Source organism: Triticum aestivum, chromosome 4A (genome assembly GCF_018294505.1).
Source record: "Triticum aestivum cultivar Chinese Spring chromosome 4A, IWGSC CS RefSeq v2.1, whole genome shotgun sequence".
Classification (NCBI taxonomy): domain Eukaryota; kingdom Viridiplantae; phylum Streptophyta; class Magnoliopsida; order Poales; family Poaceae; genus Triticum; species Triticum aestivum.
In genome coordinates, this window is record NC_057803.1 from 695,078,350 (window position 1) to 695,150,438 (window position 72,089).

Here is a 72,089-nt window from a genome sequence, read left to right on the forward strand (position 1 = left end):
CTTCGGTTGGCGAGGTTTTCAAATTCATAGTTTTCAAATGAACTCTGAAAAAGTTGGCATAGCATGTGCATGTACAAAACGGATATTGGTATCATACTCGTCTGTTACAAAGTTGGCATGGTATCATCATAATAGTTGCGGGAGAAAGTCTTCACTTTTTCTTCGCTTGTGTCGTTTGCTTATTGCGCCGTAACCATGGATAATCTTCATCGTTTATCAGGATGCTTGGGTCAGCCTTGACTTTGAAGGGGGGAATTTCATGAAACTTTTCATACTCTTCAGACATGTCTGTCTTGCCCTCCACTCCCAGGATGTCCCTTTTTCCTGAAAGAACTGTGTGGCGCTTTGGCTCATTGTATGATGTATTCGCTTCCTTATCTTTTCTTTTCCTCGGTCTGGTAGACATGTCCTTCACATAGATAACCTGTGCCACATCATTGGCTAGGACGAACGGTTCGTCAGTGTACCCAAGATTTTTCAGATCCACTGTTGTCATTCCGTACTGTGGGTTTACCTGTACCCCGCCTCCTGACAGATTGACCCACTTGCACTTAAACAAAGGGACCTTAAAATCTACTCCGTAGTCAAGTTCCCATATGTCTACTATGTAACCATAATATGTGTCATTTCCATTGTCGGTTGCTGCATCAAAGCGGACACCACTGTTTTGGTTGGTGCTCTTTTCATCTTGTCAATCGTGTAAAATGTATTCCCATTTATCTCGTATCCTTTCCAAATCATCACAGTCGAAGATGGTCCCCTGGACAACAAGTACAGCTCATCACAAACAGTGTTGTCACCTCTGAGACGTGTTTCCAACCAACTGCTGAAAGTCTTGATGTGTTCACATGTAATCCAGTCGTCGCACTGCTCCGGGTGTTTGGAGCGCAGACTGTTCTTGTGTTCATCGACATACGGGGTCACCAATGTAGAGTTCTGTAGAACTGTGTAGTGTGCTTGAGACCAAGAATATCCGTCCCTGCATATTATTGAGTCCCTTCCAAGCGTGCCTTTTTCAGTCAGTCTCCCCTCATACCGTGATTTAGGGAGACATGTCTTCTTAAGGCCAGGAATGAAGTCAACACAAAACCCGATGACATCCTCTGTTTGATGGCCCATGAGATGCTTCCTTCTGGCCTAGCACGGTTACGAACATATTTCTTTAAGACTCCCATGAACCTCTCAAAGGGGTACATATTGTGTAGAAATACGGGCCCCAGAATGACAATCTTGTCGACTAGATGAACTAGGACGTGCGTCATGATATTGAAGAAGGATGGTGGGAACACCAGCTCGAAACTGACAAGACATTATGCCACATCACTCCTTAGCGTTGGTACGATTTCTGGATCGATCACCTTCTGAGATATTGCATTGAGGAATGCACATAGCTTCACAATGGCTAATCGGACGTTTTCCGGTAGAAGCCCCATCAATGCAACCGGAAGCAGTTGCGTCATAATCACGTGGCAGTCATGAGACTTTAGGTTCTGGAACTTTTTCTCTGGCATATTTATTATTCCCTTTATATTCGACGAGAAGCCAGTCGGGACCTTCATACTGAGCAGGCATTGAAAGAATATTTCTTTCTCTTCTTTCGTAAGAGCGTAGCTGGCAGGACCTTCATACTGCTTCGGAGGCATGCCCTCTTTTTCGTGCAAGTGTTGCAGGTCTTCTCGTGCCTCAGGTGTATCTTTTGTCTTCCCATACACGCCCAAGAAGCCTAGCAGGTTCACGCAAAGGTTCTTCATCACGTGCATCACGTCGATCGAAGAGCGGACCTCTAGGTCTTTCCAGTAGGGTAGGTCCCAAAATATAGATTTCTTCTTCCACATGGGTGCGTGATTCTCAGCGTCATTCGGAACAGCTAGTCCGCCGGGACCCTTTCCAAAGATTACGTGTAAATCATTGACCATAGCAAGTACGTGATCACCGGTACGCATGGCGGGCTTCTTCCGGTGATCTGCCTCGCCTTTGAAATACTTGCCTTTCTTTCGACATTGATGGTTGGTCGGAAGAAATCGACGATGGCCCAGGTACACATTCTTCCTGCAGCTTCCCAGGTATATACTATCGGTGTCAAGTAAACAGTGCATGCATGCGTGGTATCCCTTGTTTGTCTGTCCTGAAAGGTTACTGAGAGCGGGCCAATCGTTGATGGTCACGAACAGCAACGCCTTTAGGTCAAATTCCTCCTTTTTGTGCTCATCCCACGTACGTACACCGTTTTCATTCCACAGCTGTAAAAGTTCTTCAACTAATGGCCTTAGGTACACATCAGTGTCGTTGCCGGGTTGCTTAGGGCCTTGGATGAGAACTGGCATCATAATGAACTTCCGCTTCATGCACATCCAAGGAGGAAGGTTATACATACATAGAGTCACGGGCCAGGTGCTGTGATTGCTGCTCTGCTCCCCGAAAGGATTAATGCCATCCGCGCTTAAAGAAAACCATACGTTCCTTGGGTCCTTTGCAAACTCATCCCAGTACTTTCTCTCAATTTTTCTCCACTGCGACCCGTCAGCGGGTGCTCTCAACTTCCCGTCTTTCTTACGGTCCTCACTGTGCCATCGCATCAACTTGGCATGCTCTCCGTTTCTGAACAGACGTTTCAACCGTGGTATTATAGGAGCATACCACATCACCTTCGCAGGAACCCTCTTCCTGGGAGGCTCGCCATCAACATCACCAGGGTCATCTCGTCCGATCTTATACCGCAATGCACCGCATACCGGGCATGCGTTCAGATCCTTGTAGGCACCGCGGTAGAGGATGCAGTCATTAGGGCATGCATGTATCTTCTCCACCTCCAATCCTAGAGGGCATACGACCTTCTTTGCTGCGTATGTACTGTCGGGCAATACGTTATCCTTTGGAAGCTTCTTCTTCATTATTTTCAGTAGCTTCTCAAATCCTTTATCAGGCACAACATTCTCTGCCTTCCACTGCAGCAATTCGAGTATGGTACCGAGCTTTGTGTTGCCATCTTCGCAATTGGGGTACAACCCCTTTTTGTGATCCTCTAACATGCGATCGAACTTCAACTTCTCCTTTTGACTTTCGCATTGTGTCCTTGCATCGACAATGACCCGGCGGAGATCATCATCATCGGGCACATCGTCTGGTTCCTCTTGATCTTCAGCAGCTTCGCCCGTTGCAGCACCATCGTGCACATCGTCTGGTGCATCTTGATGTTCAGTAGCATCACCGTATTCAGGGGGCACATAGTTGTCATCGTACTCTTCTTCCTCGCCGTCTTCCATCATAACCCCTATTTCTCCGTGCCTCGTCCAAACATTATAGTGTGGCATGAAACCCTTGTAAAGCAGGTGGGTGTGAAGGATTTTCCGGTCAGAATAAGACTTCGTATTCCCACATATAGGGCATGGACAACACATAAAACCATTCTGCTTGTTTGCCTCAGCCACTTCGAGAAAATCATGCACGCCCTTAATGTACTCGGAGGTGTGTCTGTCACCATACATCCATTGCCGGTTCATCTGCGTGCATTATATATAATTAAGTGTGTCAAAAATCATTATAGAACATCATGAATAGATAATTAAGTGACCAAATTAATAGAAGTTCATCATCACATAAAAACCAAAGTACATACATAGTTCTCATCTAACAACATAAAGCTCTACAGAGCATCTAAATTAATTAAACCATACATTGAAACTATGTAAAACATTTCAATGCGAAAACAAATGCGATTATAATCGCAACCAAGGTAACAACTGATCCAACGGCATAATGATACCAAGCCTCGGTATGAATGGCATATTTTCTAATCTTTCTCATCTTCAAGCGCATTGCATCCATCTTGATCTTGTGATCATCGACGACATCCGCAACATGCAACTCCAATATCATCTTCTCCTCCTCAATTTTTTTATTTTTTCCTTCAAGAAATTGTTTTCTTCTTCAACTAAATTTAACCTCTCGACAATAGGGTCGGTTGGAATTTCCGGTTCAACAACCTCCTAGATAAATAAAATCTATGTCCGTTGGTCGGCATAATTTTCATAAACAATAAATGAACCAATAGTTATGAAAAGATAATATATACCACATCCGAATCATAGACAGGACGAGGGCCGACGGGGGCGGATACCAAAACCATCGCACTATATAAGATGCAATAATAAAAGTAAGAAAATAATACAAGTAAAAATATTTTTCCTTTCAGAAAGAAGATAAGAACAAGAGGCTCACCACGGTGGTGCTGGCGATGAGATCGGCGCGGGTGATCGACGGCGGTGAAGACGGGGACGGGGCGTGATGGACCGCTAAACCTAGACAAATATTGAGGAAAATAGAGGTTGGAGGTCGAGCCTGGAGAGGAGAAAGCTTAAGTAGTGTGGCTCGGTCATTTCATCGAACACCTCATGTGCTATGGAGGTGAGCTAGAGCACCACAAAGCCCCCCCTCGCCGGCAAGAGAAAAACAGAGCACTGGAGTGCTCTACTCGCGAGCGAGGGGGTATATATAGGCAGCACTATTGGTCCCGGTTCGTGGCATGAACCGGGACTAACGGGTAGCCATTGGTCCCGGTTCATGCCACCAACCGGGACCAATAGTGGTGGGCCAGGAGCCAGGCCCATTGGTCCCGGTTCGTCCCACCAACCGGGACCAAAAGGTCCGGACGAACCGGGACCAATGGCCCATGTGGCCCGGCCGGCCCCCTGGGCTCACGAACCGGGGCAAATAGCTCCATTGGTCCCGGTTCTGGATTGAACCGGGACTAATGGGCTGAACTGGCCTGGGCCATTGCCCCCTTTTCTACTAGTGGCTCTAATATGCTTAGTTCACTCAAAGATGGCATAATTAGCTAGGTTGGCTCCATTTTACCTAAGTTGGCTCTAATATGCTAAGTTATCTCTAATATGCTTAGTTTCCTATAGGTTAGCTCTAAAATTACTTATGTTAGCACAAAATGAGCAAGTTTACATAATAAGCTTATAGTATTCTTCTTCTTATTATTATTATTCTTCTTATTCTTCTGATATTCTTCTAGTCTTCTTCTTCTTCTTCTTCATTTTCTTCTAGGTTATCTCCATTTTACTTAAGTATGCTTACTTCTTATAGTCTTCTTCTTCTTCATTTTCTTCTTCTTCTTCTAACATCTTGTTTATCATTTTGTAAATCTATACATATACTAATTACAGACTCCTAAGAAATTACCACGTTAATCAGTAATTAGGAGCCGTTAATCTGGTGGGACCGAGTTATTACGGTGTAGATTAACCCACATAATTCAGATCAAGTTGAGAACAATAATTGGCTGGAAAGCCCACGTATCATTAGAAGTAAGAATAAAAGCCGAACCAGAAGGCCCACATGGCCACAATGGTTTCACACGGCTGTATTGAAGCCCAAGGTGGTACCCCTATAAATCTATGTACACAACCGCCTATTCCTTTCCCCATAGAAGGAAAAAAAAACAATCTGAATCAATCTTACGTGATCTGGATCTACTACCTCTCTTCCTGTGGAAAACGAATCTCTCTCAAATTGGATCGAGCGAGTTGGGGCAAGGATCCGGTCTACTCATGGCGCTAAATTATTTTCCGTTGTGTTCGATCTCTACATAAAGGACGAAGATGTGTTTCCCTAATATCCAATTCCCTAATCCCTCAACTGTCTCCATAATAGACAGGAAAACGGTTCCAGGGATTCTATGGCGGCGCCAACGATGGGGGGGCTGCTGTTGACTGCTCCCGGCCGGCGAGGAAGAAGGAGAGGTCGTGCCACCAAGCCACAAGGAAGAAGGAGGATCACCGCGACTCCACCCCGTAGTGGCCGCTCCCACGGTCCGATCCACAGGGAAAAAGAGGAGGGGTTGCTTCGACTGCTCCTGATCGCTGCTTGCACCCTCAGTTTGATAGGATAAAACCATCTGATTCTTGCGGTGTTTCCTTGGCAAGACATGTACAAATATATAGCTTTGGTTTGACTTGGAGCAGATGAGACTGAGCCGATGATTGCTTATGCCTACATATGCAATTTCGTTGGAATTGACAGGCACAGGTGAGTTTGATCTGAAGACAATGGATTGGTTACTCTCTCTTATAAAACATGCGGATTTCTCTATACTAATTTCACACAGGTGAGTTTGATCTGGAGACAATGGATTGGTTACTCTCTCTTATAAGACATGCAGATTTCTCTCTACTAATTTCACACATTGATGTTTATTTGAACCTTGCTATCGTCCATCTCATGCATAAAGCATGAGTGCATGCCAAGTGTTGTAGCTAATTACAGATAATTATCTTCTGATCTATCTTTGCTCATGTCTAAACTGAATTGATCAACCACCAGACTAGATGGGTTCCGCACCACCATAGACATCCAGCATGCCCATGTGTATGGCATATGCCAGCATGCAACAAACGCCTCTCCCCGCAGGTATGAATAACATGTATGCAAATCAATTTTTTTCCAATCTAATGTTTACATCTCCAAATGATGTTTGTTTTGCCTCCGATTAACTTATGTGCAGCAAGGTGCATCAGGTATCACGAATGCAAATAGTCTACCAATCTATGCATCTCACAATCTTTTCTTAATTAAGCATACCAAGCGTGCACTGGAGACATATTAATATACTGTATAAGGTAATAAAGGAAACAGGAACATTGCTATTTGATCATGCAACAGTGGCAGTATACCAGGCTCTGCGTGCATGTCTGCATACTGCATGTATAAGCAGTTAATTTTTCGGTGCATGCTTACGCATATATATCACAAAAAGATGTGGGCGACTTGGAGAATGTCTTAACATCGGATGGAGTAGGTACATGTTGGACTAGCTCCTTTTGTAACCTTCTTTACTATTAATCTCCTAATTTGTCGATGTAATTTCTCTTATCCTCTCTGCTACGTAGAAGTCATTAGTCAATGCAAAAGTTATTTAAGGATAAGGTGCAGTATTAAGGTGTGAAGGGGATATTTGTAGGCTGGTACATAAATATAGTTTTTCCATATGTATAAAAATCATTTGTTCTAATACTGGCTGAATGCGACTCAAGCATATTAATTAACTTACTGTTGTGGTAGTATTTCATAGTAGTTTGGAATGCATAGTGTTCCAGTAAAAAAAAGCATTTCATAGTAGTTGTATCTATCACTTATTAATAATCTTATTACCTCATGAAATATAGTTTTCGATTACGACCATTGGTGCAGTAAGACAATAATGAGTTTGATATTTATTTATTTCAGAGTTTCCTTTAGTTGATCTGAACATGATCTAATAAGGAAAACACATATTAGTCTGACTTATGGAATGCAAGATGTGAAAAGAACTCATTTTGTGCACTATATTTCAGAAATCTTTACAACTCAAGATATCACAACTTTGACATACAGAATACATGTCCATGTACATTGATATGGTTCACATGCACTCACCTCAGGTAATTGCCCCTCTTCTTTTTATATATGTACGGATGTGTTTCTGTAGTTATGTATAAATGAGATCCAGCGTATTTGATGCAGGCTTCATGGCCATTTACAAACTCTATGTGGATAGAGTATTTGTTATTTTTCTAAAATGGTAGCATAGTCCCATCAAATCTTTCTCTTTCTCGCAATGATACTTCATGTGGTCGAATACTCGACAGTAAAAGATTTAAGGGCAGAAATTGATTCAAGATGGGACCACTTGCATTCTAATTTTGTGCATTATATTTCTGTTCAACGCCTAATCAATTCAGAGGTAGCTGCAGTGTGGATTGAAGGTAATGAAAGAGTATATATTTGTGACAGGAATGTAATACTTCATGGGAACAACAACGAAAAAGAGCACATTCAATCATATTACGGGTACTATGATCCTTTGTCATATCATCTATCCTTTTCAAGAGCTGAACTGGGTTGGCATAGGAAAATCCCAAAGAGGGATACACGAGAGGGAGGGGTTGTTAGTGGTGACATGTAATTATTGTGATGAATAATCAGGCCTTCGATGGAATTGTTGGAAGTTACTCACGTACTATGTGTGGGCATCAGGCCTTAGTGCCATTTAATTTTTGGCATGATAATTTCAGGTCACCTAGCTCCCTCCAGGGTGTCTATCATGAAAATCTACCATCAATTAGACCAGTAGTATGTGTGGTTCATCCAAAGACAATTTCTTGATCATACTTGACCTATACGTATATTTGAAAGATTGTGTAATTTTAATTTTATAGAATATCACCCATATAACTTCATACAGCTTTTTTTCTAACTAAGTGCTAATCTTTATTGTATTTATCATTGGCATATTTTTCCTTTCTCACTTTACTTTATTAATTTATACTATCACACTGGTTTATTTCCCAGCCAAAGGAAACTTAACTAGATGACACAGCTACAGTTGATATATATACTATGCATTCCATGATCTTCCAATGCTCACTTTATTTCACCAAATAGATTTCCTGGTTGGAATTCTCTTGCCATTGACTGTATTTCATGTAGTATAAAACAACTACGTAAACCTGTACATAGAAGTGCTCACTAACCTATTGTCAGGGAAACATGGTACTACAAGCTTTATATTTTAAGCTAAATCAGCTAGGAAGAAATTGACATACTTCAGAATATAGTACTAATTATAAAGATTCATAAAGTGCATAAGCATAGAATCATTCTATATGTTAGGTAACATAAACAATATGAAATCATAATGAAAGTAAGTTAAATATAAATTAGTGAGGCATCGCAAATATACACAAAATAAAAATAATAATATACAACATAAGTATAAATGCTTTTTAATATATCAATACCAAAATTTAAAATTACAAGGTGTTCCCCGTGTGTTGGACATAAACTAGATCCAAAATCTACAAAAATAAAATAAAATTTAACATAAACTTCCTCTGTCACAAAATAAATGTCACGCCTTTAGTTCAAATTTGAATTAAAGCCACGGTTCTTAAATTGGAACGGAGGGAGTATTATTTAATAAACTAGCCCGTGCGAATGCACGGGTTGGCGACTAGTTTGATTTAATTCACGGAAGCTTGCATTGATGGAGTGCTTCTTTTCTATTTGTGCTTTTATTTTGTATCAATGAACTTGCATGGTTGGAACTTGTTATATATGGATGGATGGATAACGGTGTTGGATGAACAATGTGAAACTTTTGTAATATGTAAGGATGCATGGAACTATATATGTGTTGGTTGTGTATGTATATATGATGAAACTTGTGTGTTGGATATGCGTGTTGTGTATATATGTATATTTGTGTATATTTGTGAATTGTTGTCAAATTAAATGAATTAAATTAAAAATAGGGTTGTACAGGCTCTTGCTAGCTGACGGCAAAAAACTTTGCCGTCTGCTAGCTAATGGCAAACATGCCACATGGCAGATACCTGTGATTCCTGGGACTGGCATGTTTGAGCACTTTGCCGTCTGCCAGCGGACGGCAAAGAGGCTAAGGTCTTTGCCGTCCGCTGGCTGACGGCAAAGCACGCCGTTAACCCCTAACGGCTCTCACCCCACCTCACTGACGTCCACAATCTTTGTCGTCTGCTGGCCACCAACGGCGGACGGCACAATTCTTTGCCGTCCGTTTCCATGAAGCGGACGGCAAAGAAGGCCTTTGCTGGCACGTGTTCAGACGGACGGTTTGCCGTCTGCTGGCGGACGACAAAGGAGTTTGTCGTCCGTGATCCATGCCTTTGTCATCCGCCATGGCAGACGGCAAAGAAGTGGATTCCAGTAGTGTTAGCAGTTGAGTTGTCAATTCAACCACACCTGGATAACTTAGTATCTGCAGCAAAGTATTTAGTAGCAAAGTAGTATGGAAGTAATGGTAATAGTAGCAAAAGTAACAATAACAGTTTTATTGTAATTGTAACAGTAGCAACGATAAAGTAAATAAGCAAAGCACAATATGTGAAAAGCTCGTAGGCATTGGATCAGTGATGGATAATTATGTAGGATGTGATTCCTCATGTAAGGGTTATAACATAGGGTGACACAGAACTAGCTCCAGTTCATCAATGTAATGTAGGCATGTATTCTAAATATAGTCATACGTGCTTATGGAAAAGAACTTGCATGACATCTTTTGTCCTACCGTCCCGTGGCAGCGGGGTCCTATTGGAAACTAAGGGATATTAAGGCCTTCTTTTAATAGAGTACCGGACCAAAGCATTAACACTTAGTGAATACATGAACTCCTCAAACTACGATCATCACCGGTAAGTATCCCGATTATTGTCACTTCGGGGTTAACGGATCATAACACATAATAGGTGACTATAGACTTGCAAGATAGGATCAAGAACTCATATATATTCATGAAAACATAATAGGTTCAGATCTGAAATCATGGCACTCGGGCCCTAGTGACAAGCATTATGCATAGCAAAGTTATAGCAACATCAATCTCAGAACATAGTGGATACTAGGGATCAAACCCTAACAAAACTAACTCGATTACATGGTAAATCTCATCCAACCCATCACCGTTCAGCAATTCTATGATGGAATTACTCACGCACGGCGGTGAGCATCATGAAATTGGTGATAGAGGATGGTTGATGATGAAGACGGCAATGAATCCCCCTATCCGGAGCCCCGAACGGACTCCAGATCAGCCCTCCCGAGAGAGTTAGGGCTTGGCGGCGGCTCCGTATCGTAAAACACGATGAAACTTTCTCTCTGATTTTTTTCTCCGCGAACGTGAATATATGGTGTTGGAGTTAAGGTAGGTGGAGCTTCAGGGGGGCACCGAGGTAGGGGGGCGTGGCCCCCACCCTCGTGGACAGGGTGTGGGCCCCCTGACGTTGATTCTTTCGCCAATATTTTTTATTAAATCCAAAAAGTTGCTCCGTGGATTTTCAAGTCATTCCGAGAACTTTTATTTCTGCACAAAAATAACACCATGGCAGTTCTGCTGAAAACAACATCAGTCCGGGTTAGTTCCATTCAAATCATGCAAGTTAGAGTCCAAAACAAGGGTAAAAGTGTTTGGAAAAGTAGATACGACGGAGACGTATCACCTTGTATTTTGATTAGAAGTTTGGTAAATAGATTGAAGTGGAAATCATTAAGAAGGTAAGTAAATTAAGGGATTGATTAGCATATACAACAAAGGTTAGACGAAGGGGTAGTTGAAAGAAAGGTGAAATGGGAACCTTACGTGCTTTTAAAGTAATATAAAGTAATAAATAGAGAAAATCGCGTACAGTGGCTTCATAGCAGAAAAAGAAGCCCATAATAGCTCGGATGGTTTGGCCCATGGTTTTTATCGTCATTGTCGCGCGTGCACTGCACGTTCACGAGAGCAACTAGTTAACGAGCGCTTTTTTGGGAACCTCACAACGATCAGCGTCACTTGGCGCACTCTCAGCCGCCCGTCACGTGTAGTGCTCTGGGCGCTCCGTCCGGATTTTATTTTTTATTTTATTTTTTGCACGTGTTTTCTGCTTTTTAAACAATTTCTTGGACGTTTCGGTTTTTCGCCGGTCTTCCTTAGCCTTTGAAAAAAAATTGAATTTTGTTTTGCGTGAAAAAATGTTTTCTTTTTTCCCGTTTCGCGAGTGTCACGTTTTGCTTCCATGAGATACACGGTACGTTTTGCTTTTGCGAGTCACGGCCGTGCCTTTAGGAAGCGAAAAAACATGTTTTCTGGTTTTTTTTTCACTTCTGCGAGAGACACGGTTTTGCTTCCGCGAGAGCCACGGCCGTGCCTCTCGAAAACGAAAAAAACGCGTTTTTTGTTTTCTTTTCTCTTTCGCGAGAGGCACGGTTGTGCTTCCGCGAGAGGCACGGTCGTGCCTCTCGAAAATGGAAAAAACGCATTTTCTGTTTTTTTTTTCTTTCACGAGAGGCATGGTTGTGCTTTCGCGAGAGGCACGGCCGGCTTCCTCGGAAATGAAAAAAATGTGTTTTCTTTTTTTTTTCCTTTCGCGAGAGGCACGGTTGTGATTTCACGAGAGGCACGAGCGTGCCTCTTTCGAAAAGGGAAAAAAACCTTGCTCCCGGTTCGGTTTTTTCATCCGGGCTTTTTCGTGAAAAAAAGTTTGTCAAAACCTATTCACATGGGATCTAGTTTTGAAGATCTTGCCGCGATGAATCCAACGGTGAAAACAGTTCGAGATTTGAACGCACGGTTTAAGAGATAAAATATTTTGAATAAACGGATCTACGAAAAAAGGAAAAACTTTCAGATTGCGACAAGTGGCGCACATGCCAAAACTGACCAACCTAAGCTCGGTTAGCACAGTTAAAAATCGAAATTTTCTGTGCTAGTACTAAAAATAGAAATTTTGTTTTTTTTTCGGGTTCAGTGTTAGTTTGGTCTTTAATTCGTTGGTTTTTATGCCCACACCTATGCGTTTGGTTGCTATTTAGCTGCTTGGGTCGGCCCAACAAAGAGGACCAACTGTTTTGACTGTTCCACGTTTGTGCTAAAAAAGATTGTTCCACCTTGACGGCTGACCACTAACAGGTGGACGGTTGACTGTTAACTTGTGGCTCAGTTGACCATGACCGTTGACGTGAAAAAGTTCAAAATTTAAAAAAATTCGCAAAATTTGATAAAGCTTATGAATTTGAAAAAACAAAAAATTTGAAAATAGTTCTTGAATTTGGAAAAGTTATGAATTTGAGAAAGCTCATTAATTTGAAAATCCACATGGAAATGGAAAAAGTTCACTAATTTGAAAAAGTTCACAAAATCTGGAAAGAAAACGCATGAATTTGAAAAACATCATAAAATTTTAAAACTTTGCGAAAATAGAAAACAATTGTAGATTAAAAAAACGATCATGAATTTAAGAAAAAATATGAATTAAAAATTAAAATTATGAAAATATATAAATTTCAAAATTTCATGCATTTGAAAAAAATGGAGAAAACCGGGCGAACCCATGCTGGAAAGTACCAAATAAAAACTCCTAAAACTAATGACAAAAAAACAATACATGCTCCGGCCCATATGCTACTAGTGCGGAGGAGGGGTATGCACCAAAAAACCGAAAGAGATGACCAACGAGTTTTACAAGACCCTTTACACGTCCGAAGGGGTGCATGATATGGAGCAGGTTTTGGATACAGTGCCAGTCAAAGTTACACAAGCCATGAATGATCTTCTGAGTGCACCCTATTGCCAGCAAGAAGTCAAAACGGCCTTATTTCTGATGTTTTCGATAAAGGCGCCCGGTCCAGATGGAATCCCAACACATTTCTTCCAACGCCATTGGGATGTTTGTGGTGAGGAAATCGCTAGGGTGGTATTAAGGATTGTTGATGGAACAGAGTCGGCTGTATGCATAAACAAAACAATTTTGGTGCTCATCCCAAAGGTAAAAAATCCGACACTTCTATCACAATTCCGTCCAATCAGTCTTTGCAATGTCATATATAAAACTGCATCCAATGTGATATCTATCCGGTTGAAGCAAGTTTTGCCAGAGATTGTGTCAGAGGAGCAATCTGCCTTTGTGCCAGGCAGGTTAATCACCGATAATATCATCACGGCGTATGAATGTTTACACTTTATGAAGCGTAACAGGGCAAAGAAACATCAGTGTTGTGCCCTAAAACTTGACATGATGAAGGCATACAATAGGGTGAAATGGCCCTATCTCTGAGCTATTATGTTGAAGCTGGGCTTCACCACAAAGTGGGTTGATATTGTTATGAATCTGGTGAGCTCGGTGAAATTTTCAGTAATGTTCAACAGAAAGAAATTACAGGAGTTTACACCATCACGAGGAATCCGACAAGGGGACCCAATATTCCCATACTTGTTTTTGTTAGCAGCAGAGGGCCTGTCATGCCTCCTAAAATCAAGAAGTGAGTCATCTAACCTAAGTGGAATACAAGTGGCACCCTCGGCGCCACCGGTAAACCATCTTTTATTTGCAGATGACAGTCTGTTGTTCTTCAAGGAAAATGGTATGGGAGCTACTGAGGTACCAGGTTTTGGATATTTACTGTCAAGCTACAGGTTAGCGAATCAACTATACAAAGTCATCCATTTTCTTTAGTAAAGGGGTCTCGGACAATGCAAGACATGAGATAAAGGGAGTGCTAAATGTACCCAATGAGACTGAATGAAAAGCACTTAGGCATGCCCTCTGACATTGGCTCATCAAAGAGTGGAGCTTTCAAGTACTTAAAGGACCGTTTATGGAGTAAGATCCAGGGATGGATTGAGAAACATTATCAATGGCAGGTAAAGAAGTGTTAGTGAAAGCCGTGGACCAGGCCGTGCCAGTATATTCCATGTCATGATTTAGGCTACCAAGAGGGCTATGTGAACATCTCAACATGCTCTACGGAAGTTTTGGTGGGGTAGCAAAAATGGCCAACGCAAATCACATTGGGTGTCTTGGAAAGAGATGATGCAACCGAAGGCATGGGAGGCTTAGGTTTTAAATATATAGAGCTTTTCAATTTATCCTTGTTAGCCAGGCAAGCATGGTGTTTATTGCAGAACCCTGGTTCTCTGAGTGCCTGGATATTAAAGAGTGTTTACTTTCCGGGGTCAACAATTTTGAATGCTCATTTGGGATCCCACCCAAGCCAAATTTGGAGAGCAATTGTTGATGGTAGGGACACCCTCGCGCAAGGACTTATCAAGAGAATTGGCAATGGGGAGGACACATTGATCTGGACAGAGAATTGGCTGCCAAGGGATGAGATGCTCAAACCATATGGATGCATGGCGCCTTAGCACGTAGCAGAGATTATTGACCTGACAACAGCATCCTGGAACATGTAGAAGTTACGCGAGGTATTCCTTCCCTTCGATGCAAAGATAATAGTTGGAATCCCACTCTGTACTAGAAATGTTCCTGATTTTTGGTGTTGGCACTTTGAGAAAAATGGACAATTTTCAGTCAAATCAGCCTACAACATGTTGGTTGCTACTAGACGTCGAAGGGAGGCATGGCTTGAAAGTTCAGCGGACTCGTCGGGTATCAGGGGAGAGGAAAAGCATTGGAAAATGTTGTGGAATACTCAAGTCCCAGCAAAAGTAAGGATGTTCCTATGGAGGCTGTCCAAGCAATCTCTGCCAATGAAAGATGTTCGTGCTCACCGACACATGTCAAACACATCTATGTGCGGTCTCTGTGGTTCTCCTAATTCTTGGCAACACTCCCTGCTGCAGTGTACAATGGCAAGATGCACTTGGGCACTGGTGGACGAGGAACTTGTGCAGTCTTTGATCTCGAATTCAAAGCAACATGCAAAGCACTAGCTTTTTTCTCAGATTGACGCGTTATCACATGAACATTTTGTGAAGCTTGCTGTCACTTTATGGGCTATATGGACAACAAGAAGAAAGGCAATTCATGAGGGTGTTTTCCAAAGTCTGTAATCAATATACTCCTTCACTACGAGATTCATCAGTGAACTGCAGATAATCAACGAGAAGCAGTCCAACATTTGTTCAGTTCCTGTAGCGAACAGAAATGGATGTGTACTTCTTTTTCCTGTAAATTCATTTTTGGAAGTCGGCCGAGTAATGTAGAAGCTCATAGGTTAGCTAGATTTGCTTTCAATTTAGCACCTGGGAGTCATGTGTGGTTTGGCCAACCTCATGACGAAACTGTTATCCCACATTTTGTGGTCTTTGATTAATAAAGATTAGGCTTTCCCTAAAAAACCAAAAAACGAAAAAAAACGGGTATTGAAAATGCCTGTATGTCCCATCAAAAAAAGAAAAAAGTAAATACCTTTTAGGCTATTTGGCGACCTAGGCGCCCAATAGGATCGCGCCCATCTGGGGTAGGCTGGGCCGAGAGTGCGGACATGTCTTTCGGGCCAGAACAACAGTGTGAAGTTAACCGGACGAAAGATACCATCCGGCCCGAGAAACGGCAGCGTCAGCCCACGGAGGAGATGCGTGCCGCGGGGGGACTAGACTCCTCTCCGGCCTCTCCCTCCCCCAACAACCCCAAGGCCCCACGCAAACCTCCCCCATCCCCACTCCTCCGGCGAATCTCCGACGATGCTCCCCCGCGCCGGCGCATGAGCTTCCTCCGCGCGCTCGCGGACTCCCTCTCGTCGCTCCTCTTCGCGCCGCCGCCCATGGACGCGGCGCCGTCGGCGGCGGCCGTGGTGGGGGAGCGCGTGGCCGTGAAGCTGCGCGGCTACTTCGAGCTGGCCAAGGAGGAGATCGACAAGGCCGTGCGCGCCGAGGAGTGGGGCCTCCCCGACGACGCCGAGGCGCACTACCGCAACGCCCTCCGCGTCATGCTCGAGGCCAAGGCCGCCCGCGTCCCCGACGCCGTCTCCTCCAGGTCCCCTCTCTGATTCCCTCCCTCCGCTGCGGGTTACTACTTGATTAGGTTTGATTGAGGTCGCTGATTGATGTGCTGTGTGGTGGTTTGCAGCGAGAGGGGCCAGGTGAGGGTGTACCAGGACAAGATCGCCAAGTGGCAGACGCAGGTGGAGGAGCGGCTCAGGGTGCTCGGCCGGAGGAGTGGTGAGCCTCTCCGCTCCTCTTCGTTTCCTCCCCAGTTTTGCTGGCTTCTCAAATTTGTGCGCATGTGAAACTTGTTCAGCGATGTGTGTGCACTTCTCAGTCCAGAAACATTAGAAGCAGCCAACATTCTTGTGGGCATAGCTGTAGTTTGTTGTGTTAATCACTTCATAATTGTGTGAATTTAGGGGTAAATACCTATATGTTTCCATTAGTGAATTGTACATTTCCCTACTTTTGCAATTGTGGACTATAATTCATTGCGAGTTCATACATTTCCTTACTATTGCAATTGTCGACTTCAATTAGTTGGATTTAACTCTGTTTCATTTTTTCTGGTATTGTAGGAGCGGCTGCACCAGTCCCTAAGAAGGTATAAGCTTCTACTAGTGTTGAATTTTTACACGTGGTACATGTTTTGCCTGGTAGCTTCAACTGTCTAGTCTCTATTTGATACATTCTGAATTGATTTGTACCTAGCATTTAAGTGAAAACGATTGCGGCATGTTATTTGCTTCCTTCCCGGTTAACAGCGTTTTACTGATCTGTTGATTTGGTACTGCTGCAGTCCTACTTTATCAATCCAAGTCTGCTCGCTATGGATATGTTGTTCTTGTGAATCCTTACGATTAGGAATGCTAGTATAATGTATCTACTTGAGTACTTGTTACGTGCGGTAGCCAACATTGATCAAAATAAGTTGTTTTAAGAAAAGGAAAGCTAGCTAGATGCCTGGGTTACATAGTTATATATTGAGGTTATTAAGTGTATTTTCTTTTTAGGGAGTACTTTGCAGCGAGTGCATTGGTCGAAAACTCCTCCATTACAATGTGCGCTATCTCTGCAGGTTGTTACAAACAATCAAGTAAATAGGCCTGAGAGACTAGCATCAACTAGCTCCCGTAAGTCAGCTTTGCAGTCTAACCCCACCTTTAACAGAGGTGGTCAAGCATCCTCTCATCAGAAGAATAGCGTTGGTGGATCCAAGCCAGTGCAAAGAGCTGGTGGAAAGGATGATGACAAGCTTGTTGAAATGATAAATACAACAATCGTGGATAGAAGTCCATCTGTCAGATGGGATGATGTTGGTATGCAACCATTGACTTTCTTTGTGTGTTCTGGCTCAAGCCCAGTTATTAATCATGGTGTCATTATTCTCTGGTTTGATCTGTAGCTGGTCTGGACAAAGCAAAGCAAGCACTCATGGAAATGGTTATCTTACCTACTAAGCGAAGGGATTTATTCACTGGTCTTCGGAGGCCTGCGAAAGGTAAACTTGTTTGTGCTGAAGGTTTCCCTTCTCTGGATCTTTTCTAAAATTCATAACTATTCTTCAGGGCTGCTTCTCTTTGGTCCTCCGGGGAATGGGAAAACAATGCTTGCCAAAGCTGTTGCTTCAGAATCTGAAGCAACATTTTTTAATGTTTCAGCTTCTTCGTTGACATCAAAGTGGGTATGTAATTGTTATGTATGTTACTTTGTCAGATACTTGCATATTTCGCTGTCTGAACCTTATTTCGTTGGCAAAAACAGGTAGGGGAAGCTGAAAAGCTTGTTCGGACACTTTTCATGGTTGCTGTCGAGAGGCAACCGTCTGTTATTTTCATGGATGAGGTCCTCATTACAAACCTTACCATTCAAATTTTGTTGAAATTATGTACTAGTAATATTTATTTATTTATTCTTATTATTAAGCTTGTCGATGTTATTTTGACCATGCTATCACAAGTTGTTCGGATAGGGAAATTGGTCGCTTGTCATAATTTGACATGGGAGGAGTCCGTTAAGAGAGACCTGAAGGATTGGAGTATCACCAAAGAGCTAGCTATGGACAGGGGTGCGTGGAAGCTTGCTATCCATGTGCCAGAGCCATGAGTTGGTTGCGAGATCTTATGGGTTTCACCTCTAGCCTACCCCAACTTGTTTGGGACTAAAGGCTTTGTTGTTGTTGTTGTTGTTGTCATATTTTCAGAATAGTTTTCTTTTGGAGTGTTTGATTTGTTTGAACCATGCAGTTGTTACAGGAAAAAGTGTAAATACATGCTTTTTTCTAAAATTTGCACAGAATAGAAGTATGCATTGAACATTGTACATATTCTGCATAGGCTTATGCACAAAGTTGCCGTTTTGAGTCAAATCTTCCTAGAAGTTTAGATGAGCAGTTGAGCACATATATGGTATCTGCATTCCTGGTATCTTAGTATATGATATTGAAATGCTATTTTTTTAGAAACACCAAGTACAAAGTACATTTCCATTAACTGTTTTATTACGTATCCTTTCCACTTTTGATTATAAAAGTGGGATCTGATGTGTTTTGTTGTATTTTACCTTACCATCCAGATCGACAGTGTGATGTCAACAAGGTTAGCTAGCGAGAATGATGCAAGCAGGCGACTGAAATCTGAATTCCTTATCCAGTTTGATGGGGTGACATCAAACCCAGATGATTTAGTAATTGTGATAGGTAAGCATATCTTTCTTTTTTGATTGTTTAATCCTGGTTATCTTTTGCACAATGTTTGCTTCCAGTGAAAATACTTAGGACACAGCTATCATGCAACTATTAGTACTTAGTCACAATCATATAATACAGAATCCCCATACTGTAAACATTTATTTGCTAGGACAGTACTTTGTGGACATGCAATGCTGTTTAGCATTTCTTCGCTGCTGCTGTCATGTTATGCAGTATATCCTGTATTTTGATCAGGTCTATTGTGTATTCCCTCTTCGTGGTATAAAATCGCGGTTGAGTTCTGCAAATAAATGACCCTTGGAACCAATACTCAGTTCCTTCATTACTTCAGCAGCATTAGTTTAGGACAAAGAATTGCTTTTGTCACGAGTTGTAGATTAGACATTTCTGAAACAGTTTGCAGCACAATAGGCACACCAGTTTGTGATCTCGGGTGATGTATAATTTGCCCTCATTGTAATTTGTTAATGAATCGATGAATACACATTTTATCACATAGGTATATCTAGAAAAACCATGGTACACAACAGATTTACTTATTTTTTTTCTTGTACGAAATTTTCTTGTTTATTGTGTGTATCTTCTGTTAATGAAAATCATTTGGTTAGGAGCTACGAATAAACCACAAGAGTTGGATGACGCTGTTCTTCGAAGATTGGTAAGATTGATCTTACATATATATTGAGGATTACTGTTGCTGTTTGATGATGTCTACAAATTTCTTGCATCTTGCATTTAAAAGATCATGCACAGGAGTATGTGCTGCGTGGTGGCTGGTACCAGTTCTTGACACCTTGCCCCCTACACAGGGTCCTGTGGCAACCAGAGAATTGTCGGGAACTGAACAGCAAATTCTATCAGTTTTCTCTAGTTACAACTTCAAAATAGTGCCTTGCTATGGCTGCCAACTCCTTTTGATAGAACAAACTGAAAGCATTATTAAATAACTGTGTTTTTATGGAAATATCAATTTTGCCATGACATTTTTGGACATTAGGGAACTTGTTTTCCTACTGAATTTCTGGCACTTTATTATCCCCTATTTTGACTTCGTTTCTATTATCACTATTTAAACTTCGTTTCTACATTCTCTGGCTACCAACTCCTGATAAAACAAACTGAAAGCTATTGTTAAATAACCGTGTTCATGGAAAATAGCAAATGCGCTATCATTTTTGCACATTAGGATACTTGTTTTCACTACTGAATTTCTGGCACTTTATTACCCACTATTTTGCTTAGTTTCTATAATAAGCACTATTTTAATTTAGTTTCTGTTACTTCTTTAATGAATGTTATGTTTTATTCAACCATATAAACAGGTAAAAAGAATATATGTGCCACTGCCTGATCCAAATGTACGGAGGTTACTTCTGAAAAATCAGCTCAAAGGACAAGCATTCAAATTGTCCAGTAAGTTGCTACTTTCCTTAGTTGTACCTTCTGCCACTTGCTCTGTTCAGTTGTTTCAGTGCCACTTTTGCTACCTTATTTTCTGCATGTACCCCTTATTCACCCCAAAAGTACATTAACTAACAAACTAGGCACCTTGGAAGTATACAAAATTGATTACTTTGTTTTCCATTCTGTGTAAAAAGTGAATGGACATCCAAAGGTTTTATATTGTAAACAAATTGCAGGGATTCACATACAGCTCATAAAAAATGAAACCTTGGCATCTTCTTTTATTTTTGTGTCTGGTGTACAGTTGCACAGCACATAGTGGTGTGATAGTGATGTCGAGAAGATGAGCTCACGGGAAGCTGGAAGTTCCGTTTTTGCATATCATCGTACCTAGCCAGTACTTTCTATATGCATGTAGCATGAGTTTAGTACTGCCCACGATGTTTGAACCTGGAATTGTTTCCTTACAGATCATGATCTGGAGAGGCTTGCTGTGGAGACTGAAGGTAAATTCCACTTTCTGTTATATGTTCATTTCTGAAATGATTGCCGACTGTGGTCCTTGATGATGAAGCATATCTATATGTCCCTTAGGGTATTCTGGGAGTGACCTGAGAGCCTTGTGCGAGGAAGCTGCAATGATGCCGATCAGAGAGCTCGGTCCACAGAATATTCTCACCATTAAAGCAAACCAGGTTCTGAACTTTGTATACTAAACCCTCATCTTTGCTGTTTGAAATTGTTGGTAGTATTCTTGTGGGAGTGGTTGATGGCCAAGGATGAAGCGCTAACTTTGTGCTTACCGTGTCGCAGCTGCGACCATTGAGATATGAGGATTTCAGGAGCGCGATGACGGCGATAAGGCCGAGCCTGCAGAAGAGCAAGTGGGACGAACTGGAGAAATGGAACGAGGAGTTCGGCGCAAGCTGACAAGAGTAACGCTCCCTCCTGTTCACCAGACAGGTTTACTACTTTGGTCTGTATATAAAATCCTCGCCGTAATTAAATGGCCCTCGGGCACCCGATTTGTTACAACAATGTAAATGGCGTACAAGGAAAATTCCTCTGGCTCATGAGCTGTGTGGATCGTTGAAAATTACATATCAACTTATCATGTATAAAATCAGTGCCTACACATGATATAATGCTTATGATTTCATCTCCCTGACGGCGTAAAACAGTCACAGTTCCCATTATCCAGCCATGTTCCTGTTCCACGTGCACACTCAATCCTCTATAGCTTGCAAATCTGAAAACAATAAAAGATTCAGCTAAATGGCAGCGGCCATAGTTCATGGCAGTGAAAACAATAAAAGATTCAGCTAAATGGCAGTGGCCATAGTTCATGTCGGCGGCCGTGGTTCAAACTAGTTCATGCCGGTCGGCAAACTAGCCAGCCTTCAAAATTGACATGTTTTTTTACGCCGGCAACAAAGCCAGCAGCAGGCACACACCCAACCTTCAAAATGAACAAGTTTTTGGCGCCGGCAACAAAGCCAGCGGCCGGCACACCAGCCAGCCTTCAAAATGAATGGTCATAGTCCACGGCCGTGGTCTACCTTTTCAGGCCGTCGCGGGTGAACATGTCCTTCTGCGGGTTTGCGAACCAATCCTTCCTCTTCGATGACATGTTGTTCTTGTCGACGCTCATGATAGCGAGTGCCACCTCTTTTGCTTTGGTGTCGGCATTGGTGGCCTTGATCTCGAGCTTCTTGAGTTGAGCGGCCTCCTCGATGTCAAGCTTCTTCCTCCATGTCAAGCTTCTTCGTTTGGAGCTCTAGGTATATCCTCATTTGCTCCTCCTTCCCTTTGCTCCTCCTCTCCTCCCTCACTTCCTTTTGACTCATCATATTTTCCAAAGTTCCTTGCAAGGCCATGGAAGATCCATTACGCTTCTCGTCGGCCTTCGAGCTTGTCTTGCCCCTCGGCCTCTTGAGCAAGTCTCCCTCATCAGCCGCATCCGCCGTCCCTCCTTTCTTTTTACGAGCGGCATATTGGTCTTTGAACTAGGGCCAATCTTTGTTCAACGACCAATAATGTGTGAGAGTAAATGTCTTGTTCTTGTGTCGGGCCTTGAAGGCTTCCAAAGATTAGAATGACTACCCAATCAAAGATGCGGCCGCAATTGTAACATGGAAGGATACAAGATGCATGAAACATAAATGACATGCCAACATGAAAGGACACAAGATGAAAAGATAAGAGGTTCATACCAAGTCACCAAGGCCTAGGTCACTCATGGGACGGGCTTCGACGCTCTCAAGCGCGACACAATACTTGTTGCACTTTTGTTGCATGAACCCCCATCTCTTTTGGATTGAATTGATGTTGCGGGTGCTCGCAAAGTGGGAGGGGAAAACTTCCTTCGCTCATGAAAGGTTTTGTGAACTCTTGTCCAAAAGACGGATTCTTTTTGCTTGGCACCTTTCATCGGATCTTGGCCTATCTCCATCCAACTCTCGCAAATCGAAGTGTCCTCATCTTGGGTGTATGATCCCGTGCGAATGTTTTGCCTCCTCTTTTGTGCTTCGGCCCTTTGGGTGAGATCATCGATAAACACCAATGGCTCCTACACAATGTCGACCTCTTCTTCCTCATCTTTACCTAAGGTTGAATATAATAATACTGAAGAAAAACATACATGATTTTAGAATATACCAGTAACAATTTCACCAATAAATTATTCAACGGGAACATGCCACACCGATCAAGTATAGTCATCTCATCACAGTCCTTCTTCAACCTAAAAACGAGTAGCCTACACCCATTTAATATGCATCCCAGACCCAGAGAAAGTCTAGTCACAAAAGACCTAACCAGTAGGGGTGAGAAACAGAGGATTTGGCCATGCATGGGATGGGAAAAGATTACTGTACTGGTTGTCGCTCGCTCCGACAATCACCAGCAGACACGCCTTGAAGTCTTGTGTGCCGCTCGTTGTCTACATCGTTCTACCCCCTACGGGGCAGTGGTTTTGGACCAGACTAAGACAGGATCGTGCATGCGATTGGAATGCGAGCAATGTGTGCCGTGAATAATGGAGGCCGGTGTGCTGCGGCCCAACCTCGGTGACTTGGCCATCGGGCGCTGGCGAGTTGCTCTGGTGTGATCATATCAAGCCTGACCGGTCAGGTGAAGGTAGGCGATGCGGTTCAGTGTGCAGAAAAACCATCAGGAGAAAACCACCGATGTGGCACGTCAACTGGACCTTACAATTGGAACCCATTGGTCAGAAGGCTCACCAAATTTTAAACAGGGTAAATTGTGACAACATTTTTGCTAAATGAGGTAAAATAGATGAAATCTCACTAAATGGGTAATTAGTGTAAAAAATATTAAAATAAAAGGTAAACACTGGAGTTCACTCTTTGCGTAGCATAGATATACCCTATAGATTTTCTCAAGTTTTGGCAATGAGCAGATTATATCTAATAAGATGGACGGACGCGACAGCGCGGGCTTTTATGATATAGCCGTCTTGGGTATCTCCAATAAGAACGGCAACGGCAATTCTATCTGGCACTACATCATACAGACCAGCAGCAAAATAGCCACATGATACAAGGAATTGGGGCCCCTTACAACTTCAAGCATCTAGACTACTTGTCACTACAGTGACTTTTCTTTTCGGCAGATTCACATTACACGTATCCAGAATACGGGCACGCTGCCCATTTCCGTCGCGTGGAAGAGGCCTAAGGAATCAAATTGCTCGTACCAGCATGGAGCTTGGCCATAAAATAATTTCTGGTGCCTTCCAAGCCTACACAATACATTCATATAGTACAACCTGATATCTACTCCTTTTCTTAGTATGGTCTCTATCCATTGGTGCTATGAGAATTGGAACCAAAAGTATCCTAAGGGACCTATATTTATATCTTCAGCATCGTTGGAGCAAAGGTGGTGTTTCAATGCATTTATCGGCTTATGTGAGTACATGCTTCTTCAATTCTAGCATATGTATGATAATGTCTTATATTATGTTTTGATTTGCTATATCTGCTAATTTTTTTTTTTGGAAAAGGATGTTGAAACCCCCGGCCTATGCATCATTATGATGCACATGGCCTCTTTTATTGATTATTAAGCAGAGTACCAAACTAAGCAACTGCGACCAAACCATTACAAGGTATGAAATAAACACCTACGACAAAGTCGACTTCTTCTCCAGTATCACCTTCATGAAGGAATAAATGTTCTCTAGCTATCGTAGCCATGACCGGCATAGGATCCAACTTCTTTGCTATTGTGCCTGGCCAATTATCATCGGGAGGTTTTCACTCCGCACATGAAGCAATGTTCCAATAAGCATCTTGATGGCAGACCATTCGATAGTCGCATATGCCAGTACTCCATGCTAGGCTAAGAAGGCACTAGCAAATATGTGAGATGTTCTCCCACCTTAGACATCTGTGACGACTGCCAGGTGGCCGCACATGTCTCACCCTGGATCAAGTCACTACCTCTCCACACCTGCACGGGTCACATTGTGGCATCCGCCAAACTATTGGAGCCGCTGCATCGATGGTGCGCCCCTTACTCAATAGTGTCCGACACAGTTGCCGGCACCACGAACCTCCTCATGCGATGCCCGCTGCCCTCACAACAGATGAAAATCCACTTTCCGCTGCTTGCGCGCGCCTACATTGCCGCACCCGTGTAGCACCGATGTGGTTTCAACTCCTTTTAGGAGACCAAATTGAAAGCTATTGTTAAATAACTGGGTTCATGGAAATTACCAAACACTGGCGTATCATTTTTGGACATCAGGGTACTTGTTTCCCCAACTGAATTTCTGGCACTTTATTACCCACTATTTTGACTTAGTTTCTACAATCACTGTTTTGATGTGGTTTCTACTACATCTTTGATGAATGCTATTATATTCAACCATATAAACAGGTAAAAACAATATATGTGCCACTACCCAATCCAAATGTGTATGGAGGTTACTTCTGAAAAATCAGCTCAAAGGACAAGCATTCAAATTGTCCAGTAAGTGACTACTTTCCTTAGTTATACCTTCAGATACATGCTCTGTTCAATTGTTTCAGTGCCACCCTTGCTACCTTTTATTCTGCAACACCCCATATTCATCCCAAAAGTCCATTAACGAACAAACTAGGCACTTTGTTGGCCATTGTGTGTAAAAAGTGAATGGCCATCTGAAGGTTTTGTATTGTCAGAAAGTTGTGGGGATTCACCAACAGGTCATAAAGAATGAAACCTTGGCATCTTATTTTATTCTATTTCTCCGATGTACAGTTGCACAGCACATAGTGGTGTGATAATGATGTGGAAAAGATAAGGATGTTGGAAATTCTCCCTTAGGACCGTTCACATCAAACTGCACGAACACACGCGTACAAAAAACTGATAGCCAAAGGCTCGTATCGTGCCCTTTGTTTCTCTCTTTATTTTCTCCTTTTTCTCTTTTCACGATGTTACAATAGCTATGGTCTGCCCGTGTATATATATACACGTTCAGCCAAGCCCTCACGTCCAACTCTTCCTAGTCCTACTCGGACACCTACTTAGACTTTGAACAGACTTAAACTACTACTACTTGATTCACGTACTAATCCCAACCGAACTCTACTAGCTAGTACTCCTATTTGACTCACACGTGGGCATACAAACCCAGAACACTAACTCACATGGCCACTAATTCTTACCAAACTACAACTAGAGACCAGCTTAATTCTAATACTTGCCAAGACTAACTCACGTGTCGTTTGGATTACCCAACATTCACCCCCTAATCCAAACATCCGACTTTTTACTCGACGAGACACGCAGATGATCACCTCTTTATCTTGTCCTACTGATTGCCTCCGGTGACGCGATTTACCGGATCACAACTTCTCTTCTTTTGTAACGATGGCCACCACCTCATCGCCATATTTTGCTTCTTATGCCAACTTGCAGACTAGAATCAACGATTACCTGGACTACCAGCCACGCTGCCACATTTTAGCATGCTACATGCAGACTAAACGCATAGCCTCATGCAGGAACTCAACTTAACCGGTGCACGTCCTGTTCACGTTGATCTTCATCTTCTCATTGACTACTTGCACACGGGGATACACATCTATTCACCCGCCACATTTTTTTCTTTGTCATTGGTGACACAACTTACCAAACGACACCTCCTGTCCAGCGGCAACACAACTCGCCATATACGTGCAACTCATCTCCACCGTATATGAACTCACCGGAACTCCGCGACCATGAACGGAAACGCAAGGAACACATTCCTTTTTCTGCCCGCTCTTGTTTGCAATTCTCCTCCGCCAGTGACGCATCTCAACTGCAACAGAAGATTCACACACCTGAGCTCTTGGACGCAACTTACAAGAACTCATGTGCACACCTTGACGACAGCTCACAACTTTGTCGCCTCTTCCTCGCTCCCCCGAACGATGATCTCGATGATTTCCTCTGTGTCACAACTTCCGCACCTCCATAACCATCAACGATCACCAACGCCTTGTAGACGACAGCCCTGTCGCCCTCCTCCATGTTATTCCGTCGAATGACGATCACCCGTCGCCTCGCTTGCGACAGCGTCATCGCCGCCTCCTCGCCGTCACTCCGGCGAACGACAATCAGCCCAATCCTCCACGCCGTTGCACCCCAACGACTAAATTGCCCGATCCTCTTCGTCGCTACACCAGCGACTGTATTGCCCGCCCCGAGGCGCTAGTAGGTCGCCACCCTGGGGCAAGCGTTCGACTCCTGAACCTTGCTCTGATATCAATTGTTGGAAATTCTCCCTCAGGATCGTTCACATCAAACTGCACGAACACACGCATATAAAAAACTGATAGCCAAGGGCTCGTATCATGCCCTTTGTTTCTCTCTTTATTTTCTTCCTTTTCTCTTTTCACGATGTTACAATAGCTATGGTCTGCCCGTGTATATATATACACGTTCAGCCAAGCCATCACGTCCAACTCTTCCTAGTCCTACTCGGACACCTACTTGGACTTTGAACAGACTTAAACTACTACTACTTGATTCACGTACAAATCTCAACCGAACTCTACTAGCTAGTACTCCTATTTGACTCACACGTGGGCATACAAACCCAGAACACTAACTCACATGGCCACTAATTCTTACCAAACTACAACTAGAGACCAGCTTAATTCTAATACTTGCCAAGACTAACTCACGTGTTGTTTGGATTACCCAACAAAGGAGCTCACAGGAACCTAGCAGTTCCGTTTTTGCATCGTAGTACGCAGCCAGTACTTTCAATGCATGTAGCACGATTCTAGTATTGTCGGCGATGTTTGAACCTGGAAATGTTTCCTTATAGATCATGATTTTGAGAGGCTTGCTATGGAGACTGAAGGTAAATTCCACTTTCTGCTCTATGTTCATTGTTGAAATAATGGCCGCTGTGGTCCATGTTGATGAAGCATATCTGTATGTCTCTAGGATATTCTGGGAGTGACCTGACTCCTTGTGCGACGAAGCTGCAATGATGCCGATCAGAGAGCTCAGTCCACAGAATATTCTCACTATCAAAGCAAGCCAGGTGATTGTTCTGCAGTTTCTGAAATTTGTATACTAAACCGTCAACTTTGCTCTATGAAATTGTTGACAGTTTTTTTTTTGCGAAACAAATTGCTGATAGTATTCTTTCATGAGTAGTTGAGGGCCAAGGATGAAGCACTAACTTTATGCTTACCGTGTTGCAGTTGCGACCATTGAGGTATGAAGATTTCAGGAATGCGATGACTGTGATAAGGCCGAGCTTGCAGAAGAGCAAGTGGGAATTGGAGAAATGCCCCCCCCCCCCCCCCCCCCCCCCCCGCCCATCAGACAGTTTTGGTGTGTACATGTATTTCTCCATGTCATCAGATGGATTGCAAGTTGCCAGTGTGTCACAGACACACATACACATACACCCATTCAGGCATCCGATTTGTACCTATGTGAAATGTTGTACAAGGAAAATCCCTCGGGTTCATGAGCCATGTGGATCAGCCAAAATTGCACATGAACTCATGTTGTATAAAATCAGTGCCTATACATAATAATAATGATTATGATTTCTCCTCTCTAACTGTGTAAAACGGCCATGTTCCAGAACCGTCAAGATCACAACCGACTTTAAGATCTTATTGAGCACCATCGACACCTTCGTGGCATTTGTTCTTGTGCTCTTTTATCATATGTTTATTTGGATTCTTAGTTTATTTGGACTGTCTTTGTGATTGAATTTGCATGGTCATGTTTGAGTACATTAAATTTGCCGTGTCTTTAATTTGTGAGCACTTGGATTCTTAAGTATTTCACTAATATATTGAGATAAATTTGAAAACGGTTGGATGGGGCCTGCTACGTGAGAAAAAGTTTAATCCCATGAAAAGTCGGCATTGATATTTTGCTGTACGGGATGAGTTTTGGACTCCTACAATAGGGGATTTACTAGAGATGATCTAAGTATCTACATCCCCCAAAATAATACACTGCAAGAAGGTTTACACAAATTGATAAATGAATGACTATAAGCTAGTAATATTGCTCTGCCGTTCACACATGCAACAACATTGGTGAACAGTGGTTATGTAGGCAATTCTTAACCGTTATGTATTGACTATTGAGATACAATAACGGCAGGTGAATTTCCAAAAGTCATGGTCTACAACTACCACGTGAAAGCCAGCGGCAAAATAACCACACGATAGAAGCGACATCGGCTCCTTCCAACTTCAGGCATCTGGATTCCTTGTCAGTGGGTTGAGTTGACATCGAGGCTGACTCACACAAGAATACCCATCTGATGTGTGTGAAAGAGGTCGAAGGGATCAAATTGCTCACATGTAACAACCTTGTAACCGTATAATAATTCCCGGTGCATTCCAAGCCTAAGCAGCTAATTCATATGTAGCCCTGCTGATTTAACGTATATATTATATCTACGCGTGAGCCCTGCAGGAATAATATATGTATTATATCTAGCCGTCAGCCCCGTAGGAATTGGAACCAACAGTATTGGAATGGACCCATGTTTATATCTCAGCAAAACTTGAGTGAAGGTAGTGTTTAATTGCATTTATTAGCTTATGTGAGTGCATGCTTCTTCAATTCAAGCACATGTGTGGTAATGTCTTCAATTATGTTTTGATTTTCTATATTCACATTTATGTTAGAAACCGCTTGTTGCCGCATCATAGGATAGTGTGCTTTTGATCCGATTGGATGCATCTCAACTATAAATATTTCATCTAATGGACTGGTCGTTCTTTTACCCGAGCCTGCAACCAATCCATTGCTTTGAGTATGTTGTTGTGAGTTGGTGGGAGGTATCGCTGTTAGGACTTTTATGGTGTATAGCTCATTTGACCCATCGAGCATCGACACTACTGCCATCTCCCTACTACCGGGCCACAACCCCCATGCATTGAGTTCCTACCATGTAATAGGATGGCGAGATAGACGAAGACCAGTATCTATTTGCACAACACTGGAACGATGTTGTCCGATAAACTATTGTTTATTATTTCTATACGATGAATCAATACTAGGACGATCTCATGGTTTGATGGTATAAAAATTGGGACATACTATTTGACACTCTTTTATTTTTTCGAGGAATCAACGTGGGGAGAGTTCTCAAACCTGAATATGTTGCTCAAAAGCGGCAAAACCCAAGAGTCGCTCCTTAGATTTTTGCTGATCCAATTATAAGGAAAACTGGATCGGAAAACTTAACAATTTGACACTCAATTGTATCACAGATCATCATCTAGAGAGGTTTGCTGTGGAGACTGAAGGTAAATTCCATCTTTTGTTCACTGTTCATGTCTGAAATGATGGCCCAGATCATGACCTGCCGCCTCGCTGTGAAAATGCGTGCCTTTGCGTATGTGTAGTAGGCTTCGTATGCAATGCAGGGTAGCTGGTGAGTGGGACGAAGGCTGCAAAGCATCAGCGTAAACCTGATCGATCAACACTGGTTAACCTGATCTGTGCATCAGTGCACCAGTGCACGTGTGTCTGCATATATGCTGCCTTGTATGCGGGGGTACAACCCATTGGAGCACGCTCAAAGAAGGCCACGTCATCATATAACATACATAAACCATGCTTCGTTTGCGTCACCAAACTGATCGAAGTTTTGGTGCGACGGCATGGCTTTTGCGGCCATCGGTGATTAAACATCAGTGGTATTGGTATGTCATCATATAACATACATAAACCAGGCTTCGCTTGCGTCACCAAACTGATCGAAGTTTTGGTGCGACGGCATGGCTTTTGCGGCCATCGGTGATTAAACATCAGTGGTATTGGTATGTCATCATATAACATACATAAACCAGGCTTCGCTTGCGTCACCAAACTGATTGAAGTTTTGGTGCGACGGCATGGCTTTTGCGGCCGTCGGTAATTAAACATCAGTGGTATTGCTATGTCATCATATAACATACATAAACCAGGCTTCGCTCGCGTCACCAAACTGATCGAAGTTTTGGTGCGATGGCATGGCTTTTGCGGCCGTCGGTGATTAAACGTCAGTGGTATTTGTATGTCATCATATAACATACATAAACTAGGCTTCGCTTGCGTCACCAAACTGATCAAAGTTTTGGTGCGACGGCATGGCTTTTGTGGCCGGCGGTGATTAAACGTGAGTGGTATTGGTATTTGTATCCCTAGGTGATTAACGGGATCCTTTCCCTATCAACGGTGTTAATGTTAGGGGTCGATAGCCCTTTGGTGCTGCGGCACCTTCATGCTTATCTGTTTTGTAATTCATTTTAGCTATTCTGTGCACTAAGTGTCTACACCCCAAAAAAGCAAAACGGTGGAAGAAGATTTACAGAAATTGATAAATAAATGACTATATGCTAGTAATATTGCTCTGCATTTCTTGTTTGTGTAGATGCAACACCACCGCTGGTTACGTAGGCAATATATCCTTGTCATCATGGGTATAGACCAATAACAATAGCAGAGGACTTCCAAAAAGTCATGTTATCTACAGGTACATGTTAATCCCTAGCAGCAAAACATCCACATGATAGAAGGAACAGGGGCTCCTTAGAACATCAAGCATCTGGACTCCTTGCCAGTGGATTTGGTCGTTTTCATGGCTGATTCACACAACAATGCAGATCTAAATTGTGTGAAAGAGGTCGAATGGGAGCAAATTTGCTCGTCTGCAGTTGCTGTTTAGCCACTTAATAATTCTCGGTGCCTTCCAAGCCTAGACAGCTAATTCATATGCAACCCTCTCTCCAATCATTTGACAGATGTATTTTATCTATCTGTTGGCACTGTATGAATTGGAACCAACAGTATTGGAAGGGACCTATGTTTATATCTTGGGCATTGCAGGAGTGAAGGTAGTATTTAATTGAATTTATTAGCTTATGTGAGTGCATGCTTCTTCAGTTCTAGCACATGTTTGGTAATCTCTTCAATTATGTTTTGATTTTGTATATTCACATTTATCTTAGAAACTGCTCCTTGCTGCATCATTAGATGCATCTCAATTCTCAACCATAAATATTTCATCTAATGGACTAGTCTTTTTTTACCTGAGCCTACAACAAGTCCATTGAATCGATTATGTTGTTTGTGAGTTGGTGGGAGGTATCATTGTCAGGACTTCTATATCATCCAGCTCATTTGACCCATCGATCATCGACACTGCTGTCATCTGCCTTCTACCTGGCCACGATTCCTCTTCCTTGAGTTCCTAGCATGTACTAGGAGGGCAAGATAGATGAAGACAAGTATCTATTTGCACAACATTGGACCGATCTCGTCTCGTAATCTATTATTGTTTAGTTTTTGTATACGATGAATCAATATTCAATACTAAGATGATCTCATGGTTTGGTGGAGAATTTCTATTTGACAACAACTTCTATTGCATATCTTGGTCTGAAGAGGCTTGCTATGGAGACTGAAGGTAAATTCCATCTTCTGTTCTATGTTCTATCTGAAATGATGGTGCTGCTGAGGTCCTTGATGATGAAGAATATCTGTATGTCCCTTAGGGTATTGTGTGAGTGACCTGAGAGCTTTGTGTGAGGAAGCTGCGATGATGCCGATCAGAGAGGTCGGTCCACAGAATATTCTATCAACTTTCTTGCTCACGATTTAAGTGAAAACTTCTTTGGGTTTTCCGACAAAGGGTAAATTTTTATTGAAAATGAAGCATCAAGAGGATACAAAACACAGTGAGAACACATCCGTCCTCTGCATAGTTAGGATGCACACAATCAACTTCAACACACGCACACAAAAATATGCCAGCAAATAGCAAAGTCATGCATGACCAAAGCTATGCGTAAGCGAGAAAAAGAAAAACTCCAAAGTGATCATATCTGTGATCGGCAAACTACAACAATGACTGTATCCGCACCTACTATCTCATGACACCACACAAATGTTGAGGTTCTTCAACAATAACGTCTTCATGAAGGGAGTGATGATGAAGCGCAATCGTCATCGGATCCCGTCAGAATCTAGATTTTCATCTTGAAAAACCAGTTTGAGCATATCTAAGCAATGTCTTCAACAAGATAATAGTGCTAGGTATAACCAACTTTGGTCTGACCTAGGCTTTCACCCTGAAGCTTGAGTTGGGGTGCTCGAGTGACACCACCACCGATCGTGAATCATGTGTTGTCGCCATCACTTTTCCATGACCCAGCAGCTACATGCAACACCATACCTCAGTGTCAAGTTGTCGTCCATAGTTTGGATCGGTGCCAAATTCAACCACCAGATCTAGAGAGTGCAAATCCTCACGACGATCTTTCGGTGGACGACGCCGCAATCCGCAATGAGGTCGCTGCTGAAGTCAACCACCGGATTGACTGATTCCCAACTGCCCGAATCAGCACCAGCACAGATTTTCACCTGCACCCCGGCCCTTCTATCCTGACTCTTCAATATTGCTTTAAGATCCGTGTGACACAACTAACTTTCTATATAATTTTTTTTCTTTTTTGTTTCTCTCATATAGAATATGTCTTGAAATTCAAACCTTTGCAGTGTGTCAAAGCTTTCTAAGTAGAATCTAGGATAAATCTTTCAGAATTTTTTAAATACTAAAAAAATGATTTTTTTAATCAGACAAAACTTATTTAGTTTATTTATGTTTGACAAAAAATTCTGAAAGATTTATCCTAGATTCTAGTTAGAAAGCTTAGTCACATTGCAATGGTTTAAATTTTAAGACATGTTCTATGTGAGAGAAACAAAAAAAAAATATTTGCACAAATCACGATGCAGGAAATTGATGGCTAGATAGAGAGGGCCTGGGTGCAGGTGCTTTATTATGTTTTCACAATTGAGCGGCACTGCCGCATTCCACATGCGCCCCAAGCGCTGCAGCACCGCGCGGCCTTGGGAAGGCACGCCCCGGCCTTCCTTGAAGTACAACCATGACGCTGGGAAGGAGAAGCCAACGCCACTTCCTGATGGCCGAGATATGAGTGCTCAGCCTCCCAGCGAGATAGCCTGTCGCCAGTACTTTCTATGCATGTAGCACGATTCTAATATTGCCCACGACTTTTGAACCTGGAAATTGCAAATCATGATCTTGAGAGGCTTGCTGTGGAAACCGAAGGTAAATTCCACTTTCTGCTGTATATTCATTCTTGAAATGATGTCCCTAGAATATTCTGGGAGTGACCTGAGAGCCTTGTGCGAGGAAGATGCAATGATGCCGATCAAAGAGCTCGGTCCACAAAATATTCTCAATATCAAAGCAAACCAGGTGCTTGTTCTGCAGTTTCTGAACTTTGGTATACTGAACCGTCAACCCTGTAGTTTGAAATTGTTGGTAGTATTTTTCCGTGCATGGTTCATGGCCAAGGATGAAGCACTAACTTTCTGCTAACCATGTTACAACTGCGACCATTGAGGTATGAAGATTTAGGAATGCGATGACCGTGATAAGGCCGAACTTGAAGAATAGCAAGTGGGACGAGCTGGAGAAATGGAACGATGAGGTCGGCGCAAGGTCACAAACAATAACCACCCCCTGTTCATCAGACGGTTTTACTTCGGTGTGTACATATATTTCTCCACGTCACTAAATGAATTGCAAGTTGCAAGTGTGTCACACAGACACACATACACATACGCCCATTCAGGCATCCGATTTGTAAGAATGTAAAATGTTGTACAAGGAAACTCCCTCGGATTCATGAGCCATGTGGATCAGCCAAAATTGCACATGAACTAATGTTGTATAAAATCAGTGCCTACACATAATAATTGTGTTATGATTTCCTCTCCCTAAATGCGTAAAACGGCCATGTTCCAGGTACACAATCCATCCTCCAAACATGATCGAAGTCATCCTCCAAGCACACCGAAGTACCAAGAACCGTCGAGCTCTCACAACCCACTTCATAGCACTTGATCTTGTGCTCTTTTATAATGTTTATTTGGATTCTTAGTTTATTTGGACCGTCTTTGTGTTTGAATTTGCATGGTTATGTATGAGAACATTAAATTTCTATGTATTCTTTCCGCCAAAAAAATATCTATGTATTGAAATTGTGTGCACTTGAATTCTTAAGTATTGCACTAATATCTTGTGATAAGTTTGAAAATGGTTAGATGGGGTCTACTAGATGAGAAAAAGTTTTACCCACCTAAGAAACTTGACATTTTCGATTGGGGGATGAATTTTGGACTTTTAGAATAGGGGATCTACTAGATATGCTAAGTATCTACATCCCCAAAGAAAAAACACTGCAAGAAGATTTACACAAATTTAGAAATAATGACTATATGTTAGATGTTGTTTTTACAAACGCAACACCATTGGTGGCCTGTGGTTATGCAGGCAATCCTAACCATCATGGGTATCGAGATATAACAACGGCAGGGAAATTTCTAAAAGTCATCATATACAACTACAACTTGAAAGCCAGCGGGAAAATAACCACATGGCACAAGGGACATGGGCTCCTTGCAATGTCAAACATTTGGACTCCTTGTCAGTGGCTTGAGACATCCTAGAGGCTGATTCACAAAAGATTGCCCATCTGGGTTGTGCAAAAGATGTCGAAGGGATCAAATTGCTCGTGTTTAACAACCTTGTAACCGTAGAATAATTCCCGGTGCCTTCCAAGCCTATAAAGCTAATTCATATGCAGCCCTATCTGTACTGATTAAACATCTATGTATTATATCTATCTGTCAGCATTGTAGGAATTGGAACCAACAGTATTGGAGGGAACATGTGTTTATATCTTGGGCATTGTTGGAGTGAAGGCAGTATTTAATTGCATTTATTAGATTATGTGGGTGCATGCTTCTTCAATTCTAGCACATGTATGTTTTGTTTGCTATATCCACATTTATGTTAGAATCTTATCGTGTGCTTTTGATATGATTGGATGCATCTCAACCATAAATATTTCATCTAATGGACTGGTGTGGCCGTATGCATCGCCCAGATGTAGAGGCCGGGGGTCATTCTCCTTTTCTAAAAAAATCTAATGGACTGGTCGTTTTTTTACCAAAGCCCGCAACCAGTCCATTGATTCGATTATGTTGTTATGAGTTGGTTGGAGGTATCGTTTTGAGGACTTCTATGTTGTATAACATTAACCCATCGATCATCAAAACTACTGTCATCTCCCAACTACCGGGCCACAAGCCCCTGCCTCGAGTTCCTACCATGTGCTAGGATGGCCAGATAGGCGAAGGCCAGTATCTATTTACACAACAATGGAACGATGTTGTCCCGTATTCTATTGTTATTTTTTCAATACGATGAATCAATACTAGGACGTTCTCATGGTTTGGTGGTATAAAAAAATGGGAGTTTCTATTTGACAATCAACTCTAAAACAGGTCTTGATCTGGAGAGGCTTGGTGTGGAGACTGAATGTAAATTCCACTTTCTGTTCTATGTTCATTCTTGAAATGATGGCCGCTGTTGTCCTTGAAGATGAAGCATATCTGTATGTCCCTAGGATATTCTGGGAGTGACCTAAGAGCCTTGTGCGAGGAAGCTGCAATGATGCCGATCAGAGAGCTCTGTCCACAGAGTATTCTCACATTCAAAGCAAACCAGGTGCTTGTTCTACAGTTTCTGAACTTTGGTATAGTCAACCGTAAATCCCGCTGTTTGAAATTGTTGGTAGTATTCTCCCGTTAGTGGCTCATGGCCAAGGATGAACCACCAACTTTCTGCTAACAATGTTACAGCTGCGACCATTGAGGTATGAAGATTTCGGGAATGCGATGACCACGATAAGGCCGAGCATGAAGAAAAGACCCCCCCCCCCCCCCTCCGCGCGTCCATCAGAGGTTTTACTTCTGTGTGTACATATATTTCTCCACGTCACTAAATGGATTGCAAGTTGCAAGTGTGTCACACATACACACAGACACATACGCCCATTCAGGCATCCGAATTTGTAACCACAATGTAGGAGTAAAAATGTTGTACAAGGAAAATCCCTCCAGCTCATGAGCCATGTGGATCAGACAAAATTGCACATCGACTCATGTTGTACAAAATCAGTACTTACACGGTTATGATTTTGTCTCCTTATATAACTATGTAAAACATTTTCAGTTTCCATTATCCAGAGCCATGTTCAGTCAGTGTACACAATCAATCCTCTACAACTTGCTGGGCCACAGTAGGAGCATACGCTCATAAACAGTAGGACACGAAGAGATCATATTACGTCCGGCGCTGCATATGATCGTCGCGAGATGGCGACGGGCTAATCATTTCGGAGGAATTCGACATACCAGCGCCGGCGTCGCCGTCCCCGTCAATGGCCGTATCGGGCTTGAAGTTTACACCACCGACGCCCGACGGTAATGTAAACGGGCTAATCATTGCAAATGCTCTCCACTCTGTCCATCCACACCGCAATACCTCATCGATCTTCAACTTCCATGGACATACACGCCTATGGTAGGTAGGTGACAACCTGACAGGATCTAGTGATGATCTCTCATCATGTGCCATTCCCCCTAAGAGCATTTCTAGCAGACCCCGCAAAAAGCCCCAGCCCGCAAAATAACCATCAAAATGCGGGCCGACGCGGAATCCCGGCCGAACAGACCCTGCAAACACGTCCAACCCGTAAAATATTTTGCGGGGCGCGGCAAAAGATCTCCCCCAACCTTTAGATTCACGGGACGGGAGGCCGACCCGAGCTCGGCCCCTATCCGCAGCGAGATTTGGCGGGAGGGACATTTCCGCACGGCCGTTCCCGCTCCCCACTCCTCCGCCACCGTTGCTCCCGCCACCGCCCGCTCCGGTGCATCTTCCCCGGCAGTTCTTCGCCGCCATGGATGACTCCCTGCCGTCCCCGGTCACCGTCGAGGTCGCATACGCTCAATCCCCTCCGGCGGATCTCGTCGCCGGTCATGTTGTCCCCGCCGTTGCTCAAGGCACCACTGCGCCTGCCCGCAAGCAGCAGGGCAACGTGGTCGTGCAGGGTGGGAATCCGGCTGCCACCGCCGGGAAGGCCCGCGCTCCGGGAGCCAACGCCGCTGCGCGATCCCGGTCGGCGGCGGAGAATGTCGGCAAGGTCTCGGGCATAAAGCGGTAGAGGATTCCGGCTACAAAGAAGCCGACTCCTTCATCCACTCCCTCCGCCCCGGCAAGAGGTTCCCCGGCGATGCCGCTCAACGGCACTGCTTCCACCGCAAGCGAGGTGTTTGGCGAAATGGCCGGAAGGTATGCCTCTTCGGCCCTTTCAATTTTCTTTGCTTTTCGCCATTGCGGTAGCCATGTCCAAGTTGCTTGCCGAAGAGAACAAGATCATGACATTGAACAACAATGACATGGACGACCTCACTACAGAATGGCATGACATGGCAAGAAGATATAGCTTGAAGAGAAGAATGCTTGCGTCGGCCAATGTGTGTTACAGTGTCGGAGATGTTTTCTCAACGGGGTTTGGAACCAATGTCGCCGATGCGTTCACTGCACCAACCGATGATTTTGGTGCCTGAGTTGGACCAAGTGCCGGAGGTGGACTCGGTGGTTGCGATGACCTCGATGGACTCGGTGGCGCGGAGTGAAGATCGACCAAGATGATGCCAGACGTGGTCGTCACTTTTTTCCCCTTTGCGTTTGTCCTACAAAACTAAGCTTTTATTTGCGTGTGAACTGTGTACTATTGTTTGAATTTTAACTCATTTTTGGAATCGATGTCAAATTCGATAATTGGGCGTCTTCGGTTTTCGGGTCGACGCGGTGGTGCCCGAGCAGACCCCGCATAGCCGACCCGTAAAAGAGCATATTCACCGGATATCCTTTTTTACGGGTCCGTTTTGCGGGGTCTGAGTCCGACCACGCCCGCGCTGGTCCGCAATACCTTTTTCCGTGAATTGCAAAATCATTATGCGTGTCGGTGTTTTACGGGATCTGTTAGAGTTGCTCTAAAATGGTAGCGCCAGCCTTAGCTTCGATAGTCCACCCATGGCCATGGCAACCACTTTCTGTAATCAAACTAGAAGACACCTCACATCCTACTTATGCTAGCTACTAGTACTAGAAGTGCACAAACAAACATAGGCAGAGACATCCCATGTCAAGATGAGATGGACGAAGCATGTCATTGCATGATGGATCAAGCAAGAAATGGCTCAAGAGCAATGCCCCGGGTGTGATGGATGGACAGATGGATGTGGATGGGGGCGCCATGGGGACACACATCCCATCACTCGTTTCTCATCTCCTCCAGACCTTTCCTTGTACCAATTGGATTGTGTTTGACAGAAGATTTCACCCGCTCCGTTCGTAGGACATGCAAGCGAGTGAGACTGCCCCTCACACAGTAACACTCCCCTACTGTAAGTGAGATCAGTGTGGGAGCAGGGACAGAGCATTGGCATGGGATCATGAAATCAATTGTGACCAGTGTATTGCAGTACTGATTCTTACACAAACAAATGAACTGCGCATCTATTTTACTCTCTCTGTGGTGTTATTTGCCTTATCTCTTTCCCCTCACCGAAACTACCAAACCCTTGCCTTTGTCATCTTTATATCTCCACAGTTCTGGCCGGCCATCATCATGCATGCACAAGATGCATGGATAGCTCTTCCTTCACTCACATGGTCTGTGCCTGCCAGCAATAATATGTCCACCGGATCCAGTAATGGGGAACCACGGTACCCCACTAGCTCTACCTCTGGTTGTACCCTTCAAATCTTTTCTCCCTTTTTTTTCGGGCCTCCACATTGTGCAAACCCACTCATCAGAACCTGAAATATGGAAATCACTGAAAACATGATTTTGTAAACTTAATTATAAAAGGAATTGTTTCCTGCAATTAACTCTGCTGCACTCACGCCGAGAGAAACAAGCTTTTCTGATGGTATACATGGCGGCTATATGTTTCTGCCATCATTTCACGAATACGAACGGTGGCAAGTCTGGCTCCACGGCACGGCAGCACGCCTCAACTTCCCGTTTGGGATGGCGCCGGTCCACCTCGTCCCGTCGGTGCTGAGTCTGGTGGATGCGGCGACGGCTCGCGAGGACCGGGAGGCGAGGGAGCGCCTCATGGCGGAGGCCGCCATCGTGGAATACATGGCGGAGCTCCGCCGGCAGCACCCCGAGCTCACGGAGAAGGAGCGGGCCATCTTCGCAGAGCGGACGGTCAATGGCGAGGTCATCGTCATCTCTGACGATGAGGAGCAAGGCGGCGGCGATGACGGCGTCATGGAGAAGGAGTTCGACGCCAAGGAGCGGCGGCGCATGTTCCCCGACTCCGGTGACGACGGCACTGACCCGGACCGAATGGGCGGTGGCATGTCGAGGCAAGATTGTCTCGATCTCTACTCTGGCAAGAATGAGGATGAAGATTAGTTTAGTTTCAGTTTAAGTTTAATTTAAATTTCAGTTGTCAAGACAATGAGTTAGATTTCGGTTGTCAAGACAATGTAACCAATTTCAGTTGTTTAAATCGAAAGTAGGTTGAACTATTATGTGAATTTGAATTTTATTCCATTATGTATAGGGGATCGGTTAGGTCCGGTCAAATCTTAGTGGAGTAAAAATACTACACTAAGGCACACCACCTTTGGCATGCAAGAGAGAGCCTACAGGGCATGCATAAGAGTGCGACAGAGGAGAGGACCGGGGTGTGTGTGTGGGTGGGGGGGGGGGGGGGGCGTTTGTGGTGTGCATGGCTGTGTGTGAATTGAGTTTCTCGGCCCCGTGTCTCGTCCCCGCAGGCGACCCGGGCGCTCCAACCCTCGCCGCCACCCCTTCCGTCCCCTCCCATCTGGCGCCGCCGGCGAGCGCCGCAGGGCAAAGCCCTCGCGGTGCCGGTGGCAGCGGGATCTGTCTCGCCTCTTCGGCTATGTGGGGTCACGGGGGGCTTCTCCTCCATCCATGACGGCGGATCTCGGAGGCCGGCGCACCTAGGCTGGGTGGTGCGTGCAGGCAGGCGGCGGAGCGGGGAGGCCTAGCTTGCTGGGCGGTCGCGGCACGGCGTGAAAGGGCACAGGTCGGGCGGTGTGGCGCCCTGGTCTTGGCGGGTTCGGGCTGTGCCAGATCTGGGCTGGCCAGGTGCGAGGTCAGCGGTGGTCGCGGGGGACCGCTTCTTCGGCCTCGCGGCGGTTCTCGGTGGCCGTCGCGGCAGATGGAGGCGCGCTGGCGGGAGGTGGTGCAGGGCGTCGTGGCGGTCTGGTGGCAGCGCGTCGTGGAGTGCGCAGGCCGGCGATGGCTTGGTGCTCCTCGCCACGAGGGAGTTTGTGTCTGGCCAGATCCGTGCGGATTCGGGGATCTCGGCCCCAATCTGGTGCGTCTTCGGCGCTGGCCGGCGTCCTTGGGGTGCTCACGACAGGGAGTGCCGCGGTTGTCTTTGGATCCTTGCGTGGAGCGTAGAAGGATGGAGGGTGTAGGTGGTGCACCGGCTCTGGTGGTGGCGGCGGTGCAAGCGCAGCCATGGCAGTGGCGGTGCTGCGAGGCCTTGCCAGGAAGGGTCTTGGCGGGCAGCGGGCATTTGGTTGCTTCCATGTGAGGCGTGCGGCGATGCCTCGGCGGTGTGGGTGCCGGAGGGTGGTCGGAGGTGCGGGTTGGATCCATTCTGGTGGCAGTCCCCTGCGCGGGTGAAGGCCACCGTGGCGGAACTGGCTTTGCACTGTTCGGTGGTTGCTGCAGCTCCTAGTCGATGGTGAAGGTGATGGCTTTAGGCGTGTTCCCTCGGTAGTGAAGGGGGCTTCAATGGCAGGTTGTTGCGGTGACGGCGGTGCGAGGCATCTGATCGGGACTGGCCGGGTTCTTGGAGACGTGGAGATGTGCAACACTATGGATGAAAATCATGTTCGGTTGTGGCCGGACCGGCGTTGATGGCACCTACGGGTGTCATTCACCTTCCTGGAGGCTTCACCGAGTGCAACACCATCTTTCTCGCGACCTCGTATCGGCAGCTGTCTCTGGGGTGAAAGCCTTGATTCGTAGGATCAGCATGATGGCAACGTCTTTGAGGTTGTTACTTTGTTGGGAGCATTGTGCTGGGAGACTCAAGGTCCCATGATGCGCTCCTCCGGTGTTCACCGCTTCCCGGATCTTTCTCCTCCGGCGCCATGTATGGTCGTCCGCTGGCTATTTCAAGGAAGTTGGAGTTGCTGTTCTTCGGAGGTCTTCAGTGTCGGCCGAGACGCGGCGAGGGGCTCGGTGTTGGATAGGCTTTTTGTGTCGTAGCTGTGTTGTTGTGTTTGGTTGTTCTTGTACGAACCGGGTATGGAGTGGGTCTCCTTCGTTGTACGCAGCGAGTGGTAGACGTTGTTGTATGTCTTATTTCTCTTCTTCTATAAAGGTAAGGTACGCAATTTGCGTACGCACGAAAAAAGAAAGAAAACGTGTGAATTTTTTTTTTCATGCATCGCCTTCTATGCGTGTCTATATCTCTTCCTGTCCTCCTTAATTTACTTCACTACTCCTATTAGGCTTTGTATGCAATGCAGGCTGCCAAGGGCAAGGCTGCAAAGCATCAGCATAAACCTGATGGAGCTCAGCTAGGTTAACATGACCTGTGCATGTGTATCTGGCTAGCACGCTGCATTGTTTGTCTCGCCTCGGGGCTACAGCTCATTGAACCGCTCAAAGGCGGCCACATCACAAACAAATCAACCATGCTAGGCCTGGGTCACCAACAGACCGGCCAGGCAAGAAAAAAAAGGAGTAGTAGATGAATGACGGGTTCTAGAGCATTTCTAACTCATCCTTTATAATTTAGCCGTTTGAACGCTTCATTGTACTTTAACTCCTTATATTTAGTCCACTAAATAAAAATTGTTCCTAGCCGATCCTTTAACTTAACTCCCTAAGAAAAAGAATCGCCAAATCTTTCTAATATTAGTTTACATATTACATTTTAAATACATATTTGTACACATATTAAATCCAAACATAATAATTAAGGTTCACAAAATTGATGAACAATACAAATTCAAAGTTTACAAACCAAATTATTCAAAGTCAAAGTTCTTCGGATAGGTTGCGTCGGGGTTGAAGTAATCTCTCATAGTCTTGCCATCTGCATACAACTTACTTGTTATCCTACTCTCACACGCTGAAAATTCTTGTTGAAGATCATGTCAATGGCCATTTTGAACATCCACTGATGAGAAGAGTCGTCGAAGATCATCTCCCCCAACCTCTTCATCTACACTAGAAATGACAAGGTTCAATTCAATTGCCAAAAATATAAACGAGATGAAAAAGCACACAAAACACACCTAAGCAATCCGTCAAACACATTGACGTAAAGAGGAGGTACCACGGTCGGCCGGCAGTGTTGAGCCAATGTCCAAGCTGCTAGTGCTTGATGGGGCTTCGAGATGGTCAACAATAGACAGAGGGGCATGTAAAAAAAGGAGATGTGGTGTTAGCTTCCGGCGACGACGACAGAGGTTGATTATGGCGACGGCAGCAATCAGCGAATGTCTCGAATTGGAGCAAGCGGGCGACGGAGGTAGAAGCGTGTCAGCGGAGAGAAAGGATGGTTGTCGGAGGCAGCACCGGCGACGATGTGGCGCGGGTGCGGACGAGTGGGGGAGGTGAAAAGTTTACTCAACGCGTGGGCGACCAGGTATATTTGAGGTTAAGGGTGGCCGTGGAGTAAATTTTCTACTTCATTAATGCCGATAACGGAACGGTTAGGTGTGGTTTAGAGGAGCAAAACCGATTTTCACTCCTCTAACACCATTTAAGGGACCGGTTAGAGATGCTCATAGTGTGTCTGCTGAGAAAGGACGGGCGCCTAAACCATTTGCCTCACAGATTCCATGTCCGTAAAAAAAGTGACTAAATGCCAGCTATAATTTTTGCACCCATCAATGATTGAACGTGTGTTTTGCCTATCCATGTTGCTTCTTTTAGGAGATAAACAGTTCCCTATTGTGATCCATGTATCCTGTTGGAGGTATTTATCCTTTATGCTTTTATTTATTTTTTTATTTCCTTTTAGCTAGTTAGTTTATGCACCACTCTTTACATTTTGCAACAAGATGAGTCACCATATCAATGGTTTCTGTCTATAGAAAAAAAAGTATTGGCAGCAAGAATATTTACACACACTAGGAAGTTGATGACTATACGAGAGTAATACTACTCTACACTTTTTGTCTCCACAAATGAAACACCACCATTGGTCAAGCAGACAGTCCTTGCTTTCACGGTGGACCTCCAACAACAATGGCAACAGGAACTAGGAAAATGGCAGTAGCTAGAGTTTTATCTTAAATCCTAGCAACAAAATGACCCCGTAATAGAAGGAACGTGGGTTCCTTGGAGCTTCAAGCATCTGGACGCCCATCGGGTTTTTGTCAAAAAGGTTGAAGGGATAAAATTGATCGCCTAGATTGCCCCCCTAACCGTAAAATAATTTCTGGTGCCTTCCAAGCCTATACAACTCAATCATGTACAACACGATCTCTACTATTTGAATATATGTATTATCTCCATCCATGAGCGTAGTAGGAATTGAAACCAATAGTATTGGAAGGGACCAGTTTTTATATCTTGGACATTGTTGGAGTGAAGGTAGTGTTTCAGTGCATTTATTACCTTATGTGAGTGCAGGTTTCTTCAATTCTAGCACATGTGTAGTAATCATTTCTATTATGTTTTGCTCTCCTATATTAACATTTATGTTAGAACCCTGTCACTGTCACATCATAGGATCATGTGCTTTTTGTACGATTGATTGCAACTGAACCATGCATATTTCATCAAACAGGGACTTACTACAAACATTATTTTATCCAAACTTGCAACTAGTAAATTGTAGAAATTATATATGTTGTGGTCAGTTCATCGGAGGCGTTGGTGTTAGAATCAAAGGACATCTAAGGCCCCAATCGTATTTTAGTGCTCGCGAGTGACGACGACAACAACAACAACAACAACAACAACAACAACAACAACAAAGTATAGTTAGCTTTCACGTACTCCTGTCGTTGGCTAGATGTCGCAACCAATTCATGGTTCTGGAACAAGTATAGTTAGCTTTCACGTACCCCTGTCCTTGGCTAGTTCTTTGGTGATACTTAAGTCTTTCAGATCTCTCTTTACAGACTCCTCCCATGTCAAGTTTAGTCTATCCCTACCTCTCTTAACATTATCATCATGCTTTAGCCGTCCGCTATGCACTTTTTGCGATGTTTTCACAACAACAACAACAACAACAACAACAACAACAACAAGAACAATAATAATAATAATAATAACAATAATAATAATAATAATAATAATAATAATACAGAGGCTCATGCATGCCTCTTGAAGTCTTGAGTAACAGTTCAAGCTCACACGTGATAAAAGGAGGATGCTTCTTTTTCACATGCACGTACTTGGCTCATGTAGTAGGGTCTCTCTCTCTCTCTCTCACACACACACACACACACCGTGGTTGGATTTATCTCTTCCTGACCAAAACTGCCAAACGCTTCTTCTGATCTCATCATGCATGGACAAGTTGCATTGCTCGCTCTGCCTTCACTCTCATGATTGTACCTGCCAGCAATAATATGTCCACTGGATCCAGTAATGGGGTACCACTAGCTCCGGCTGCGCCCTCCTTGTCTTCTACCTTTTCTTTGGGCCTCTCCCATTTTGCAAACCCACCACTAAACATCTGGCATATGGCAACTCACCGAATGATACATTGCCATGCTGCATATATACACGCAAGTGGTGACTTTGTATAATGCTGGACTCGCCTTCTTTTCTTTGACTAGACATGGAAGCAGGAGTAGGTTGCATTATGTGCATGGCTAGATAGAATTCTAGGTCGATGGAGATGGGCAGGGTATTCGTGTTGCACGGCATATATGTGGTCCACGATGTGGCTCATCTGTTCTCTTTGTTGTGGAGATGCTTCTTAGTTATACTGATAATGACAAGCATGGAATCCATGGATTTGAGAACCTCTCACAAGTTGTAAGGTTTAAGCCACGTGTATATAATACGATGGTTATGTAAATAACTCCTGCATGCATACATAGCAGATATTGTGTGTGTGTGTGTGGAGAGAGAGAGAGAGAGAGAGAGAGAGAGAGAGAGAGAGAGAGAGAGAGAGAGAGAGAGAGAGAGAGAGAGAGAGAGAGAGAGAGAGAGAGAGAGAGAGAGAGAGAGAGAGAGAGAGAGAGAGAGAGAGATAGATTAGAGTTCATGAGTTGATGATCGATGGGAGATGTGATGTTGCATGGATAAGGAGCCTGTGCGCACCTGCACGGCAACCAGGATAGGCACAACTATCTACACGAGAAAAGAAGTGAAAACCTCACCCTCCGTGTTGGGACAAGTTAAACAAATATCTGATCATGCATTGGGATTAACTCATAATTTGTGGACCGTTTGATGCAGTGAACCAGAGCTCAGAGTTTGGCCTGTAACAGAAATTAACCGCCATTACATCAGACCAAGAAGAGAGAAGATACGGCAAGCTTTTTGCTGCATGCTTGCTAGCTGACGCTAGTCCCCTACCGCTACCAATCCCCACACACGTCTCTTTCACTTTTGCTCTACAGAGATCGATGCCACGCAGTGCAATGCTACTGTGATCTGGTTGATCTCCATGGAGATGTGATCTCTTGGTGATAGAGTGAAAAAAAAAAGACCTGTGAACAAATTAAAAATCAAGGAAAGAACAGGATATGCATGCAGTGCAGCAGAGGCCAACTCAGGAGCTTGAAAGAATTCAAAATTAGTTTTGGGTTGCAACAATGGTACATTCACTCGGCGAAATAAAATAAATTTGTTCCATTGCAATGCTGCAGATCTCATCTCCAAAGAACAATCTGACGGTAGTGGCAATGGCACAGTGCCACAGTGAGGCTGTTGACTTGTCCAGAACTAGAGGCACGCAGGCATATTGTCCCATGCGGCCGTGGGCTGTAGCATGCATGCATGGAGTTTCCTGCTATTGCCATTTGATTGCTAGCTGCTCCTGCCTCTGCGTGGCTGTTTGTCACGTCACGTCACGGCATGCGTGCTTCTGCATCAACATTATGCATTGAGTTTAGCATTCATTAATGCAGGCAAAACATGTGTTTTGAGATGAAAAGAGGCCTCTTCTGAAAATAAATATATAGAGAGAAAGTAACAGACGAGAGGGGAGAGAAGAGTGTTTTGAAATGTTTACATTTGTTCGTTTTTGGTGTGCATATATGTGTGTACTACCTTGTACTACTAGTATGTGTGCGCGCGCCTCTCTCTGTCTCCTCCATTATTATTTCTTTACTTTCCTAGGCTTTGCATGCAATGCAGAGTAATAGCTGGTGTCCAAGGCTGCAAAGCATCGGCATAACCCTGATTGAGCTCGGCTGGCTTAACATGACATGTGCATGTATGTCTACATTCTGCCTTGTTAAAGGAGTTCATACTACTACCTCCATCCTAGATCTAGATACACTCATTTAAGCGACGGTTAATTTCAGACGAGGGAATACATCACAAAACTGGCTTGGGCCACCAAAAGACCGGCCAGGCAAGGAAAAAGAAGCATTATATGGACAAGTTTTGATGCGGCTGCTTAGCATTGACGGACACCTAAAATTTTTCACTTCCACATTTTGCCTCTATCAGCGATTAAAACGTTTATGTTGAATTTTGCATCCGTCGTCCAGTGATTAAACCCGTCTACTGCCTGTCTACGGTGCCTCTGTTACCACAAAAACAACTGCTCGTTGTGATCCATGTGCCCTTTCAGAGCTTTTTTTTCGATAAAGGCCCTTTCAGAGCTATGGCACCTTTATGTTCCTTTTTAATTTCTGTTTAGCTACTTATGTAAAAATGCAAAACCTTTTTTTATATGTCAAGGCAGGTGCACTGTTAGTTTCATTAAGAGAGAAAAAACAAAACAGAGTTGCCCAGTTTATACGGGAAATTAGGCTGAAAACCAAACAACACACGATTGATCAAGGGACAATCGTGCAAAAACCAACAACTATGCCGATATCGACAACTCAAACTCCACTATTAACATGCCCACAACCCGAAGATGGGTGAGTGAACTCTTTGGAGAGGCCTTCAAGAAGCATCGTCACTAGTATTCTTTGATCCCCTATTGAACCAAGGCTTTCCCCCACAGCCATGACACCAACTCCACAGACATTGGGAAAAGGCCGGCCACACCAACAGCCCACACATAACCCTCGAACCAACAAGGCACGACCTAGTGGAGGGGAGGAACTATTTGGCGTCCGCTCCAAGAAGCACCATCGCCGTTATCCTTCGATCCCAATCAAACCAAGGCTTTCGCCCAGAGCCCTAAGCCCCTCCACCTGCCCGAGCCCCGGGGAAGGAGCCCAACCATTGCCAACAAAGAGAAAGCCTCCGGCAGAAGAATACCAATGACGTTGGACTCGAGAGCCCATTGATCAAGCCACACAGCTCCAAGGAGACAAGCATATGTTGACGAACAAGACACCGCCACCACCGCATCTGACATGACGGCATCGCCACCATCACGCAGGAGCCACCTACCAACAACGAGTCGGGTCTGGGAGGAAGTAGTGCCGTGAACATATCCACCGGTAGGACCACCCGCACAACACAGAGACCACAACCCAAGATGTCAAGCAGCCCAAACCGTCACCATGCCGGTCGTAGCACACCACAACACCTCCCCAGAGAGCTGACCCGACCAAGCAGCACAATATAGGCTGCAAGACGACTTGCATAAATCGATGACGAATGACTACATATGCGAGTCATATTGGTCCGCAATTCTTTGCTTGCACCGGTGTAGCACCACCGCTGGTCGTGTGGACAATCCTAGCCATCAGAGCTATCTCCAACTACAAGCAAAATAGCCACTAAACAGAAGTAACATGGGCTCCTTACAGTTCCAAGCATATGGACTCCTTGTCTATGCGTTAAGTATACTTCGGGGCTGTTTCTAATCATGTGGATCAAAAATATGGGCACACTGCCCATCAAAGTCGAGTTGAGGAGGCCAAAGGGATCAAATCACTCGCATGGATATGTCGTAAAGCCGTAAAATAATTTCTGCTGCCTTCCACTCCTCGACAACTCATTCATATATGACCCGATTTCTAGTCTTTGGACATATGTGGATATCTACCCATATTAGTGTTGTAGGATCTGGAATGACGAGTATTGGAAGGGACATATGTCTATATATATTGGGCATTTTTTTGATGAACATAGTGTTTAAATGCATTTACTAGGTTATGCGAGTGCAGGCCTCTTCAATAATAGCACATTGTGGTACCCTCTTCTATTATATTTTGATTTTTTGTATTAATATTTATATCAAATTAATGACCTTACAGTCGTTTCTTGTATATATGACCTAAATACATACTTAAGAACTTAGATGGATTTGTTGCACCAACTTTTGGTCATTTTTAATGTACATGTGGTTCCAATTTTATTTATGTCTATCAAATAGCTAGAAAGGTATTAAATGCCCTAAACATATTAAATTAACCTTCGAACCAGACACTTATTTTTATGTCGATTAAAAGTCTCATATTTGAACTTGGAAATTGGGCGGCTTATCTTCAACATACACAAGTTTCAAGGGGAAATTTTGAAAAAATTGAGTTCCACTTCAAACCCGACACTTTCCCTTCGAAACTCTAGTTATTCCCCAAAGAGTCTTCAATTTCTAAGCGAAGTGTAACACAATTTTTTCATAACTCTCTCAACTTTTTACCATGCCCTTAGGGTTAATACCATGACACCATGCCAAGTTTCATATTTTCCACATTTCATTTACAAGTTTTACGAAATCAAAAGTCATTTACCTCCAATAAACATCTGAGAATTTATTAGTGTCCTAAAAACTACAAATAAACCAAAAAAAGGCCAAATCTTTACATGAATCTTGTAATGGTGTAACTTCAACAACAACAAAATTGGACCATAGCTCCATCTAAAATACTAAAACCTTGACGTTACAAAAAATAGCAAACATAATACCAACCTCGGGCGCCTAGAATCAACCGCTACTGGCAACCCTATTACTAGTGGGGCCGGCCGCTATGCCCGCCACTGGTATCTCATGGAGCTCCTAACAGGCGTGAGACTTAAAAAAATTATGTCCCCTCAATCCCAGCTCCCCCTTTGTCGCGCGAGAGCCCTAGCTACCTCCGCCCTGGTCCACGCCGCCCTTCCTCCGACCTTGCCACCACCTCCAGCACCACCACAAGCCTGATACATTGTCGTTATCCGTGTCGACGCGCTTGACTCCGCGTCGTCGCCCTTGTCGATGACATTCCCGACATCGCGCCTACCTCCAACACCACCACCTCTGACACCGCATCGTCTCTCCCCAGTGAGCTCCAACCTCTTCTTGTCATATTTGCCGCGTGTTTGTAGCTGCTAACTTGCAATATCTTGTTATATATCATTGTTTGTTGTTTTTAACTCATTAGTTGTGGTTTTTTAGAGTAGTATACATAATTCTATATACCAAACATGCATTGTATGTAGCAATAACATGTGTTATTACAGTAATATACATGTGTTATATGCAGAACTTGGCTTGTATCGAGCAAGAACATGTCTAGCCGCTTTATACTGAAAAGACGAACTAATGATGAAACGTGGGGATTTTATCGCCTTGCAACTCTTCTATGTGAAATTACCATCCCGCGTGAGTGATTAGAAGATGGAGTGCCCTCCAACCCGACGCCCCACAACCTCTAGAAATGGAGGCTCGCAGGTTGGATATAGAGAGACCTCCATAAACTAGGGTGACTCAGGACCGAATGACATTGTACAGCCAAATAGCCATATCTGCAGATATTATGTGGGTTGGCCTAATCTGACGACTCTGCAAGTGTTGCTCTAAAAATTGCCCAATTTTTTCTGCTCACTGGTTTTGTGTCTACCAGTATTATCCGTCAATGGTAACTTTTACACCTCTCAATGATGAACGAGCCTTTTGCCTGCTAATGGTGCTTCTTTTAGGAGAAAAACAATTCGTACTACTGACCTTGCCGTATTTGTACCTATCATTTGTAATTCTCTATGTGTGGAAAGATGATTTGCAATACAATAATTGTTGTATTGATGGGGTGTTGGTGCACGTATATATAATACAAGGGAAGACCTCTACCTCAACTATACAAGACTAGGAGGTGGGCCACAACTCCAATACATGTGCAATACAAAACACATACTCAACACCCCCCCACAGTCGAAGCGTCGCCGGAGACACAGAGACTGGACCGAAACTCCTCGAAGACGGGAGTAGGCAATCCCTTAGTCATCACATCAGCAAACTGTTGCGACGTCGACACGTGGAGAACTCGAATACGGCCAAGGGCAACCTGCTCGCGCACGAAGTGAATGTCGAGCTCAATATGCTTCGTCCGTCGATGGTGCACCGGGTTAGCGGAGAGGTAGACCACGCTGACGTTATCGCAGTAGACAAGAGTGGCCTTGTGAACATCACAAAGCAACTCCTAGAGCAGCTGACGTATCCAAGAGCACTCGGCCACGGCGTTGGCCACGGCGTGATACTCTGCCTCGGCGCTGGAGCGGGAGACCGTGGGCTGCCGCTTCGATGACCAAGAGATCAACGAGGGCCCAAGGTAGACGCAGTAGCCTGACGTAGAGCATCGTGTGTCGGGGTAGCCAGCCCAGTCAGCATCCGAGTAGGCCACGAGGTCGGTGGATGCGGAGGCTGTCAGGGTGAGTCCTAAGGACATGGTGCCGCGTATGTAAAGGAGAATACGCTTCACCAGAGTCTAGTGAGAATCACGCGGGGCGTGCATATGGAGGCACACCTGCTGAACAGCGTACTGCAAGTCGGGGCGAGTCAGCGTCAAGTACTGTAAAGCACCGACAATAGAGCGATAAAATGCTCCATCGGACGCGAGAGACCCCTCCAAAGCAGAGACCTTCGCCTTCGTATCGACGGGAGTGGGCGCCGGCTTGCAGTTAAGCATATCGGCACGCTCAAGGAGCTCATGGGCATACTTCTACTGATGCAGAAAGAAACCGTCAGCCCGACGGATCACCTCGATGCCGAGAAAGTAGTGCAGGGGCCCCAAGTCCTTGAGGGCAAACTCATCACGAAGACGAGTAGTCAGTCGCTGAAGGAGATCGGGGGTGGACGCCGTGAGGATGATGTCGTCGACGTAGAGCAGCAGATATGCAGTGTCAGCTCCCTGATGATACACAAAAAGTGAGGCATCGGAGCGAGTGGACCAAAAGCCCAGAGACTGCAGGAAGGCGGCGATACGCTGGTACCAAGCCCGAGGCACCTGCTTCAACCCGTACAGAGAGCGGGAGAGCAAGCACACAAAGTCGGGGTGCTCGACGTCGACGAAACCAGTAAGCTGCTCACAGAACACCTGTTCGGCGAGATGACCATGCAAGAAGGCGTTGGAAACGTCCAACTGATGCACATGCCAGGCGCGCGAGACGGCCAACTGAAGGACGGCGTGGATCGTGCCCGGTTTCACAACCGGGGCGAAAGTGTCGGTGAAGTCCACGCCCGCGCGCTGCCGAAAACCACGAACCACCCATCGAGCCTTGTAGTGCTCGAGAGAACCATCTGGGCGAGTCTTGTGGCGAAACACCCACTTGACAGAAATGATGTTGGCACGAGGGGGTCGCGGAACAAGCTGCCACGTGCGGTTGCGCTGTAAGGCGTCAAACTCCTCCTGCATCGCAGCTAGCCAGTGGGGATCCCGAAGGGCAGCACGAGCGGAGGTGGCGACGGGTTAGGGCGTCGACATCGAGGCGGTGCACACATACTCGTCGACGGAGTAGCGCGTACTGGGCCGAAGCACTCCTGCTCGGGCACGGGTAGTCACGCCAAGTGACGGGGCAGCAGGGCCGGTGGGTGCTGCGGCGGCAGGGGCCACGGCGGCGGTGGCACCTGGTGCGGTGACACCCGGTGCGGCGGCTGGGGCCGCGGTGGTGGGGGCACCTGGTGCGGCGGCGGCAGAAGCCGCGACGGTGGCGATGGAAGCCGTGGCGGCGGCAAAGGCCGCAGCGGCAGCGACGGCGGGGGCCGCGGAGGCAGCAGCGTCGGCCGATCCCGCGGCGATAGGAGCGACAGGCGAGGTCGAGGTCGAGCCCGTCGCAGGGGTGGCGGCGCCAGCCGGGGTGGCGGGCAGGGTGCCCACCGACTCGACCTCGTAAGAGGGAGTCGAGAACCCGGGAGGTGGCGGCAGAAGACGCCGGGCCGGGGGGGCCACCGGGGGTGCCGCCGCGCATCGCTACAGGTAGGGGGCGCGTGGGCCGGCGCCGAAGAATCCGCAGCCGGAGGGACCTGAAAAAAAGGGAACACCGTCTCGACAAAGTACATGTGCCGCGAGGTGTACACACGATGAGTGACAGGATCATAGCACTGGTAACCTTTGGTGTTGGGAGGGTAGCCAAGGAAGATGCATGGGACGGATCGGGGTGCGAGCTTGTGTGGCGTGGTGGACGCGATGCTGGGATAACAGAGACACCCAAAGATGCGGAGACCATCATAGGACGGAAAAGTGGAAACTGCGGAGGATGCACTAAAAGGAAGACGAACATGCTTGGCTAAGCGACATGCCTCACAAGCAGGGCCGGTCCTGAGAATTTGGGGGCCCGGGGCGAGACTAAAACACGGGGCCCTTATTATAGATGCCATAACAATGAAAATGAATATATGTATATATGAAATATTTACCAATAACACTTAAATGCATCTAAATCAGTATGCATAAAAAATAATTTATACATATTACCTTAAAATTTTCTTCTAACAATCTTCAATGCAAAGTCGATTATGATGCATCCAATAATTTCTTCTCAATGCATAATATTGCCAAATCATTTAACCTCTCTTAACCATTGTTTACCTCAGATAGATCTTCAGTAATTTCAACTTTGTAAGCCAGTCACAGGCATAGTCAATAAGATGCAGTAGGCAATGAAGATATTAGGATAACAATCAAATTTTTGGACATGCTCGAAAATCTCCATAGCAGACTTTACGTCATCTAGCAAAGTTAATCTTATAATCTTCAATCTAAAAATAAGATCATATACCTCAACATCTCATGAACCAGCAAGAGAGAAAGTTTCTACAAATTTTGTGCAACACTCTTCAAGTTCAATATCATGCAATGACTTCAGGGTGCCCGAGCTTAATAATAATCCGAATATATATCTTTAATCACCATGAGTTCTTTAAATCTACCTTTCAAAGATGTGATCGCCATATGAACCAAAACAAAGGAAATATTTAACTTGAAAAGCCTTCTCAGCTTCTAGGGTTTCTTCTTGATAATCACTTTTGTCATAGGTATTTCCGCACTGCGATCGTACCAAGTCATCCACAACTTTCATCCTTTTCCTTTTGTTGCTATCAGATGGATACTTTCTTCCGGACGGCATGACAGGCACAATGTCGAAAATAAATATAAAGAATACATCAATTGACAATTGTTGAACTGTGCCGATGTGCTGGCTGTTCATCTAGGAGACTAGTAAGCAGGAACCGCAATATTAATATAAGATATAAGATATTCCCTCCGTTCTTAAATATAAGGTGTATTAGTTTTTCAAAAAGTCAACTGTTGTCTATGTTTGACCAACTTTACAGCAAAATATATAAAGATTTATAATACTAAATATATAAAATATAAAAATATAGTTCATGATGAATCTAGTGATAATGATTTGGTATTCTAGATATTGATATTTTTATCTATAAACTTGGTCAAACTTAGAGAAGTTTGACTTTTTAGAAAAATAATACACCTTATATTGAGGAACGAAGGGAGTATACCTTAGAGGGTCGAATTGTTGATGGATGGAGAGCAAAGCGAGATTGCGCCTGCCGCCGGGGAATTGAAATCGGCGGAAGACCTGACTGAATTAGGAATGAAAAATCGGTTTAGGGGAAAGGGAAAAGAAGCACCATGCCACAGTCGCGATTTAGCCAAGACAAGCGTCGGCGGCCGATGGGAAATTGGAAAGGGCTGCGTGAATGCGTGCGTGATGAAATGTAAAGGGATCAATCAGTTCCTTCATTTTCTACGTGCATGTACTAACCAAAGGAATGAATCGGAAGGATCAATCAGTTTCTCTTTTTCTATGTGCGTGTACTGAAGGGAACGATTCAATCGCTGGCTAATCCTCCATGACTCGCTGCCTGCGTACGTTAGCCTACGTGTATACCTGGGAGGGGCCTCGCTGCCTGCGTACGTTAGCCTACGTGTATACCTGGGATGGGCTCCTCCATTCTGGGGGCCCGGGGCGGCCGCCCCTCCTGCCCCTCCCCAGGGCCGGCCCTGCTCACAAGAGTGCTCGTCGAGCTTATTACATGAGAAAGAGAAACTCCTAAGAATTTGACGTAACACGATGTGGTTGGGGTGACCCAAGCGAGCGTGCCAAAGGTCAACGTCTGCGGCAAGGGCGACAGGTGTGGAGGTGGAGGCGCCAGCATGCACGGGGTAGAGCTCATCGGGACTGTCACAACGGTGAAGGACCATCCGGGTACGGGCGTCTTTCACAGAAAAAGCCAACGCCGTCAAATTCAACAGTAAGTGGGTTCTCACGAGTAAGACGACGAACAGAAACTAGGTTCGTGACTAAGTCTGGTGAAACAAGAACATTGGACATATTGCTGGGTGTGGAAGTGGAGGGAAAACTAGTGCTACCGATATGAGTGATAGGTAAGGAGGAGCCGTTGCCGACGGTGATACGAGTGGGTGTGTGAACGGGAGTGGAGGAGGTTAGGTTACCGGGATGAGCTGTCATGTGCACGGTAGCACCTGAGTCCTTGTACCAGTCGCCTCCGCCGATAGAGCTGCTCGGCGACGACGCGGAGTGCCGGGTGGCGAGGAGGGCGGGGTCCCATGACGCAGGAACCGGCGGCGGCGAGAGGCCCCCGTAGGGCGGCGCCGAAGCGGGCGGGCCATAACCACCGAGGGGCGGCGGCACAAGGAGGGTGCCATAGCCGGTGCCGGTCGACTGGTAAGGCGCGTCGATGGACCCCCGGTGGCCCGCGGGGAGAGCCTGCGGGTAGTGCGGGGCCCACCCGGCGCCTGGGGCCTCTGCTGCTGGGGAGGCGCGGATGGCGGCAACGGGTAACACCAGCCCAGAGAGGCCATTGACGGGGCGGGCGGAGCAGGGCCGCCGGCCATGGGCGGGGACGGCTGCATGTGGGTGAAGCCGGATGCGCCGTAGGCGGCGACCGCGCCGTATGGCGTCGGGGCCGCACCGGAGGGCGCTGGTGGCGGGACAGCAGAGGCGGCGACAGACAGACTGGTGAACACCATCGGCGGCAGCACGGAGGAGTCCGCGGCGGCGGCAGCGGCGGAGGAGTCGCGCGGCGGCGGGTTAGCGGCGGCGGCGGCGCGGGAGGAGTCGTGCGGCGGCGGCGGCGAGCGGGCGGCGGCGGCGACGACGCTGGGTCACGGCGGCGGCGGCGCGGGAGTCGCGCGGCGGCGGCGCTGGGTCACGGCGGCGGCGGCGCGGGAGGAGTGCGCGGCGGCGGCGGCGGTGATGGGGTGGCGGCGGCGCGGGAGGAGTCGCGCGGCGGCGGCGGCGGCAGCGGAAGGCGAGGATTAAAACCTAAAAACTGATACCATGTGGAAAGATGATTTGCAATACAATAATCGTTGTATTGATGGGGTGCTGATGCACATATATATAATACAAGGGAAGGCCTCTACCTCAATTATACAAGACTAGAAGGTGGGCCACAACTCCAATACACGTGCAATACAAAACACATACTCAACAATGAAAACAAACTAAATTAATAGAGGATTGATACAAATCCATAAATGGATGAATAATGACGGTAGTACTGCCCTGTTGTTCTTGATTGTTCAAGTGTTGCTCCACGTCTGGTCACATACACAAAACTAGACATCACAGCTATCTCCACCTACAACGACAACCAAAATGGGAAAATTCATAGTACCTAGAGTTACATTTTTTAAGCCTAGTAGCAAAACAGACACTAAGTGGAATGAACATGGATTCCTTTACAACATCAATCATATGTACTCTGCGGTCCATACAATGAATCTTCTTTGAGGCTCTTTCACATCATATGGATAAAAAATAAGGGAACGATAATGCCTATTGCAGTCGTCTGGGCCGAAGGGATCAAATTGCTCACGTTGATATGACTTCAAGCTGTAAATAACTTATGGTGCCTTCCGATCCTAGACAACTCATCATACACAAACCTATACCTACTATTTGAACATGTGTATTATATCTATTTCTCGGTGCAATAGGATCTGGAACTGGTAGTGCTGGAAGGGACCAATATTTATATCTTGGGAATTGTTGGATAAACTTAGAGAGTTTTGACCATTTATTCGCTTCTATGAGTGTGGGCTTCTTCAATTCTAGCACATGTTTGGAAATCTCTTCTATTATGTTTTGATTGTCTATATTCATCATATCTTTGAACCACGCCATTGGGATTTTGTGGTGTATAGGTCATTTGGCCCATCGAAATGTGATGCCACTGCCATCTCCCTACTACTGGGCCACAACCTCCCTACCTTGATTTCCTACCATGAACTAGGATGGCAAGATATACTAAGACTGGTATCTGTTTAGACAACATTGGACTGATGTTGTTCGGGAATCCAGTGATTAGTTTTGTTATACTAGAGGCAATATTAGGATAGTCTCATGGGCTGGTAGTATAAAAATGAGACTTTCTGTTCAACACTCATTTCTATTCCGATTTAGCCAACAAAAATTTACTAGAGCTTTTTTGGAATGTATGCCCTTCCCTTCTATCCATCACCTCTCTCACTCATGAGCCATTTGTCCACTTTCTTGCCTTCCAAAACTTTGGCTTGGGACACCAAAATATTAGACACGTAGGAAAGAAAAGAAGGAGAAAGGGGACATGCATCAATGTTTTGGTGCGTCTGCTTAGAAAATATATCCACTTACTGATTTTTGTTTCTAATAGCAATTAAACGCCAGAGGTAAGTTTGCATCAGTAAGTGATTAGATGGGTCTCCTGCCTGCGAACGATGCCTCTGCTCAAGAGATAAATAACAATTCGTACAACTGACACTATGGTATTTGGACCTGTCAGTGGCAATTCTTTGCAGAAACAAAAAAAAAACTTAACAAAACAATATTAGGTTGTAAGAATATTTACAGAACTCTAGAAGTGAATGACTACATGTGAGCACTATTGCACTTAAATTGTTGTTTGCCATGATCAGCATCGCCACTGCTTATGTTGAAAACCTAGCGCCAACAACTATGGCAACGATAACAATTGCTACACCTATAGTTACATATTAATGCCTAGCAGCAAAATAGCTGCATTATGGAAGGAACTAGGGCTCCTTGAACGTTCAAGCATATGGACTCCGTGTTAGTAGTTTGGGTTCTCTACGGGGCTGATTCACATCATAAGAATCCAAAATATAGACACGTTGATAGTTCTCGTTGTGTGGAAGATGCCCAAGGGGTCAAACTTTCCACATCAGTCACCTTCATAGTCATGAAATAATTTCCCATGCCTTCCAAGCCTATACAACTCATTTATATTGTATAACCTGATCTCTGCTCTTTGAACACATGTAATGCTATAGAAATTGGTACCAAGAGTATTGCAAGGGGCCTATATTTATATATTGTACCTGGTTGGAGCAAAAGTAGTGCATCTACGCATTTATTAGCTTATGTTTGAGCGCACACCTCTTCAATTCTAGCTCATGTGTATAATATCTTCTATTTTATTTTTATTTTTTATATTCACATTTATGTTGCAAACATATCGTTGTCGCATCAAAGGCTCATGTGATTTGGATATGATTGCGTCCATGGCAACCACACATGTTTCATCTATTGGGCACATTATTACTAGTCATTTTTCACCTAAGCATACAAACCGACCACTCTGTCAGTATGTTGTGTTGAGTTGGCGGTGGGATGTGTGGGTGTTAGAGCACCCCCGCCAGGCCCCCATCCCCCGAACTCATTGCAGGCATCCCTTATCCACCTATATTTCGGGGAACCCATCTGATCCCACCCTATGGCCAACCAAATTTGAGGGGGGAATAGGGCCACCCAAAATATAACTATTTATATATTGGTTATATCTACTTGCTTAAACATGATCGTGGCGTTACAAGTTTGCATTGAGTCTATTTTGTACGTAAAGATCATCATGTACATGTTTCTGATCTGATTAGTTGGACATGAGCTAAAAATTATGCATCGGATCAAGAGTACGAGGGAATATAGACAATTATATTAATTTAGTTTATTCAAGTAGTATATATAATTGTCATGATTCAAGTAGTTTATTATCCACATTTTGCCATGATTCATTTTTCCAAGTTTGACACGATCTACTAGGTCTTTTTTTCTCATATTCTGCCACTGTACATGACAATTTTATTCCTATGCATGTCTTTTTTCATGTAGCAGCATCCCATTTCTGTCCTGCGTATGGAATTTTAATTTTTGGACCATGGGAAACTTATTGCACACAACCCATGGAAAATTTATTGTACACAACATGGCAATTTTAAATATCCATGATATTCTTGTCCGTACACTATCATGGCATTTTTTTTGGACCATGGAAATTTTATTTATTTATGTCCATGTCAAATTTTCTCGTTTACACATAGCAATTATTATTGCACGTACCATGGTAAATTCTTTTGGTACATCATCTTTGGTTAATGCAAATTTATTGTTCATATAATGGCAAATTTATTTAATAAACCATGGTAATTATTATTTTATAACATTGCAAGTTATTTGAATTCTCCACGTCAATTTTTATTTTAATGTGACTTTTTCACAATTTTTTTTCATTTTGTTTCCATTAATTTCATATGAAAAACATTTTTCTCATAATTGGATATGTGATGACCACAAGCAAATTTCAAAATTTGACATGGTCTAGAAAACAACTCCCCCATAATTCCGATGTGACTATTACTATTTTTGTAATCAATATTATGACAATTTTTCCTGTTTGTCTTGATTTTGGTTTTGTTTTGTACATGAATTGTTTTGCTCTGCAGCATGGCAAATTTATTATTTTCTTATAAAGGAAATTTTGTTATGATCTACAACATGGAATCTTTTTTGTGTTTGTTTGGCATTTTTCTTGGCAAATTTACAACATAAAGCATGTCATTTTTCGTCCGAATCAGCCAGTGTAATACGGGCCTGGCCCATGTCCATCTTAGCGGACATTGTGTACGTGATGACATAAACCTTCCAACCGGCGCATGAACCGCTCGTATCCACCGCTTCCGTGGCCGTCTGATTTAATTTTAATCATACGGCACCTAGTGCTACGCGAGCAGTGCAACAATTTTTGCAATATTGGACATATTGCGCACACAAGTTTGTAACACAGGCGATGTTACAAACATATGGAGTACCAAGAAGTAACCAGCACATACATAACTTGATCATTTTTTGATATTTCTATGGCAACATCATCCCTGTTGCAAAAATCCATCCGCAACATCATCTATGTTGCAGAAAGGTGAACGACAGAAAAAAAATATGTAACACAATCTTTGTTGCAAATATTTTTTCTGCAGCATTAGCTTTGTTGCAGAAATAAGGCTTAAGAAAATAATGTGTCACGCTAAAAAAAACACTAACCCCTAAGAGCTATTCGTTTCTTTTCTTTTTCTTCGTTCGTCTTTGCTACATGCTTTATGTTGCAAAAATAATCTACAATATGACCTCCGCAATATGATCTTCGTTGCAAAAAAATCTGCAATACAACATTTCTGGCAAAAAAAAAACTTTACAAATATTTCCGCAACATGATCTTTGTTGCAGAAAAAAATCTGTAACATAAACTCTGTTGCAAGAAAATCTACAAGCGTTTCCGCAACATGATCTTTGTTGTGAAAGCTAAGATGCCCGTCAGCCGTTTAATGACGCCAGATCTGGGAGCTAGCGATCCGAACGATGTTCTAAAAAGATCAACCGGCAGCCGCGTAGCACGACCCTTCTGGTAGTGAACGAAAACAGTGGCTGCTGAGGATTTTTGAGCGAACAAATCATTGGATCCAGTGTGGCTTCCCTAGGAACGACAACCAGATATTCACGTCCTTCAATGAAGCCTCAAAACAAGCAAACGACAACAACAAACAACAACAAAGTTTTTAATCTCAAAGAAGTTGGGGTAAGAACATCTACAACCGGACCTCTCAAACCCGCCTCATACGTTTAGGTGGGCCGCCCGATCACTAACCGGTCACGATCTTTTGACCTAGACGGCTCCCTCAAACGCTCGGGCTGACTGGCACCCCCCATATCCAGCCCAAATATGGGGCGGATATGAGGGCGCCCGGGCACGCCCGCCACGTCGGCCTCGGGCCACGCTGTCCCACCCGACCCCATATAAATCCCCCCCTCCCCTCATCCGCTAGCACTAGTAGAAAAAGGCTCATTCGTGCCGGTTCGTGAGGGCCTTTTGTCCCGGTTCTGGAACCGGGACTAAAGGGTCGTTACTAAAGCCCTGTCCCTTCAGTCCCGGTTCGCCCAGGAACCGGGACAGATGGGGGTTCCACGTGGCCGCTGCCGCTTGCCCAGGCAGGGGGGCCTTTTGTCCCGGTTGGTGCCACCAACCGGGACCAAAAGGCTTTCACGCGGCAGCATTTCAGGTGCTGAGTTTTTTGTTTTTTTCTGAAAGAGGGGGGGGGGGGTTGGGGGGTTTTGTAGGGTTAATTTAGGGGTTTCATATATTGTGTTAGCTAGCTAATAGAGAAAAGTGTCTTCTCTTATCTCCGTGCTTGGTCGACGCTACGTATAGAGAGGACTCGACACGCTAGCTAGCTAGTAAGCAAATGAAGGAGACTATTAAGTACAAAAGATCATCATGAACATATACAAAAGTGATCGACCTCTCCTTCTCCGAGAGATTGGTCGACCAACAAGTTATCGTATATGTATCCGACGCTATATATATATATATATATATATATATATATATATATATATATATATATATATATATATATATATGACTCCTCTTTTATACTCCCAAGAGTATGTACTCCCATGTCTAATCAGGTGTTTGACTAGTGGATAATCCCGCCCCGTGGCTAACCGGCTATGAAACAACCTCCTATACAAACGAGCAATCTGGTGGATGGCCGTTTTGCATGCACCGTGGCCTACTAATTGAATATTTAAAATCTCAACTATCTAACAAACACATGAATGAGTATATACTACATTGGATGACGTACATGATAGTTAAGCTAGCAGTATATGTTTTCCTTAATTAAAAAGCACATACTCCAAGTACAAAAAGCAGTCTGCACTCCATTGGGTGATACGTGGTATATACTATACTCTCCTTGTTAGAAAAGCAGTATATGGTTATTCAAAAAATAGTATATACTTCATTGGATGATTAGTAGTATATACGTCATTGAATTGGAAAGCAGTATATACTTTAGCGGGATCTCAGATAATTTATTTTTCGCTGGTAGTATACGCATGATGTTGTCTTTTTTGAAGGAGCTATACTTATTTTATGTTTGTTGAATTGGAAGTATACACTTAATAGAACTGAAAGAAAATAGGTAGCTCTCTCATCAAGAAAGATCTAAATTTTTTTTAGAATGTAAATATGTACAAACATTATTGTAGGAGTATATATAGCCTCTTGGGAAGGAAGTATATACTTGTTAAGTGGCGGTCAACAGGATACATACTTTTCTGGTAGAGGTACAAGAAGTTGTATCATATACCAAATATTTTTCAGAATGCAAATACGTACAATTTTAAAGGAGTTTATATTGCCTATTGGCAAGGGAGTATATACTTGTCAAGTGGTCACAACAAGATGCCTACTTAATTTTCACCTAGAGTTGCAGGAAGTTGTATCATGTAACAAATATCTAGAAAGCAAATACATAGAATTTTAAACGAGTTTATACTGCCTCTTGGGAAAGGAGTATATACTTGTCAAGTGGCAACAACGTACATACTTCTCTGGTGGTGCTACAGGAACCTGGATCTTATAACGAATTTGTATCTTGATCAGAACATGCAACTACTCTTACAATTTTAAGAACGATTAAATGCTAGAAAAATAGGGAGTACAAAAAAGATAGTATCTTCCATCAAGCTCCACATGACACTAAATATACTTTAAGAAAAATCGATTGGACGTTCCTCGGTCACATGAATTCTACATGCTTTGCACCCATGGTAACTGTGGCGACACAAGGTGCTTCTTCCTTGTTTCTTCAATCAATTGACGGGTGGCTGCAACGATTAATCCAAGTACAAGATCGGCATTAGTATGGGATATATTTTTAGTCAAAACAGTAAGGGGTTAAAGCACAACTACATGTATATATTCATCTTTTATTAAAATACACTAACTAGATGACGGAAGGGATCGATATTCTCACAATCTCACTAAACAAGATATACGTTTTTCGATTATTTGGTAACATAATACAATCACAATTCCATTGTCAGGAAAAGAAAGTAAAAGAAAATTAATTAGCACGTAACCATTGTATAGATTTATAGCCAATATGTAGTGGTTTCCGCCTATTACATCAAAGGAGTTGCTAAAGAACTGATGCCGCTAGGAATTTATGCATGCATGCAGATAGTGATGGGACAAATCAATCAGGTATACGAGACGCGCTGCGTGACAAGGTGCCTTTCCTGGACGTGTATGGCTGGGAGTGGACACCCTGCGAGCAAAATTGTACAGATTCAACTACAACTAGTCTGCGAGCAAAATTGTACAGATTCAACTACAACTAGTCTACATACTGAACAACAAAACAAGGAAGAGAGATATTTGCTTTGCTCGTGGAAAGTTCAGACTTGGACCGATAGAATATGGACATGCATCTAGTTACACATGAGCTAAGATCGATGATAAGCAACATACCTCGTGTGAGTTGTGGCTGATTCTGACGGGGGAGTGGCCGGTGGAGAGCGCTCGACGTCGGAGACCTGCTGGGCAAAAAGGGGGGCGTCGTCTTGTTCCATGCTGATGCATGCAGCGAGCCGCAGTCGGCGGCGACGAAGCTACAAGAATTAGGTCAGCCGCCGTCTGAGCGAGGCATGCGCGAGAATAATAGATCGATGAGATTAGCTTCAAGGATGACGTTCGGTATTCCTATAAAAAAGGAATCCGTTCCAACAACTTAAGTAATTATCTCATCTAGTTTTATGAGGAGGCACGCCGTGGGTCGAACAGGAGGCGAGGCGTGGTGTGGGTGCAAGGGAGGTTGAATCGGACGTGGGAGTATGTACTCCTAGGAGTACCAACCCATTTTCATATATATATATATATATATATATATATATATATATATATATATATATATATATATATATATATATAAAATGTGTAAGATCTTCTAGAATACCCTAACATATGAACTCAACTTCCACATGCATGGTGGTATTTTCCGGCTTTATTGATGACGTGGTCAAGAAAGAATCCAGCCAATTCCTCTTGAATTGCTCGCATGCGATCTTATGGTAGGAGTTCATCCCGCATCTGCCACATCTAATTTAAAGAAGGGGGGTCAATACATATATATGAATGAAACTCAACACAAATAATGGTAATAAAATAAAATTATGAATATTTTTGCTTACACACTTCATATTGTCTTTTAGAGGAGCCCCGCCTATTCTTGGCCGTCACGTTGTAGATGAACTCGCAGATGTAGTATTCACAATAATTATTCACGGCTTCCTGCCACAAGCACTTTACAAGAAATAGAGGTCAATCAAACTGATAGTGAAGCATTATAAATGGGCATTGATGAAAGTAGCTAGAATCAATGGGAGATGCGCGGAACTAGCTAGCTAGTAGTACTTACTTTCAGGTATTTCCATTGCAGTTCCCGCGGCAGTCCCGAAACTTGTGCGGTGAATACTTTCCTAACCGTGCAAGATAAAGAAAACAATTACTTGACATCATGAAATGAAAAAAGTTGCTGATAAGCTTAATCTCTAGGAGAATATAGTGGAAGGTGCGCACGCATGCATAACTCATCAATTACATTAATTACTATAACCTCGAGTAATAATTAAGGGAAACCGAATATGCACAAGACAGTAACACTCACTTGAAGTTGTAAGGAAAGAGTATTGTATCTTTGTTTTGATTTATTACCAATGATCATAGCAAGTTGTCCTCGGTTTCTTTGGCATGAAATGTAACCGTGAATTGCTCTATGAGATTTGTGTTAATGAATCCAATATCATAAATTTTAGCTTTTCTGCATTCGACGATCTTCAATCTACATAATATAGTGAGGATAATTATCTATACATTTAATGAAAGAGCTGAGCTATATATAGAGATTTAATGACAGAAGTAGTACTTACAGACAGTAGCAAGTGACCGTTAATTTATCGAGGTCCATTTGATTGAAAAAATGGAAGAACTCCTCAAATGGAATAGACAACTCCTCAATTCCAATGAGGTCGTGACGATCCTCTTTAACTTCCAGCGTCAAAGTATCTTATTTTTCTCCCCTGCAAACTGTCTGCAGTTTTCCATGTACCAATCATGGAATCTTCGCATCATCGTTGTTAGAGTAGAAACATCTTTGATGAGAGGCTTCTCGTACTCGTATTTGAATTCGTCCACCTCCATTGTATCAAAATGTGCAATGTCGGGCAGGTAATCTGCAAGATTGGTACCGGCAAGATCCCCGGTGGATTAGCGATGATATCGCTAGACACCTTGAGCGGGGGGCATGATTGGTTCTCTTGTTCGCCGAGATGGGGAATTTTTTCCCACTTCTTCGTTCTTGTAACCTTTTGTCACTGCAAGTACTTCCCGAACGCTTCGTTTCCTTATATGTCTTTTCAGTAATGCGCTCATAGTTGGTTTGCGGCGGAGACGATGGTGGCCGCTGCAGGGCATCCAAAGTGCGCTTCGCTTTCATTGGATCTATCTTCTCCTTCGGAGGTTGATGTCTCTTAGCTCTTTGCATTTCAAAGTAGTCCTTCACTTGGGCTTGACAGATCTCCTCGTTTTCTGGTTCGGTCATCTCGTATGGTAACTTATCTGGAGTCTTGAGAGATGGATCGAATCTGTATTGCGTCCCGCCTCTGGATGTACTGCTAGACGCCGAAGCAGGCCGAGCGACTGCGGCTGTCTTCTTTCGTTGCTTACGAGGCGGAGGAGAAGGACTACGACGCGCCGGAGCAGCCGGAGCGGCGGCGGGTCTCTTACGCCCTTGCTGACGAGGCGGAGAAGGGGGAGGCTGGCTGGTCGGTTACACCGGCGCAGGTGGAGAAGGAGGCGGAGTGCCGCCATGCGTCATAGAAGGAGGCGGAGTGCCCTGATCACTCGCTGGAGGAGCAGGCGCAGGAGGAGGCGGAGTGCCCTGACTCGCCGGAGGAGAAGGAGGAGGCGGAGGCGTCCAGTTTGGAAGGTTGATGAGCTCCTTCCGCCATAGACATGGAGTCTTCAGAGCAGAACCCAGCCTAGTCTCCCCTTCACTGGTAGGGTGGTGATCCGTCTCCAACGTATCTATAATTTTTGATTGTTCCATGCTATTATATTACCTGCTTTGGATGTTTATGGGCTTTACTTTACACTTTTATATCATTTTTGGGACTAACCTACTAACCGGAGGCCCAGCCCGAATTGCTGTTGTTTTGCCTATTTCAGTATATCGAAGAAAAGGAATATCAAATGGAGTCCAAACGGAATGAAACTTTCGGGAGCGAACTTTTTGGAACAAACGTGATCCAGAGGACTTGGAGTGCAAGTCAAGAAGCTGCCGATGTGGCCACGAGGGTGGAGGGTGCGCCCCCTATATCGTGGGCCCCTCGGGCGTCCACCGATGTACTTCTTCCTCCTATATATACCTATGTACCCAGAAAACATCAGAGGCGACCACGAAAAGCTATTTCCACCACCGGAACCTTCTGTATCCGCGAGATCCCATCTTGGAGCCTTCGCCGGCGCTCCGCCGGAGGGGGAATCGACCACGGAGGGCTTCTACATCAACACCATAGCCTCTCCGATGAGTTGTGAGTAGATTACCATAGACCTTCGGGTCCATAGTTATTAGCTAGATGGCTTGTTCTCTCTCTTTAAATCTCAATACCATGTTCTCCTTCCTCTTCTTGGAGATCTATTCGATGTAACTCTTTTTGCGGTGTGTTTGTCGAGATCCGATGAATTGTGGGTTTATGATCAAGTTTATCTATGAGAAATATTTGAATCTCCTCTGAATTCTTTTATGTATGATTAATCTATCTTTGCAAGTCTCTTCGAATTATTGGTTTGGTTTGGCCTACTAGATTGATCTTTCTTGCAATGGGAGAAGTGCTTAGCTTTGGGTTCAATCTTGTGGTGTCCTTTCCCAGTGACAGCAGGGGCAGCAAGGCACGTATTGTATTGTTGCCATCGAGGATAAAAAGACGGGGTTTATACCATATTGCATGAGTTTGTCCCTCTACATCATGTCATCTTTCTTAATGCGTTACTATGTTCTTATGAACTTAATACTCTAGATGCATGCTGGATAGCGATCGATGTGTGGAGTAATAGTAGTAGATGCAGGCAGGAGTCGGTCTACTTGTCACGGACGTGATGCCTATATACATGATCATGCCTAGATAATCTCATAATTATTCGCTTTTCTATCAATTGCTCGATAGTAATTTGTTCACCCACCGTAATACTTATGCTATCTTGAGAGAAGCCACTAGTGAAACCTATGGCCCCCGGGTCTATCTCTTATCATATAAGCTTTCAATCTACTTTCATTTGCATCTTTACTTTTCCAATCTATATCATAAAATACCAAAAATATATTTATCTTATCATACTATCTCTATCAGATCTCACTTTCGCAAGTGGCCATGAAGGGATTGACAACCCCTTTATTGCGTTGGTTGCGAGTTCTTTGTTTGTTTGTGTAGGTGCATGGGACTTGTGAGGAGCCTCCTACTGGATTGATACCTTGGTTGTAAAAAACGAAGGGTAATACTTACGCTACCATGCTGCATCACCCTTTCCTCTTCAAGGAAAACCAACGCAAGCTCAAGACGTAGCAACAAGGATTTCTGGCGCTGTTGCCGGGGAGGTCTTTGCTCAAGTCAAGACATACCAAGTACCCATCACAAACTCATCTCCCTCGCATTTACATTATTTTCCATTTGCCTCTCGTTTTCCTCTCCCCCACTTCACCCTTGCCGTTTTATCCGCCCTCTCTTTCCCAATCTCTATCTTCTCCTCTCTCTCTCTCTCTCTCTTGCCTTCTTCTTCCTCGCTTTTGTTTGTCATTATGTCTGAAATTGGGGAGATTATCGTCAATATGGATGATAATGATAACATGGAGAATTCTGATGCTCCTTCTGAAGAACCCCCTATCTTGCATACTAAAAGGTTTTTAATCGGTAGTGGTAATATTATTGGAAAAGGGGTTATTCAAGACTTCTTTACTTGTGTCGGTGCTTTACCTTCTATGGGTGGTTCTATTCTTCATAGAACTAGTAGTCTTGCGGATGCTATTGCCATTCTTGTAGTTGAGCTTGAAAGACAACTTATGCATACGCATCCTTACTTACAAATAATTTTTCTTGAATTTTCTAATATTGAGCATTCTTCTGTTAAGCGCGCCGCTACTATATTTTTGGCACATGAGTTTATATTTATAATGAAAGAGGCCAAAGAAATCTTTGCGCACTATAGGGTGGACGCCGGCCGTCCTCCCATAGAAGCGATCCTCTTTGATCAAGAGGAAATTAGGCGTTTTCAATCTTTGTATTATGTTGCTTTTAACAAAAACCATAGAAAAGAGGTTCCTACCAATGTCCTACTTAATAGAATTTCCAAACTTAATAATGATTTTGCCCTTCGTAACAATGAGCTAGGATACTCTCTTGAGTATAGGCTCACGAAGTTTGGTCAAAAGAATGCTTATAATGGTGAATTAGTTGTGCAATATGAAGGGCCAAAGGAGGAACCCATACCTCCTGAGATCAATCTTGGGGTTTCTTGTCCCATTAAATTCAGCCCTTTTGATTATTTTTGCTTACTGAGAATATGAGATGAGTTTTTGTGATCTATCTTATTATTATGGCACTACTTAGATCTACCCTCGCTTTTGTGCCTAGCTAGGGGCGTTAAACAATAGCGCTAGTTGGGAGGCAACCTAATTTTATTTGTGTTTTTTGTTTTTATTCCTGTTTAGTAATAAATTTTGCATCTACTTTATGTTTAGATGTGTTTTCATGTTTTATTTAGTGTTTGTGCCAAGTAGAACCTATAGGATAACCTATGGTGATAGTTAATTTGATTCTGCTGAAAAACAGAAACTTTGTGCTCACGAGAAAAAATTCAATAAATCATAGAAACGTGATTTTGCGTTGATTCTTTTTGCTGTAGATCAATAGACAAATTGCCTAAGACTTACTATTTTGGTAGGATTTTTGGAGTTCCAGAAGTAACCGAAAGTTACAGATTGCTTCAGACTGTTTTGTTTTTGACAGATTCTGCCTTTCGTGTGTTGTTTGCTTATTTTGATGCATCTATGGCTAGTATGTAAGGGTATGAACCATAGAGAACTTGGAATACAGTAGGTTTAACACTAATATAAATAAAGAATGAGTTCATTACAGTACCTTATGTGGTGGTTTTTCTTTCTTTCACTAATGGAGCTTATGAGATTTCCTGTTGAGTTTTGTGTTGTGAAGTTTTCAAGTTTTGGGTAAAGACTTGATGGACTATGGAGTAAGGAGTGGAAAAATCCTAAGCTTGGGGATGCCCATGGCACCCCAAGATATTCAAGAATATCCAAAATCCTAAGCTTGGGGATACCCCGGAAAGGCATCCCCTCTTTCGTCTTCGTTCATTGGTAACTTTACTTGGAGCTATGTTTTTATTCGCCACATGATGTGTGTTTTGCTTGGAGTGTCTTGTATGAGATTAGTATTTGCTTGTAGTTTACCATAATCATCCTTGCTGTAAACACATTTTGGGAGAATCCCACTTGATTGGAATTTATTAGAATACTCTATGTGCTTCACTTGTATCTTTTGAGCTAGATAATTTTGCTCTATGTGCTTCACTTATATTTTCTAGAGCACGGCGGTGGCTTTATTTTGAAGAAATTGTTGATCTCTCATGCTTCACTTATATTATTTTGAGAGTCTTTTGGAACAGCATGGTATTTTCTATGGTTATAAATTTGGTCCTAGAATGATGAGCATCCAAGTTAGGTATAATAAAAACTATCATAGAAAGTGCATTAAAAGCTATGATCAATTTGATGCTTGATAATTGTTTTGAGATATGAAGGTGGTAATATAAGAGTCATGCTAATTGGGTAATTATGAAATTGAGAAATACTTGTGTTGAAGTTGGCAAGTCCCGTAGCATGCACATATGGTAAAAGTTATGTGACAAATTTGTTGCATGGGATGCTCTTTTAATTGCTTTCCTTATGAGTGGAGGTCGGGATCGCGCGATGGTTAACTCCTACCAACCCTTCCCCTAGGAGCATGCGTAGTAGTACTTTGCTTCGAGGGCAAGTAGACTTTTGCAATAAGTATATGAGTTCTTTATGACTAATGTGAGTCCATGGACATACGCACACTTACCCTTCCACTTTGCTAGCCTCTATTATGCCGCGCAACTTTCGCCGATATCATGAACCCATTATTTATCTTCCTCAAAACAGCCACCATACCTACCTGTTATGGCATTTCCACAGCCATTCCGAGATATATTGCCATGCAACTTTCCACCGTTTCGTTTATTATGACACGCTCCATCATTGTCATATTGCTCTTTGCATGATCATGTAGTTGACATCGTATTTGTGGCAAGGCCACCTTCATAATTTTTCATACATGTCACTCTTGATTCATTGCATATCCCGGTACACCGCCAGAGGCATTCACGTAGAGTCATATTTTGTTCTAAGTATTGAGTTGTAATTCTTGAGTTGTAAATCAATAAAAGTGTGATGATCTTTATTATTAGAGCATTGTCCCAAGTGAGGAAAGGATGATGAAGACTATGATTTCCCCACAAGTCGGGATGAGACTTCAGACTTTATAAAAATAAAAGATGCCAAAGAAGCCCATAAAAAAAGAGGCCAAAGGAGCCCACCAAAAAGGAAAAAAAAAGAAAAGAAAAAAGAAGAAGAAAAGAAAGAAAAAAAAGAAAAAGAAAAAAATTAAGAGAGAAAAAGAGAGAAGGGACAATGCTACTATCTTCTTCCACACTTGTGCTTCAAATTAGCACCATGGTCTTCATGATAGAGAGTCTCTTACGTTGACACTTTCATATACTAGTGGGAATTTTTCATTATAGAACTTGGCTTGTATATTCCAGTGATGGGCTTCCTCAAAACGCCCTAGGTCTTCGTGAGCAAGCAAGTTGGATGCACACCCACTTAGTTTCTTTTGTTGAGCTTTCATATATTTATAGCTCTAGTGCATACGTTGCATGGCAATCCCTACTCGCTCACATTGATATCTATTAATGGGCATCTCCATAGCCCGTTGATACGCGTAGTTGATGTGAGACTATCTTCTCCCTTTTTGTCCTCACAACCACCACCATATACCACATAAAGTGCTATGTCCATGGCTTGCGCTCATGTATTGCGTAAGAGTTGAAAAAGCCGAAGCGCGTTAAAAGGTATGAACCAATTGCTTGGCTGAAACCGGGGTTGTGCATGATGGGAGTATTTTGTGTAATAAAGATGAAACATGGCCTAACTATATGATTTTGTAGGGATGAGCTTTCTTTGGCTATGCTATTTTGATAGGACATGATTATTTGTTAGTATGCTTCGAAGTATTATTATTTTTATGTTTTATAAGCTTTTATCTTGAATCATTTGGATCTGAACAATCATGCCACAATAAAGAAAATTACATTGAGAAATATGCTAGGTAGCATTCCACATCAAAAATTCTGTTTTTATCATTTACCTACACGAGGACGAGCAGGAATTAAGCTTGGGGATGCTTGATACGTCTCCAACGTATCTATAATTTTTGGTTGTTCCATGCTATTATATTACCTGTTTTGGATGTTTATGGGCTTTACTTTACACTTTTATATCATTTTTGGGACTAACCTACTAACCGGAGGCCCAGCCCGAATTGCTGTTTTTTTGCCTATTTCAGTATATCGAAGAAAAGGAATATCAAACGGAGTCCAAACAGAATGAAACCTTCGGGAGCGATCTTTTTGGAACAAACGTGATCCAGAGGACTTGGAGTGCAAGTCAAGAAGCTCCCGAGGCGGTCACGAGGGTGGAGGGCGCCCCAC

General features: G+C 43.9%; 1 protein-coding gene, 2 long non-coding RNA genes and 1 pseudogene across 3 annotated transcripts; 3 read left to right on the forward strand and 1 right to left on the reverse strand.

Annotated features, from left to right (window-relative positions):
- Positions 1–5,446: 5,446 nt before the first annotated feature.
- On the forward strand, positions 5,447–8,804 carry LOC123083193 (uncharacterized). Its single transcript, XR_006439224.1, has 3 exons — positions 5,447–6,802; positions 7,338–7,424; positions 7,777–8,804. It is a non-coding gene; the product is annotated as an uncharacterized lncRNA (long non-coding RNA).
- Positions 8,805–15,851: 7,047 nt separating this feature from the next.
- Positions 15,852–21,499, forward strand: LOC123088201 (spastin). The gene is made up of 13 exons (XM_044510392.1): positions 15,852–16,271; positions 16,365–16,456; positions 16,801–16,826; positions 17,301–17,541; positions 17,628–17,723; positions 17,791–17,906; positions 17,987–18,067; positions 18,797–18,920; positions 19,541–19,590; positions 20,255–20,345; positions 20,807–20,842; positions 20,931–21,031; positions 21,150–21,499. Exons 1-13 carry the CDS (start codon positions 15,871–15,873, stop codon positions 21,264–21,266), a joined length of 1,572 nt encoding a protein of 523 aa, XP_044366327.1. The 5' UTR covers positions 15,852–15,870; the 3' UTR covers positions 21,267–21,499.
- A 2,025-nt stretch (positions 21,500–23,524) lies between these two features.
- On the forward strand, positions 23,525–29,044 carry LOC123084301 (spastin-like; annotated as a pseudogene).
- A 33,645-nt stretch (positions 29,045–62,689) lies between these two features.
- Positions 62,690–64,050, reverse strand: LOC123083194 (uncharacterized). Its single transcript, XR_006439225.1, has 2 exons — positions 63,705–64,050; positions 62,690–63,058 (listed from the first exon to the last, which is right to left on the reverse strand). It is a non-coding gene; the product is annotated as an uncharacterized lncRNA (long non-coding RNA).
- Between the last annotated feature and the right edge of the window lie 8,039 nt (positions 64,051–72,089).

Coding starts and splice junctions, on each gene's coding strand:
- LOC123088201 (XM_044510392.1), top strand. CDS start 15,871: ATGCGTGCCGCGGGGGGACTAGACTCCTCTCCGGCCTCTCCCTCCCCC. Junction 16,457..16,800: donor GGTGCTCGGCCGGAGGAGTG/GTGAGCCTCTCC, acceptor CTGGTATTGTAG/GAGCGGCTGCACCAGTCCCT. Junction 20,346..20,806: donor ACAAGCATTCAAATTGTCCA/GTAAGTTGCTAC, acceptor GTTTCCTTACAG/ATCATGATCTGGAGAGGCTT.